Source organism: Abramis brama (assembly GCF_963993115.1).
Source record: "Abramis brama genome assembly, chromosome: 13".
In the NCBI taxonomy this organism is placed as follows: Eukaryota; Metazoa; Chordata; class Actinopteri; order Cypriniformes; family Leuciscidae; genus Abramis; species Abramis brama.
In genome coordinates this window covers 6,094,837-6,166,925 of record NC_139975.1, presented here as the reverse complement: position 1 = coordinate 6,166,925, position 72,089 = coordinate 6,094,837, and the positions used below count along the sequence as shown (strand labels likewise).

Genomic DNA, 72,089 nt, shown 5'->3' with positions numbered 1-72,089 from the left:
AATTGGAAATCAATACAAACTAAAACTGGACTGAAACTCTAATGAAAATAAATTAAACAAATATACATTTTTAAAACTAAACTAATAAAAATGGTAAAAACACAAAATTAACACAAAAACAAAATGACTAAAGATTGAACCAAAAATGTAAATGAAAACCGAAAATATAAAATCTGGTATAATTGTATATTGGTATAATGGTATATAAATAGTCATAAGGTTCCTTTTTCAATGTTTCCCATTTTCAAAATTCCCATTTTACTGTCAACAAGCCACATTATTTGAGGTATCATTTATGTCTGTAGCACAAACAGTGCAGTATGAGTTATGCTAAAAAAAAAAACCTGCTCACACCAAGAACTTAAAGGTACAATATGTAAGAATTTTGTATCAAAATATCCAAAAACCACTTGCACAGTGTTATATATTTCTTTCAATTGTGTACTTACATTATCCTAAATGTTTCCAAGAATTTGTAAATTCAGAGAAATTCACAATTTTAAATAGTGCCCGTCTCGTCACTTGTTGCCTGTCAATGACGTAATATCCGTGTTATCCCTGTTTTTTTCGCTTGTAGGCTACTGCCATAGTAACCATGGCGACAGATGTGGACAACTGCGTAATGTTTAGCGGCACGCTGTTGTTTTTTCGTTTAAACATTATGGATCATGCCAAGCAGACTTTGGGACAAAAGGAGAACTAAAACGAGGATCAATATCGACATGGCGTTTTCGAGATGCCGAGGGCTCCACGCCCGCGACTAACTTCGACTTGACAGGGACGCCACTCTTGCATGTACCTTATTAGACAGGTGAGCAAATGTACATAAAACAAATCAATGTTATATAGCTCAACATGATGAAATATTAGAATATGATCAGTATGTTATTCTAATGTTGATCTAGCTTACTGCTAGTCTCATATAGCCAACAAACTAACACATAGAATAACATAGAACTTTCAACACACTCAAATGCTGTTTATTATGATAGTGTAACGTTATACCAAGTGAAACAGCGCTGCGTTACCTTACAAGTTTAATTCGTCAAATAAACTGACGTGTGTGAGTAATAATGAGCAATCGTGCCCTGCTTCATACCACAGTCATGTTAAAAACATCAATGTATTCACTCATCCATAAACATTATTAGATCCTTCAGCATGACAGCAAGTTCCATGATTCCGCTTATTCACTGCGTCATCAATCTATGCCTTTGTTATTGTAAGAGGTTAGCGACGGAAAAAAATACATATTGTAGCTTTAACTATAACGATAATGATGAAACAATATATAGAATCGTTCTAAATATAAAAGAATCGCAGAGGTAACACCACAACTATAACGATAACGACACAGAGGAACAATATCGTTGGAATCACTTTCAGAATGATTTTTCCAGCTGATGAACAATAAAAACATTGACAGCCAATCAGAATCCATCCTGCTTTATAAAGCTCAAGCTTTTAAAGTGGCAGACAACAAAACTGCAGCACGCGCTTAGAATAAACAGAACGATATCGTCCACTGGTGTGAATGCTAATATAGTTATCGTTCTTGGTGTGAACTGGCCTTATTATAGCCTAGAAATCTAGACGCACCCTAGCAGAAGCAAATTTTATTTTGCAGCCAGGGTGGTCTAGCAACTCTCCGTTGGCTTTCGAGCTGAAAAAACAAACTCTAGTCAGGCCAGTCACATCGTGTATAGAGTCGGCGGGCAGGCTTAACATAATGACGGCAGAGTTGCGACGGTTCCCTGCTACTTGAAAACGAAAAGTGGTCTTTCGAATCGGCTTTGGCCGTGACTCTGGAGGACTTGGAGTTAAGCTTTTCTTTGAGAAAAGAACAAAGAATGACACTTAAGTCATTCTTAAAAAAGGAAGATGTGTTTGTAGTTTTGCTGACCAGATACAGCAAAAGTTTAATCTATCAACTAGCTCCGCTGGTGGGAAAACACTCTGGTTGGTTGTAGCGCTATTCTATTGCATGCAGAGGGAATTTGAAAGACAGCCGTTTATCCCGCCCCTCGGATTGAGCCGTGCCAATGGTGAGTTCCCAGACCCAACATCTTGATGTGGGTCTGGCTTGCCAGGCTAGCCTTATTACTGATTCTTGCCTCAGCAGCACCACCATTAAGAAACCAAAAAGAACCAGTTAAATCTTTCAGTGAGCAGATGCTCTAATGGGCCCATTAACATCCCTGGAGTTTCTTCTCAATAACTTTAATTCGGTTTTTACCTCCTGGGTTTTTTTTTTTTCCTCTGTGCAGAGGGTCAAGGAAAAGCTTTGAGAAAATCTTTGTGCGGGTTTCTTCATTTATAGATAGAACGCACAGATATATTTATTGATCTCCCAGGAGAAACATGGTAATTATTGGCGGATTAACTGAGAGTCTGGAGATTTTTACTCTTCAGGAATTTGGAAGTCTGTTCTCTTAGAAACGTCACGGTCATTCCAGTTATTCATTTGACCACATCAAGAGACAAAGCAAGTTTTAAGTGCATTTTTTTAAACAAACGTTTGATCAATAGCTCATTAAACAGGGTCATTTAGTTACAATTGCTATAGTTCAGCACTACTATATAGATAAAGACTCAACCATATCAAAGACTATTGATAAAAGAATCAGTACATCACCTGGTCACGTGTAAATGAACGCTGTGTGTCTTCACATTGATTCTGCTGTCATTATCCGCATGTAACTGTCTCATTGACTGTGTCCCATTGTTATGGTGGTCAAAATGATTACAATTACACTGTAATCGTGTCCTCTCACAAAGCCTCTTATTGCATCTCCAATTAGAAAATCACAACGTAATGTGTGTTATTGTCCAAGCTTGACTTACTTTCCAAAGCCCTTTAGCAGACAGTCAGAGCATTTTTACCTTCTCATAATACTCATCATCTCGTCTGCTCACCAGGTCTTGGCTCTGTGATTGTCCTTCTGCCTTACTGTCTAGGGACTAAGAGGATTAATAGTAATGGTTCAAATACAGGATTTCGACAATCTGGTATCTAAAACAGTTATCCTGCAGCAGTTCCCTTTTCTTTTCATTATAAAACACATCTACAGCTACTTTTACATCCATAATATGACATTTTCCATGTGAAAATAATGTAGGACTGATCTTGATTTTATCCTTTAGAAATTCATTATCATAAAGTCCTCGTTACCTGAATGTGAGCTTGCACTGATTAATATGAACCAATTTTAATTAAACCAAGATCACAAAGACAAACATTTTTATTTTCAAATATTGTGCTCTAGGAATGGTTAATATTGAACTTTAAATTGGATCATGGTGCACTTATCCAAACAAATCTTGCAAAAGATGTAGACTCCACCTCACTGTGTCTTTGGTCTCCAACCTTCAAATTTATTTAGAGTGCCAGTCCAACCCCACAGTGTCCTACCTGACTGACCGCTTCCAGCCAGTGCCAGATCCTGGTCATGCAACCTGTCTCTCCAGCTGAAATCCTGATTATTCCAACTATTCGCTGTATAGCCCGCCAGATGCCCCGCGACGCCATGACTGCCACCCCCACTGTACCTGCAAACACAAATGCACCACATATCTGGATAAATGCACATTCAATTTGTGCAGTAAAATATCACTCATTTGGCAGATATTAATGTTTTTTTCAGGTAGATCAAGTCTCATAGGAAAGAATTCCAAATGAGATCTTGGTTACATTTTATTTTAAGATGACGTAGTTACACGTTACTACATGAACTTACTATAGTAATAACAGTAAATTATGTATAATTACAAGTAACTAACTCTAAACCAAACCCTTAATATTTTAATTGTTTCTAGGCAGCGATCAACAATGTCTCAAACTGCCCTGAGATTTGCAAGACACCAAATGTAGTCAAATCAAAGCAGCTTTACAAAAAATGATGATGATGATGTTTATAATATTCTAATATCTCCATGCCTTATAGTTGCATATAGCAGATTAGAGCTGTGTGTTTACTCTTTGCGATGATGCAAGCAATCAAGCTGTTGATATTTGGAATATAATACAGTAGTATATATTGCCCAATGCAAGTATACTGTATGTATGCAGAATGGATGGACAAACTTATTTCTGTCATGACAACTCTCTTGAGTGTTTGGAATGGTAATGCATATGACAGTGTTGATCTATTTGGGCTTGGTGGAATATATCTGCTACTCTGCAGCTGATTTTATTGCTGCTGCTATTGGTTATTGTTGCTGCTGCTGCAGAGTAAGTATGGGACTTGCTACTGCCAATACAGACACGATACGCTGCTGTGAATAAGACATGCCACAGATGTACAGTATATCGTACATGAATAAATCCCCGTAGCAGATCTATAGGGTAGACTGAGTACAGTTGAGACACTTTTTGCGTTTTGATTTTTCACACAAAAATAGATACTGAAAAGAAGTGAATTTCCACATGACATTTCATTAGCTTATAGCCTAAGATATTATCAATCAATAATACCCACAAGTAGTTTATATTTTCCACAATTAGCTCATAAAAATAAGGTGCTTTTTGTCTCAACTGTACCCATATGTGGTACAGTTGAGACACCCATTTCTAATGATGTAAAGGTAACTAACCATTCATTGTAAATATAAAAAATAAAGACAAATAAAGAAAATAACAATTGGCCAACATTTTTGTTTATTCAACCATTTATATTCATTCATTTTATTTAAATTAGCACTGGTTAAAATTTATAAAGCAGGAACAAGATATGAAACAATATTTATTAATAATACACAGTTTAAATATCACAAATATCAAATTTTATTTTCATTTGCGTCCTATGCTGGCTAATTGCGACGTTTAACCTGTTATCATAACACTGAACAACTAAACAGTGTGTGACCTAATAGAACTCTATCGGAGGTACAGTTGATACACGTGTGTCTCACTCGCTGGCCACCTCACACATTTCTCTAGATTTTCCAATTACCTTGCATGACACAATACCATGAAATATGCCAGTTTTTAGGGCACAGAATAACGTTTGTGGTGATACCAGTTACAGTACGTTTAACAGTCATATAGGGATAATAAGCTATTCATTGTGGAGAGTGCAAGGGTGAAGTGATCCTATTTTAGAAAAAAAACTTTTCCCGATATCTTCGGATCGGAGATGCGTCCATTGTTCAAATTTCCCACGATCAAAGAGGACACTAATACGCATGTGCACAGCAAAAATCACAACTTGTGCTTGCTGTGAACGCAAGTTATTTAAGGTGTCTCAACTGTACCTATGTCTCAACAGGTGGAGCTGGGGAAGGTGGAGGGTTTCTGAAAGTGCGCTGCACTGCTAAGGCAAATGCAAACCATGTTGAGCAGCGAGCTCATTGGCTAATCATAAAGAATGATGTGATTAAAAGTAGGTTAAGTTAAGAACCTATTAGCCTGTGCTATATAGAGTTTCATGACATAACTTTGTGTCATCCAACTTTATATAAAGAGCTGGGCAATAATATATTTACATTTTATACACAGATTTGCTGTATAGTGTACATCACTTTACGTGAGTATACCTTATAAAGTTGGATATAGAGCTGTGCGATAATACAGTCTACATTTTGGCAATGGTAATTTGATTGTATTAAATGCAACCAAGTTGACCAATGTGCTTTACAATAAAATAACTAAAAAACACAAAAAGCATAGTAGTAAAAAAAAAAAAAAGTGAACCAATAAAATAATAGTAAAAAAGACTATAGAGTGCTTCAACATGTTAAAATAACGGTACAATGCAAGAGTGCTTCAACAATGATTAAATGCCTTATCAAACAAAAAGGCTTTTAACTTAGACTTGAAAACAGATAAAGATGGAGCTAGTCTAATAGAAATGTAAGTTATTCCAGAGTCTAGGGCAGCTACAGAGAAAGTGCGGTCACCCCTACACTTCAGCCTCGACTTGAGATGAACAAGAGTCTCTGATGGTATAAACAATCACACAGCCGAGATTTGCTAATAAAGTAGGCTATACATGTGTAATCAAGAGTGATATCTCAGTTTCAACTCTTCAAAGATCAAATGTTCAGTGCTAAGATCCACATTCATTTATTGTATATACCTTACGAGAAGAAATATACCATTGTAGAAGAAACATTGAGAAACATGAGATAAAGTTGATACTTAACTCTTTCCACGCCATTGACGGCGCTGACACATCTATGAAAGAGTACTGCATCTCCTGATCATAACACATGCGAAGAAGATGCAAAAATGAGCGATCTCATATGTAATTATATGCATATGTAAAATAATGCAATCATCAACATTAAACAGCATATAAATCAAAACTGCCTGATGTTACTGAATGAAATGTCTTCCCATGACGAGCTACAGGACTGTGCAAGTATTAGGGGTGTTGATGGACTCGATCTACTCCATCTGTGTTTTGATCATCATTCTGAATCCTATCCAGACGTAGTCTTTGACAAAAATGTGATTTTCTCAGTTTTTTTTTTTTTTTTAATGAAACTTACCCACAAGTGTTGATAATAAAGAATACATGAAGCTAGAATATATATACTTTTTTTTTTTTTTAAAGCAGAGGGTCTGTTCTCCTTTTTTTGATATATTGCATGTTCAGATTTTCATAAAAAAATATTCTGGGGGGACATGAACATTTTGTGTGAAAATGAAAAAAAAAAAAAAAAAAATGCTATTTGTGACTGGCAACTATATATATATTTTTTTTACTCTGGCGGGGAAAGAGTTAAATGTAAGATAGGCCTACCTGAGAACGGCATGCGTCTCCTGGGCTATGAAAGAGCAACCTCTGAGCTAAAGCACGTTCCTCTGGGACTGAACAAAGAAACTGCACAATCTCTTTGAAGAGTGTTCGCCATGCAGGAAAGGGTGAACTGGTGTATGTAATAAAAATAAAATACTATTTAAAAAAATCACAGTAAACAACGTTAGAGTATACTGCTATCAACCTTATTTTTAACGTAAAAGTGTGTGCTGCCATTTTGTAACTTGAATGTGTCTGGCTTCCGGTGTCAAGTCAATCGCTTCCAGCTGTTCTACTTGTAAAAAAGCAGTCAGTTATGCAGCTTGATATTGCAAACTGGTATTTTAAACTGGTATTAATGTATTGTCATAATCATTAACACACTGGTTTGCGATTTTTGTATTTTGGCTTGTTAAATTTCACTTAATTTATTAATTCTCTGAGACCCCACGTAAGTAATGTAAAAAATTAAAAAAAGGATGTTTGCAGAATGTTATCAAGTTGAAGTTTTGTTTATAATCTGGTCTCATAAGAAGTTATAAAGTATCAATCTGATGTTTTTGAGCCATAAAAGAGCCTTAGGGTCTCTCAGCTCCCAAACACAACATAAAGGCTAACAGAAGCATGAAGTACTTTCTACTTTAAAGGACTATCCTCAGACTTTATAGACATGTGAGCTATATTTCATATTGAAACATGAATAATAAATAATGTATAGTAAATCAAATGTAAATAAACGTCATCAATATTAAATCAGAAGAGATGCAATGAGAGCAAACTCTTACATCACTGGATAGACAATGATAACAATCTTCTGCTTGTTATTTTTGGTTTCTGTTATAAGACCCTCCAAAATATGCACAGAACATTGTGACATGAGGTTAAACCGACACAAGTGACTCACAGAATTTGGATGTCAAACTGATCGTGTTATTTTTGGAGGACGTTTTTGTCGGCTTTAACCTCATGTGATTGTGAGCCGAAATAACAGGATAATAATAACAGAAAACAATAAGAGCTAATTTAATATTTGACCTTCTACAAATTGCATAGTGCCTAACCGTGAAAGCGAGTGCTGAAAATGGATTTAAGTTGGAAACGTTTAATAACACACTGCGAGAAGATTAATTACCATTGAAGCTTATTATGTCAAGAACCGCTCAATTTCCTCTGAGCTCGGACACAAATGAGAGACACAAAAGAAGCTGTTCTTATTCACCTTGACATATTAAATGGCTGTGTTGAAAAGAACTCAATCAAATGGACGTGTCCTGCGGGTAAGAGAGCTTTATCTCATGCAGTTTCACCTTTGTACTGCGCTGAGGTGACCTGCTGAATGACATCATAAATCTATATGAAAAATAATACATGGAAATTAGTATAATAAAATTATATCATTTAAATATTATATAAAACGTAATAACACTAATCACAAACAAATATTGTAATATAAAATATTATTAAATCATACAATATTGTACATTAAAGGAGAAAATAGAAGGAGAGCCTGATCAGACATATATTTTTGTATTTTTCTGTGATTCTTTGAATTATTTCTTTTAACTTTCTTTGAAGTTCATATAAGCAATAAGTTCATAAGCAGACGTTCACAGTCCCATATGTGGTTTTAATACCGATTTAAAAATAGCACCCTATTTCATTAGGCTTCATGTAAATCTGTCCCACTTGAAGTGTGTTCAAACCCTGGAGACCAGGAGAAACAGGATACTGGAGCCGATCCCTCTCTCCTCATGGAAGCATGTGTTCTTCCTCTTTTTATTTTTATTTTATGCCTGATTTGCTGTCGTAAGCTATGACTCACCATCCAGCATATGAAATTTGAGTCTGTTGCCAATATATTGTTGTTTGCTTTATTTTTTAGCTAAGCGTGGCTGTAGACTTACGGTCAGATTGACAGGCTGCTATCATATCCGTATTATTCCGGACCGGTTTGAGGATGTTACGGGGGTCATGTCACCGTATTTTCCTTGCCGTTTTGAAAAATTTGAGAGATAGAGAGATTGACGTGCTGTGACAAATACTACCATTCAGACATCATCATGGTTATGACAATACATACTCGGCAAAACAAAAAAACACTTTCAATAGACCTTAGTCAGCGCCGTATTTACTTTTTGACAAGAATGAAAATGAGGCTGTGAGGGATAGAGTGCATTCAATGGATTTTACTTTTGTTGAAGACGAAACATCTTTCCTGAAAAAAAAAAAAAAAAAAAAACCTCCATGTAACAGTTTTAAAATTTGTTGTGATCTAGGACTTTTATGCAATGCGTGCCACTGTTTTCATCAGTGTTAAATTCAATATGGTGTCTAACCTCTATTCTATTGGTAAAACTGTTACTCATTTTATTTACATGCAATAATTTTAGCTAATCCTATTAGAGGTTATTTCCATAAAGATATATGTACAGTAGAAATAGAGAAAAGCTCAGAGAAAAAGTTGGAAATGGTCATTCAACTTTCTGCCTGTGAATCTTTTTTACTCATTCACAGCGGGCAGTTCATATATGGGAATCATATATTTTTAACTAATAATTCCGTCAACAACTAATACATAGCCAAATGTCCTACAAAGAATAAAGACATCAGAAAATAAAAAGACCAAAAAGCCATGGGACCAAAAAAGAAGCAAGAGGAGAGTGAACATCGGTAAAGCTTTTCATCGCTGGAGGGAGCTGAGAACTTCAAAGCGCTTGAAAATAAATGCAGAGTTTGCTTTGCTTTTGCTTGACAGGTAAATACTGTATATGACTATAGAATAAATGTCTAATTCAGTGGCTAAGTCTGGCAGTTGTTCTAGAATTGTTAACATTGCTTACAACACCTTATGCAAGAACATGTTCAAATCACTGCAGCAGTCTTACAAGATGAAGGTTAAATATTAGACATCATTAGCAACATCAAATTCAAGGGTTCAATTTCCAGGGAAGTCATTAATAACAATAACCAATACATGGATATATGTGTCTGTCCAATGCTTAATGTAAATGTTTACCTGGAAAATTTCTAAATTTGATCCAGCAAAGGCATCAGTAGTCGGTAACCATGTTGTGCAAGGAGGCCTGGAGAAAGCCACCCGTTTGCATTCACATTCATCTCAATCGCAGCTGATCCACAGTAATATATTGAAATGTTAGCGATATATTTGTTGCTTCCAATCGAATATATAAAGCAACCAGATAGTGTAGTTACAGCATCAGCAGGGGTTAATGGGTCCGTGATAACCTTGGTTGTGGGACTTTGACATCCTGAGAGTTTCAAATTGTAAAAGATTTTCCTGCTAAAAATTGAGACACATTTTACAGTGTAAGCTATTGTTGTATGTCGTTTTAATCCAGAGTTAATTAAAAGATTTCTGCTACAATGCGTCCCACTAAGTGCACTTAATTAAAAGTAATTAAGGGGCCATAATATTGTAATTTAAACTGAAATTTCTGTGGTAATGGATTTTTTTACATTTTTTATTAAGCTGTAGTGAAATTATCTTATAAAATTGGGCATTAGATTTCTAGCTGTGTTAGGTCGGATAAGGAGAATAAATGTATTTTGTGTTTTTTTAGAAAAGGGAAAGATGTGTTAATGTGTAATGCTGTAATGCTTGACATTTAAAGCGTTCATGACATAAGAAATCAAATTTGCCTTGATCTTTTGACATATAAAAGGTCTTTGTACCATTAAAACATCCTGCAAGTTAATTACATCAGCTACATTGCAAACCTTAAACGGGTACTTCACCACTGGCAAAATGGACTTTCAATAAAACTTGCCTGTCTATGCAGTATTGAAGAAAAAGGTTTTAAATCAGTGCTATACCTGACTGAAAACAGAGCAATAAGGCTGCTGTCATCCCGTTTGCCAAATAGGTATAGGATAAGATCAACACCCATAATGCACTGGGCATGTTGCCGTCCGAGGCCAATCCCATCAGCCTGCTATGGATACGCGGAGTCAAATACTTTAGTTGGAAATGGTTTGTAGCAAACGAAACCCCTGGAGCTGTCAGAATACTTTTGCTGACAAATAAACGTGAATTTCTGGGTCCAGGTAACATGGAGAATGAGTAAACATTGTTTATTTACACACCTACCGACATTGTAACAATACAAAGCAGGTCGAAAATCGACAAGTTACACTTTAAGTAAACAATTTCTTAATGCTTTGTGTATGTGTAATGCTAATGTCTGATAATGGTGGTTTTATATGGATAATGTTTTCAAAACACTTACTCACATGCAATAGCGAGTGGGTGTTGATACTGTTTCCTGTACAATTTCATTAGCCAATCACAACAGTGGCTGTTTACTGACAAGCATTAAAGGAACCGCCTTTTAAAAATGGATAATTTCACACAGAGGGTCAGAACGATTTGTGCAAAAAACTTTTAAATTTTAACTATTAGCGTTATAAGTGAACCTCAAGGAGCATAAAACAATTATAATAACATGCCATGGCCCCTTTAAAAGATTCTGTTCTGTTGAAGTTTTCCATTGTGCTGAAGAATATAGACTATATTGTATGTTGCTCAGCAGTGACTCCAGTGATGTGTTACTCGTTCATTAAATGGTAATGTTAAATTACGTACATATGACACGCGCATTGCTAGCAGTTAATTTGACCTGAAATTAATTGGTTCCACAGCCACCATCAAATTTATGAGTGAATTACATTGAAACTATTTGGAACAACTTAATTTTATGAGTAATCAACTTGAAAATATGTGTATAATCTACAAATTAAGTTCCTCTAACTAGTTTGTTGGCTGAACATAATTTCATTAGTCATAACTCAAAATAGATAGATAGATAGATGCAAACTTCTAGGAACTAGAAGTTCAACTTCTAACTTTTAGGAATTTTTTTTATTTTTTTTGTACAATAGGGTGCTTCAATACATTAACACTGCTAATGCTTTAAACCATGAGAGATTTAGAGGTTAAAGGCCCGTTCACACCAAGAACGATAACTATAACTATATTAGTGTCCACACCTAGTGGATGATATTGTTCTGTTTCTTCTTATCACTTTAAATGCTCAAGCTCGTTACAGCAGGTTGAATTCTGATTGGCTGTCAATGTTTTTATCATTCATTAGCTGGATAAAATCATTATGAAAGTGATTCCAACAAAATCATTTCTCTGTGCCGTTATCTTTATAGATGTGTTGTGAACTCTACTATTTTTTAATATTGAGAATGATTTTTAGAACTATATATTTATAATTATTTGTACAGTCATCTTTGAATGGGCCTTAGGTTCAGATGCTGAAGACTCAATCACACATGCAGCACACACACACAGACACACACACACACACACACACACACACACACACACACACACACACACACACACACACACACACCTGTTCTCTTAACTGATGTTTTCACCTGATCTGACCCTCTATCAGTTGTCTCCCTTGTCGCCATCCCTATTTAGCTGGGATAGGCCTGGGCGTCCTTAACACACAATGACTGTGTTACGCTGCCTCTGGGACTGAAACGGTCATGTGTCACCCCGGCCAAATCCATTGTTCACACGTAAACACACACACTCACACTCACTGAAGGTGTCCTTTGCCCCACACTGCCAGTTGGTAATTATCAGTGCTCATCTGGTCCTGCTGGCCGGACAGCCGGTCAGAGAGTGAGACAGACAGAGATAGACAGACAAAGAGAAAGAGAGTGAGACAGAGAGAGAGAGAGAGAGAGAGAGAGAGAGAGAGAGAGAGAGAGAGAGAGAGAGAGAGAGAGAGAGAGAGAGAGAGAGAGAGATACGTGGTCTAATCTCAGATGGATGGGAACTGCCTCTGTCATGTCATGCTGACTGAGCAAAAACAAGCACACTTCAAGTTAAACAGTGTTCACATTTTGCAACCCATTTTACTTTTGTAATGTGAAATTTAAGGTGGGATGTTATTTATCAGGAATTGATTGGATTCAGAAAAGTGGCCGATGCATTTCAGTAGAGCCTGACCTGAATGCAAGTTTGTTTTAACATTAATTTATCCATCTGTACGGCTATATGAGACATCATCTGAAAAGGAAACTTGTTTCAGAGGAAAAGGTTTTTATCTCATCTGTAAATTATTAATGTTTTCATTATTATATTATGAAAAACAGGAATGAGTTAAGAAAAGAGTTTAGATTTTCAATTTAGATTTTATGTTGATATATAGTTCATCCAAAAATAAAAAGAAGATATTTCGAAAATGTGTGATTTCTTTTGTCAATATAATGGATTATATTATTATTATTATTAATAATAAATAATTGCTTGTTAAGTAAGGAATGTTTCCGGTGTTATACTGAATTCTATGACCATACGCATAATGTTGTGACGGTAGGGTTAGGATTAGCTCAATACAACACCTACAGTATATGGTCACAGAATTCAGTGGATCACAGAATTCGGCACAACACAGGTTCATGCCTCTACTCATTTCAACTGAGAAAACCATCTCACTGTTCATTTATATCACACATTTTAGTGAAGCTTTTAAAAACTCACAGTGTACAATATAGTCTCCGTGTTCACATCCAAACTAGACACTAATATTTTAATGATTCATAAAAGATGAATCACTGGCCATCTGAGATTTCGGTATGGAGATAAAGGTTAGGATCATGATTTTTAAAATACTTAATACTTTATTTTTCAGAATACAGCGCACCGTTAGTGTATAAGCACCCTTTGTTTGTTTTTACTTTTGGTATCTGATAAAGCGGTTGGACCCGGAAACTGTGGATCCAGCTATGGATCGTGATATCAGCCTTATCAAGCTGTTAGGAGAACAGAAAGTAACATCTGAAAAACAAACTTTTTTATTGGTCAAAATTGATGAATTGTGATTTTATGTTGACTTAGATACTTAATTGGTCACCCAAAAATGTAAATTCTGTCATAATTTGCTCACCATTCCAAACCTGTATGACTTTCTTTTTGGAAAATAAAAGAAGATATTTTGAAAATATTTTTGATTGGTCTTTATCGGTCCATACACTATAAAAAGTGGTAACCTGCAATTGTTAAGTTAAAGAGCTATTTCTACCTGATCTTACCCTTAAATTTAGTTTTGTTAGTGAAACCTAATATATTTAGGTTGATTCGGTAATGTTAAATCATATTTTTATTTCAATAAAACCAATTACAGTAATTTATGTTACCACATGAAGCCCATTTTTAGGTTATCAGTTTTTCAGTGTACAATGGAAGTTATTAGAAACCAAATTAAGTATATAAATAAAAATAAGTTTAAAAAAAATAAATAAAAAATAAGATACAACCTTCTGGGTCATGTCGATAATCAACATTCCAGATAGAAGTTAAAATGCTGATATCTTCACTCTGTTGTAATGAACATAATAAAGCCTCGACAAATGAACAGCACGTTTTTACTTTCATTTAAGTGCAGATGATCATTTGTTTTCTGTGATACCAACCCTTTGTGTTCCTCATGGTGGGAAAAGCTGTCGTCTTCAACTGATCCGCTGAGACCATCTCAACCTCCAAAAGAAAAAATCCAAAACTGAACCTCTGAACCTGACACACCTCTTCCACAAGCACTTATGATAAATTGGTTGCGCTGTTCCTGATTTGTAAGTCACTTTGGATAAAAGCATTTGCTAAAGGACTAAAAGTAAAATCATGTCATACTTTATGTGAATAGTTTTGACGCAAATTGTCTACGGTGCATTTTGTTAGGGATTTCTGCCACTTTGTTGCATCGCATTTTCCTATAAGTATTCAAAACTTTCTGGGTTGTCTCAGAGACTGACGAAAATTCATGCCATGCTTTATGTCAACATTTTTGACATAAATTAGTACAAATTGGCAATGCTTTGCAGCATTGCTCTCAGTGTTTAGTGTGCCATACTAGCCTGTTACTAACACCATGGGAAGAAAAAAAAAAAACATATTTTGATTCATTTCCTGCATTTTATTTTATGACATAAACCCAGTGAACTAAAGCATTCGAGATAAAACACTGTCATCGTTTATTAAATCAAACACGCTAGCAGCGAGTCAGGAAGTCCAAAGACCCTCCATTTCAGCTCTTAATGACTGAGATGCTTTTGCCTTTTCCTTTGTAATTATCAAATGAAAGTTGTTCCTGTTCTTTCAAGGAGTTTCCAAGCAACAATATAATGCATTTAGTCTCCCGTGTTAGGAAGGAGCAGCTAGTGAAAATGACAAGAAAATAGCACATGCAGCTAAATGTGTCTGTTTAACATGCATGCTTGTTTTGAGGTGTACGAGACATGCATGTGTGTGTGTGTGTGTGTGTGTGTGTGTGTGTGTGTACGTGCATTACTATCTATCCAGTTGCATGCGTATGAATCTGAAGCTTTATATGGGCATATAAATTATGGAATTGTTAAATCAGAGGTCTTCAATCCTGCTCCTGGAGGGCCACTGTCCTGCATCATCAAACCCTTCAGCACTTCAGGATGGCTTGAAAATACAAGCCATCCTGAAACACCCAAAATGGCCGATATGGGAAAACGTTGCTATCATTCGACTCGTCATGCTGCAACAAATCTAATGAGACCAGTTGTGTAATTTTGGCCAAACCGTTCAGAAATTATAAGCAAAAAAAGCTATACTATTTTTCATATATTTTGACCACTAGATGGCACTGCACCGGAACTGTGCAGATACCTTCAGGTCATGGTTGTCATAACACACACCAAGTTTGGTCAGAATAGCTAAAGCATTGCAAAGATATAGCCTCACATTGGTAAAATTTTTTGCTATCTCACGACCAATTCACAAATTCATACGAGCGAGTAAAAGGTGGCTAATTCGTACAAATTCATACAACCTCACTCATATGAATTTAGTGTGATTTGTCTAAACACAAGTGATGGGTAGATTTAGGGGCAGGGTCAGGTGTAGGTCATTCGTACGAATTCATACTAATTGGGCAACTCGTAAAATATGTACGATTTAGCAAAAATCATATGAATTTATACGAATTAGCCACCTCGTAAAATTCGTACAAATTGCCGTGAGATCAGGTTGGATCAACGGCCTAGAAGTAGTTCGAAAAATATATATTTTCGGAAAATTCTAAATGGCACAAAAATTATCCTGACAGAAAATGACAATCGAATCATCTTGAGCCAAGCAATCACAGGGAAAAAAAAATATCTCTAGCCCTCATGGTTTAAAAGTTATTAGCATAAATGTGAGTGCAAATTTGGACAGTTGGTGGTGCTAGAGCGATCAAGTTAGAGACTTCAAATTTGCTGTGGTGACAGTTTAGACTATCCTCTATCTGTGTGCCAAATTTCATATCTTTCCCACAGGCGGATCTATGGGCTGCCATAGACTCAAGAGCAGCAGAAGAAGAAGACTAACAATTACAATAGGTAAACCTTTGGTGCTTGGCCCCTAATTACCAGCCAAATGACCAATAAATCTGCTAACTTATACTAGCCCCGACATATTTACAAAAAAGTGGTTTTACACAGATGCTTTAGTGCATACAGAGGCAGAATAAATGTCCTAGTCACAAATAGGGGGAACTACAGTAGGCCAATGTACAACGTGTTTGAAAAAGACATGAATTGATTGCCATGACAACGGCAAAGTTTATGATGCAGAGCGAGAAGGGTAGACTCAGTAGAATGATATTAATTTAGTCACAGCTACCATATTCCATTTACAACACCAACAATGATAATAAAGTAATTTATTGGTCATATACTCAATAATGCAACCCCTAAACTCTGCTTTTGATGCATGCATTTGTATTTATGAACTGAGATCAATATAAAGTGATGTCAGCAATCATCAAGTGTAACTCTTTACATTCATCAAACCATCTTCAGGCTCCATTAGAATAATCTGTTTTGCTGTTTAGAGCCATTATCAGGGCGGCAGGCGTCATCACATCTGTTTGGCAGGTTGTTTTAGCCTGACTGTCCCCAATCGTTCTCAATTCTCTTTTAATTTGGGAACGAACAGAAACCAAACAGCTTTCTGTCCTTGATGTATGTTTTTATTGCTGCGAACGCCCTGCGGGGACAGCATAAAACAAGTGAGCCCTTCAAACAGGCAACATTCATTGAAATCAATTCAACTCGTCCAGCTCAGTGAAACAATGAATCTATTGCTCACTTCAGCATTTTTGTTTGGGATGGGGTGAGAGTCTGATGCCAAAAGCATTGAAAAGACAGGAACAGTAGCTCTAAACAGGGAGGGCTGAAGTGTTATGTTAACACACTGAATGTTCCTGCAAAACGAGACAATAACTGACTGACAGAGTCACACACCTGGATATTTCGTAGTGCTATTTTGGAGCTCGCAGGAACTACTAGTGCCACTCCCTCAGTTTGATCACTGGTAGACTATAAAATGGGTAAAATGTCACAATACAAGCATTTCAGTTAAATACAATTTATACAAACCTTTAAAGCTTGGGAGAACCACTGACGTGGCAACCCTGCTATTAAGCCGTCAATTTACAGTCTGCTAATTTTTTAAACAAACTTGAAATCTCTGCAGGTCAATTACACAACTATCACCAAATACAGTGAACACCGGAGTAGCCTACCGAAAGCTTGACGAGATAAACTTCTTGTGCTTCATAACAATTATAATTATGATGACATATTACATTTGACCGAAATTTCCGTCATTTATGAGACAACGCTTCCCTGTCATTGACGGAAATTTCCGGCTTTCCATGTTTTCACTGTTATACGCTATACATCTTCTGAAAGAGTATGAGCGCGTGGCACAACCTAACGCGAGGTTAAATGTCACACCAGACCTTTTACACAGTTAGTCAGGGTCAAGCAGGTTATGTTTCCGCTCTTTTTCTCTCGCTGCCAGTAGACGATCTCCCGCGGATTTGTGGAAAGTTTTGATTAGATTTCGTGAAGATTCTGGACAAAGAGTGTTTTGACACCATGCAAGTAAAAATTTTCTTCATACGTTTTTTTTGTTTTTGTTTCTGAGTTGGGTGTGTACGTCACCAAATCTAACATTATACAACCACTGTCTGGTTGGCTAAAACATAGCACCATTTTGAAACATATCAGCAACTCTTAGCAACTGTTAGCTAGGCTTACAATATTTTTTTACACAGCGGGGTTAGTTGCCATCTAAGCCGCCAAGTGTACAACGATAATGAAATGAAAACAGGGAGCCACACAACTTTTCAGGTTTGAGTATTTATTTATATATTTATTTTGCCACATTTAACTTTGTTGGACTTTCACAAACAATGCTGGAATTTAAATGTCAAAGATTTTTTTTCACATTTGTTGCATTGATCACTTGTTTATTTATTAAAAATATAGCCTGTTTTTCATGCAATAAACCCTTTAAAATGTGTTTATTTACTGTTTATTATTACTGTTATTAATAATAATAATAATAATTGTGCATGCAGCTGCCACACACAAATATAATTCAATTGCAATTACAATATTTTATTTATTTATTTATTTATTTATTGCAAAACTGTGCAGCCCTTTCCTATATCTCTATCCATGATATTGATCCATAATAGAAGGATGATTGGATGAGGGATGTATGTATGGATATCTGTCTATACAGATGTACAAACAATATCAAACTATCCAGATAAATAGTACTGAATTGTGTGTTACACACAAGTGTTACAACTAACCCCTCTCTCTGTTACAATTAACCCCGCATATGGGGTAAGTTGTAACATTTTCACTTTCAGTGCAACTAAAAATGGTAGGTCCTAAAAAAAAAACTTTGTTAATTTGTATCAGAAATGTGTATGTTGCTTGTGTAAAAAAAAAAAAAAAAAAAAAAAAAGATTAATCTAACTTAATTTTTTTTAAATAATTGAGCCAAAACCAAAATGTGTTAGGTTGTGCCACGCACTCCCCTACTGAATCTCCTGATCAAAACACACACTAAGAAGATGCAAAAAGGCCAAGGCATAGCGTATGTACATTAAGTAGATGAATATGTAGAATAATGCGATCATCAACATTAAACAGCATATAAATCAAAACTGCCTTATGTTACTGCATGAAATATTGACCCAGGACGAGCTACAGGACTGTGAAGCTTTAGGAGTGTTAATGGACTCGATCTACTCCATCTACTGTATGTTTTGATCATTCTGAATTTGATCTGGCTGTAGTCTTTGACAAAAACATGATTTACTCAGCTTTTTGCTCAAAATGTTTTTTTTTTTTTATTATTATTATTTTTTTATGAAACTTACCCACATTCAAGTGTTGATAAAAAAAAGTAATACATTAACTATATGCTATATTGCATGTTCAGATTTCCATTACATTTTTGTGAAAATTATCAAAAATGCTGGTGCTGGGTGGCAACTTAAAAAAATAAAAATGCTGGCAAGGAAAGAGTTAATTTACTAAATATAATGTTCCAATCCTGCTTATCTTGCTTTTTTCCCTTTTATAGGTCTTTGTGTGTGTGTGCTTGTGGCCTTTTTGGAAATTTGAGCGGCTGGTTGGGAACGTGGCCATGCATGAGTCCATCTCCGGAGAGCTCCCTGTGAGAACTGATGCTTATTTCTGTAACTCCTATTTATATACAGGATCCTGAATGAAGAGGAGCTGCTAAAGGGGACCAGCGTCCCCACCGAAGAGACTGTCAATGTGGGACGGTCCGGGGTTGATCTGCAAAGAGATGCTCGCAAGACAGAGTAGGCTATACTTCTAAAGAGTCTGTTCCACTATTAATAAGTCAGTAATTTTCCATAAAATTATACTATACATTGGTAACAAACCAAAAATAAGTTTTTTTGGGAAATGGTATCAGTACAAAGTAAACTGACATACCATGTAAATGCCATGGTACATGATGATGGTAATATTGCATATAATGTAGTACCTTAGTTTTACCATCTGATGAGATCGTTAAGATTGTGCTTGTTTTGTAAGGGCTGAAAGTCTCTGTTTCTTGGTTTCATCTTTGCAGTTGTGAAATACAGTATGTTGTTGTTAACTAACGCAGGTTCTTGTTTGCCACTGCAGGCTCATTTAAAAGCCAACTGCTTCCTCGTGTGAATGTGTTCTGCTTCAGTCCCCTGCGGGTGAACTTCCTAATCGCTGGCTTCTTGTAATGAGAGATTTGGTCAGTGGGCTGCACAGTGCTGTAAATGAACACTTATTCCTCCCTCAGAAACCACATCCATTTTCCACAGTCGCAAGACTCAGAGGAACCAGGTGTTGAGATCTCAGCAGGTGTGAGGACAAACTCACCTGACAGAAACAAATGAACACCTGAAGGTCTATCGTATCCGTTTGATGTCAGCTTTTATATTTACATTTACATTTAGTCATTTAGCAGACGCTTTTGTCCAAATTAGGACTAAATTAAGCGAGTCATCGTGAAGAGGCAAGAAACAACGCAAGAAGTGCTCAAAATACGAAGTTCAGGCATTGTTCAGCGTAGCATAAGCCCGATAAGCGAGGATTTAAAGGAAAAAGGAGAGATTTTTTTAATTATTATTATTTATTTTTATGAGGTTAAGTGCTCACGGAAGAGATGGGTTTTCAGCTTTTAACATTATAGATAGATATTTCATTTTTGTTATTCTTTGTCTTATTTTTATTTCCCCCCATCCATGCCATTTTTAATTGGTTTGCTTTGATTTTTACTATTTGTTTAACATATGCATTTCATATAAAGTACAGTGCATGTTTTTCTACTTATTTTTTCCTCATTAAAAATTATATTATCAGCAGAACATTTGATGAACATTTATTTCATAAAATGAAAGAGTTTTTTTTTTTTTTTTTATTGTTTTAAATAGCATTGTGTGCTTTTTTAAGTTTAAATGAGTTCAAGATTTTCAATGTAAACCCACAAACCCCACTATATATACTTTCTCCTTCATTATTCATATACTGTCAACATTTGCATTTTACCTACTGTACATGTGCACACCATTTTTAACAAGCACTTTTTATTATAGATGTACAATACCTTCCTCTCATGTTTTACGATGTATGATGACACTTTGTTTCCATAGGGACACTGATGAATGAGTGTTGATTTCCGACCCTGCCGATAATGTAGTTACTAACACGTTTCCTATTTTCATTCCCCCTTTCCCCCACAGAGACTAAAGCATCTTTTTAGCGGCACAGAACAGAGCAGCATCGCACGTCCTCATACATCATGTGTGTCAACACTCAAATCTACTGCATGGAAAATTGCCCCACAAATCAGCAAGCAATAAAGGAAACAGAGCGTTGAAAAACACATTTTTACAATTACGCGCAGCTGTGGATCTGTGCATTGAGCACAAAACAAGTTAAGTTTGAATTTCTAATAGAGAAAAGCAAAGCTACAAATTGTTCCAAATTGTTCCAAACTGACTGTAGACGCTGTTTTTAAACATGTCTGTAACTTTAGCGCAGGTTATCCCGTCGCGTGTCTGGCCTGGTGACTATGCCGTGGATTTTCAATTGGTCCAGTGATTTACAGTAAGCGTGTGTTTGTCCTCAATACAAACAGCTGGCCTCTGTGGATGTTATACCAGGTGAGAGAGTTAACACACACAAACACACACATTTAGTTAAGCTCATGCATTAAAGTAGACAATTCGATGTGCATTATAGCATTAAGAGAATAGTGAAAAGTCAGTCATTACACCATTCTAAACTAATGTGAAATGTTTTCTTCTGGGGAAAACAAACAAGAAAAATGTTTTACTTATCTGACTTTTCCATGCAACAGAGTCTAGCAAAATAATGCTATATATATATATATACAGGTGCTGGTCATAAAATTAGAATATCATCAAAAAGTTGATTTATTTCAAGAATTCAACTTAACAGGTGAAACTAATATATTATATAGACTCATTACATGCAAAGTGAGATATTTCAAGCCTTTATTTGTTATAATTTTGATGATTATGGTTTACAGCTTATGAAACCGACGAAATCAAAATATCAGAATATTACATGAAATCACACAGTAATTACACAGTGATACCATGGTCATTAAACCAGGTTTTGGTTCTTTTGGCAGTGTGGGCAGGTGCAAATCCTGCTGGAAAATGAAGTCAGCATCTCCATAAAGCTTGTCTGCTGAAGGAAGCATGAAGTGCTCTGGAAATGTCCTGGTAGACGGCTGCGTTGAGTGGACAGCACAGTGGACCAACACCAGCCGATGACATGGCTCCCCAAACCAACACAGACTGTGGAAACTTCACACTGGACTTCAAGCATCTTGGATTGTGTGCCTCTCCATTCTTCCTCCAGACTCTGGGACCTTGGTTTCCAAATGAGATGCAAAATTTGCTCTCATCAGAAAAGAGGACTTTGGTCCACTGTGCTTTATTAAATCCAGAGTCAAAGCAGCCGTCTACCAGGACATTTTCAGAGCACTTCATGCTTCCTTCATTTTCCAGCAGGATTTGCACCTGCCCACACTGCCAAAATAACCAAAACCTGGTTCAATGACCATGGTATCACTGTGTAATTACTGTGTGATTTCATGTAATATTCTAATTTTCTGGGATTTTGATTTCGTGGGTTTCATAAGCTGTAAGCCATAATCATCAAAATTATAACAAATAAAGGCTTGAAATATCTCACTTTGCATGTAATGAGTCTATATAATATATTAGTTTCACCTGTTAAGTTGAATTCTTGAAATAAATAAACTTTTTGATGATATTCTAATTTTATGACCAGCACCTGTATATATATATATATATATATATATATATATATATATATATATATATATATATATATATATTAGAAGTTAGAAGTGTTTAAACATAAATAATAAAAATGACAAAATCACATATAGTTGTTAAAGCGTAAACTAAAAGTAAAATGAAAACTGTAATTGCAAAAATAAAATATTAATAAATGCTATAATAGTATATAAATAACATAAAACCACTGCAACCATGCAGATCACTGAACTCAAGAACCAGATCTGTCTAATTTGTGAACGAATCATTACATTAATCATATAGCAGACACTTTTATCCAAAGCGACTTACGAATGAGGCGAGCAATAGAAGCAATTAAACTAACAATATATAGGACAACAATATGCAAGTGCTGTGACCCTTCCCAGTTTAATCTAACACGGTATATGCAAGTGTTTTTTTATTTATTAAAAAAATAGATATAGAAGAGATACAAGAAAAGAAAGTGTTTGCATTAATGGATCAAATGTTGCCGAAAAAGATGCGTCTTCAGCCATTTCTTGAATCATTCAGAGCAGTTTTGTAAAATGGTTTTGCAAACTCACACCCAGGTATGGCTTTATGTCTGGAACGTCCCCTCAAGATCCAATCAGATCCCGCCCTACATTATTATTCCTCATTGAATATTCTGATTCACTCAGAAAGGCGTGACATTACAGATGTAAAATGGGTCGTGAATACCATTTCCCTATAAAGCGTATTCAATCTAGAACATTCAATTTAATATTGACTGAACTGTGTAGCATTATATACAATAAATCATGTGATATTCCAGTCTGGTCCGACTGGACACCATAAAACTGCATGAAGAGCATCTCTCCTGATGTTTTTTTCAGCTCACAACACATAAACACAAATTCTTTTTGCTCTTCTCTGTCTTCCCAGAGCATCAGACAGAGTAAAATCTACAGACAGCTGAATTGCGGGACGTAGTAAGAGGGGGGAACTAAGCCGGATATAATCCCAGTGCAGTGAAGTCTCCGGATCTGGTCAGAGTTGAGCTGTTACTCTGGATTTGGACTGGTGTGCACTGCAGAGAGTGATGTGCTTATGTTGCAGGGGCTGTGTAGGTGGCAGGTATTTATTGCTTTAACATGGGCGGCAATGAGGCGTCGACGAACACTGGCCGTTTACACACCGCTGATGCTCTTGCCCCGGGCCAGAGAGAGATGGGGAGAGAAACGTTGGGGTGGTGGAAGAGGAACACAAAGGCAAGAGATACAAGTCTGGGGTTTACACTTGTGGGTTTCTTTCTGCCTTTTTCCATCGCTCTATCTCCCTCTGCTTTTGTGTATTCACACACAGAGCCTAAATATTGCAGCTGAAGGCAGCGGGAAGCAGCCTTCTGTTGATTTGGGGGTTATCGAGTTAAGTTGTGATGTTTGACAGTATAACTTCATCACTAGCGCTTTAATGCGCCCGCTGGGACGTACAGGTGCCGTGTGGGTACATTTCTAGCCTTTTCCTGAGGCAGTTGATCAGAGTTAATTGTTTAAACGGAGAAAAAAAAAAAAGGAAGTAACGTTACTGTAAATCACAGTTCGTCCTCTTTGACTTTTTGTTTGACACGCTCTCCTCTTCTTTTTTAAACCGAATGAAATATTTAGTCTTGCAGGCTTCACAGTTGTGTTGTAATCTCCACACGCTCGCTCCTTACAGCACAATATGAGCAACACTTTTTAATTAGGTGACATATTTAAGCACCCCTCCCCCCTGGATTTATATCCATGCCATATTTCTCACTCTATCCATTAAAAACGCGCTGCACTCTTTTCCTGAGGTTCCTGTGAAGAGAATCAACACCCCTGATGAATTTCATCAGTGTAATTGATGCTGTAGGGATGCTTTTACAACCATATAGACCACTTAGATCCCCAGGGTTCGCGGTCTAAGATCTATCTGGGTCTGAAACCACTTCAAGCACTCACAGTACTATATAATCTGTGAAATTACTCAGACTGTACATGAGTCACTGTATAGGGAAAAAGTAAACTTAGGCGAATGTTCATAAGTATGCTTGTACAAAATGGGTCTTTAATTTTTTATTTGTTAATGTTTTGTAATGTTAGAAAGTAATATATTAATTTATTAGGTTAGTTATGTTTTTACATTATTTATAACTTAAAAAGTATTACTAATATAGAAATATATATATATATATATATATATATATATATGTATATATGTATGTATGTATGTATGTATGTATATATGTGTGTATATATATATATATATATATATATATATATATATATATATATATATATATATATATATAATATGTATGTATATGTATATATACAGTGAGGAAAATAAAAAGTTCTCCCACTTGGAAATCATGGAGGGGTCTGAAATTGTCATCGTAGGTGCATGTCCACTGTGAGAGACATAATCTAAAAAAAAAATCCAGAAATCACAATGTATGATTTTTTATCTATTTATTTGTATGATACAGCTGCAAATAAGTATTTGAACACCTGAGAAAATCAATGTTAATATTTGGTACAGTAGCCTTTGTTTGCAATTACAGAGGTCAAACATTTCCTGTAGTTTTTCACCAGGTTTGCACACACTGCAGGAGGGATTTTGGCCCACTCCTCCACACAGATCTTCTCTAGATCAGTCAGGTTTCTGGGCTGTCGCTGAGAAACACGGAGTTTGAGCTCCCTCCAAAGATTCTCTATTGGGTTTAGGTCTGGAGACTGGCTAGGCCATGCCAGAACCTTGATATGCTTCTTACAGAGCCACTCCTTGGTTATCCTGGCTGTGTGCTTCGGGTCATTGTCATGTTGGAAGACCCAGCCTCGACCCATCTTCAATGCTCTAACTGAGGGAAGGAGGTTGTTCCCCAAAATCTCGCAATACATGGCCCCGGTCATCCTCTTCTTAATACAGTGCAGTCGCCCTGTCCCATGTGCAGAAAAACACCCCCAAAGCATGATGCTACCACCCCCATGCTTCACAGTAGGGATGGTGTTCTTGGGATGGTACTCATCATTCTTCTTCCTCCAAACACGTTTAGTGGAATTATGACCAAAAAGTTATATTTTGGTCTCATCTGACCACATGACTTTCTCCCATGACTCCTCTGGATCATCCAGATGGTCATTGGCAAACTTAAGACGGGCCTTGACATGTGCTGGTTTAAGCAGGGGAACCTTCCGTGCCATGCATGATTTCAAACCATGACGTCTTAGTGTATTACCAACAGTAACCTTGGAAACGGTGGTCCCAGCTCTTTTCAGGTCATTGACCAGCTCCTCCCGTGTAGTTCTGGGCTGATTTCTCACCTTTCTTAGGATCATTGAGACCCCACGAGGTGAGATCTTGCATGGAGCCCCAGTCCGAGGGAGATTGACAGTCATGTTTAGCTTCTTCCATTTTCTAATGATTGCTCCAACAGTGGACCTTTTTTCACCAAGCTGCTTGGCAATTTCCCCGTAGCCCTTTCCAGCCTTGTGGAGGTGTACAATTTTGTCTCTAGTGTCTTTGGACAGCTCTTTGGTCTTGACCATGTTAGTAGTTGGATTCTTACTGATTGTATGGGGTGGACAGGTGTCTTTATGCAGCTAACGACCTCAAACAGGTGCATCTAATTTAGGATAATAAATGGAGTGGAGGTGGACATTTTAAAGGCAGACTAACAGGTCTTTGAGGGTCAGGATTCTAGCTGATAGACAGGTGTTCAAATACTTATTTGCAGCTGTATCATACAAATAAATAGTTAAAAAATCATACATTGTGATTTCTGGATTTTTTTTTTTTTGATTATGTCTCTCACAGTGGACATGCACCTACGATGACAATTTCAGACCCCTCTATGATTTCCAAGTGGGAGAACTTGCAAAATAGCAGGGTGTTCAAATACTTATTTTCCTCACTGTATATGTATATGTATGTATATATATATATGTATATGTATGTATATATATATATATATATATATATATATATATATATATATATATATATATATATATATATATATATGTATATGTATATGTATATGTATATATATGTATATGTATATGTATATGTGTGTGTATGTATATATATATGTATGTATGTATTTATGTATGTATGTAAGTTTATTTATTTATTTATTTATTTATTTAAGTTTCTTATGTTCACCCAGGTTGCATTTACTTGATCAAAAATACAGTTAAAGTATTAAATATTATTGCAGTTTAAAATAACTGTTTTTTGATATAAATATATTGTAAAATGTAATTTATTCCTGTGATCAAAGCTGAATTTTCAGCATCATTACTCCAGTCTTCAGTGTCACATGATCCTTCAGAAATCATATGCTGATTTGATGCTCAAGAAACATTTCTGATTATTATCAATGTTGAAAACACTTACAGATCCCAAAATTTGTATAGTGTATATTTTTACATACATATATTCCTTTTTCTTATTCCTTTTTGACAATATTCATACAACGAATACTGAAATGGTTTGTATTTATGTCACTCTCTGTTTAGATCCAATTTTAATTTCGCATTAATTCATAATTTTTATATTTTTAAAAGTCTGAAACAAGCGTAAAACAATAAAATATAAATAAAAGGTATTTGACAAAAATAAATATTTAAAAAGTTTCCAGGAATGCTTTAATGTGTCCTTCATATCTTCAAAAAGATAAAAATTTACCCATAGGATTTAAAATGTGAAATTAGTCACATTAACCGCAAAGCCCTAATTGTTATCAGCCTTAATTGTTAGATAGGAAGAACATGGTAAGACTTTTGGGTTTTGAATGCTTTTGGGTCTCTCTCTCTCTCTCTGAAGGCTAATATCTATCATGCTTCATTTCAGGTGGGCGGTGTTTTCAATGCCCTTCAGTGTGTGGATATGTCTCTTCCTTAATTGTTCCCTGTGTGGCCATCTCTTTCCCTCCCTTTTTTTAGAAATGAAAAAACTACTTTTTTCCATTCCTTCATCCTCATGGAAAAATGTTCTCTGTTGGCTCCCGCATCACTTCCTCAGCCATCGCCGTGGCGACACAACCCCCCGCCAACAGCAGCAGATGTAGTCCCAGCACTTGACTGGGGCTTTTGCTGAGCCGAGAAAACAGCACTGAACCTGATGGAGCAACATCGCCCGTCAGATAAACCCTCAAAACTCACACAACTGAGGTAGAAATACAACGTCCGGGGCGATGTCTGCATTTCGTTTTTTTGATGATCTCGGAGTATTGTTTTGCAGGTTTGAGCTGAGCATATTGTCCTGCTGCTCGATCTTTGCCTGAGGCCAGATCACAGATTGTTGATGCAGTGTGTCCACAATCTCACCTTTTGAGATGTTATGGAGCAATTCATAATTCAACAGTGGTTCTCAATGCTTCAGGACTTGGATGTGTAGACCAAAACGCTACCACATTGGTTTAGGGTACAAAATTAAACAAAGATAAACTGATTTCAATGGTTTTATGCCATTAAGTCACCACACAAAAGAGGTTGTGCATAAACCATGTTTATCCTTGCTGCAATCTATATTTAATACGGTCTGGATTGTATTTTTATGCCTTGTGTAGTTTTATTCATGATTTTCAAGGATGAGGGCATGTCACGCAACCTGTTCATGTTGGCATCTGCCTAGTTTGGCTGCTTATGCTAACTCAGCCCCGTCTACACCTGGTGTCTCTTTTTTTCTACGTTCAACCACTTCTGTCCTGATTTCTTCGGGGGGGGGGGGGGAAATCTCTATGCCTTAGAAATCAGGAATGGTGAGAGAACATTGTGCTTGGTATGTTTTTCATCTTCAAACCAAACTTGGGTCTTCAGCCGACAGTTTAAATCCCGTCTGGCTAGAGCTCTTCTCATAATGTTCACGCGTTAGGTCAGTAGGCGGAGAGTAGGCGTCTTTTGTGGCTGTTTGAACACATTCGACCAAATGAATGTTTACACTACGAAAGCAATCCAGGCGAATGTGTTCTCAACTACCACTGGAAGAGGTCAAAAGTGGACAAGCTCAAAAAGTTTTAGACCCCTTTTACACCTGCATTTAGTGTCATCAACTTGTGATCTGATCAATCAAAACACCTCTGATCCATTTGTGACAAAATTCCATAAAGTTCACTGTTAGACTTTTCTGTAATTTCTACAGTTATTTACTTTAAATCCCCCAGTATTATACTGCTATTTCTCTTTACAGTAAATAACTGTGATTCCCATTGCATAATGGGAATTTTCTGTGACGTCTAACACCACATACAGAGACTTACTGTATTTTTAAAATTTGCTGTATACTACTGTATTTGTCTAACACCACATACAGAGACTTACTGTATTTTTAAATTTGCTGTATACTACTGTATTTGACGTAACGGCCTCTCTGGCTGTCACCATTCCATCGTGCTTTTTATTTCCTAATGTTTGCCTTACACAGCGTGTCTACAACGCTATAACAGTCAGAGGCTGTCTATATTGGACACATTGAAGCGACCGGGCCGGACCATTAATGCAAAATGTAAACCTGTTTGTCCCTTGCCAGAAATAGCGCGAGCGCTTGGACTCGGAGTAACGTTACCGTCCGTACGTCAGAAATATAACGGCGCATCACTATACACTGTCTGGGATTTGTCGTGTCTTGCCGGAGCATCCAGTGTAATATCACTGGGACTGTCTTTTGCTGGACCGCGCCGTTCGTGTCTGGCCCGGGGAAGAGACGGAATTCACTTCACCGAGAGAGACCAGCAAGCAAGGTAAAAAAAACATTCTGTGTGTGTTGACAGGAATGTGCCCAGTTTAACCAGGCGGGAAGGAAGTCGACCGGAAGTTGAAGCCGGCCGCGTACCACCATCTTGTAGCAGAACTTCACCTGCAGTTAGCATCCCATTGACTCCCATTCATTTTGGCGTCACTTTGACAGCGAATAACTTTACATCTGAGGCGTTTGAAGACTCCATTTGTCCATTATTTATTTCTAAAGAAACACGACAATGTATAAAATGCTCCATTACCTTGTAGCTTATGTTATGGCCCCGTAGAAGCAGTTTTTGTAAAAGTAGGCTAACGATTGCGTCATAACCACGCGACTCTCTGTCGCACAGTAGAGCGATTACCGTATGGACGGGAGGAGAAGCTTGCGGGCAATCGGGGAGACGTGGAGGCAAAATGACAATATAATTAATCAGAATACCTAGCAAAAGTTGCTCCTGCTCCAAGCTCATGGACAGCTCCTACTCACGATCTCCGTCTCTGCAGGATTCGGAAGGGAATGATTCAGATTTCTCTTGGCACAGCTACTAGAAGACAGACGGGTTGCTCACGTGGTCCGTTAACGCTTTGCTCGGTTTGAGTCTGCGCATCAGGAAAGGAAGTGCTAAGAAATCGCTAAAAATGGGCTTCACTTGTCTCAATTGAGATCCAATGAGATGGCTCTGTCCACTTCTTATACTGTCTATGAGTTTAACCTGTCAACATGGCGGTAACGAACTTTACCACAGTAAACTGCGCTAACGTTTCATTTTACAGACTTAAAATACGCCAACGAGCAACGCTTAGTTTACATTAACAATAAATTAACTATGTGAAATTCTGTTTTGGTTGTAGATAATGTTGGCCTACTGATGAGAAAATAACATTGTATGTTAGCTAACGTTAAGTTTTATTTGGCTAGCTGCCACCTTTCTAGTTTTAGCATTAGTTTGCAAACTATAACATATTATAGTTTTTTTTAATGGAATTTAATATTTACCATTTTTGTATGTGTTTAAAGGCAACTGCAACAAAGCGCCAATTCGCGCCAGTGACATCTAGCAAGATTCCGGAGATAAGTTAAAGTTAGGCCATTTGTGATATATTTTGACATAAGTTTGCTGAAATGATTAGCAATATGTGATAAGTGCTTTGGAGCCACTGGTGCAGACTAGGTCGCATACAATATCTTATAAAATCTCTATAAAATTGGCTAACTTTATATCAAATAAGTGACCTTTGCATCATGTCTAACTTTATATGTATTACACAGCAAATGAACCAATCAGAAGATGGACCATTTTCTATGTTCAGTCTCACCAGATTAAATGTATTCAGGTAAGCACTGCACTAAAACTCTCACTAATTCATTCATACCAAATCTAGCATTCTAAACAATTTAAGTTTATAATTTTACATTATTTTGATATTTTATTAGGCAGAAGACTCTCTACCATTGCAGTCCCACCTGACCAGGAAGGTCCTAACATCAGCGCACAGGTGGGTTAACTACTGTAGGAAGGAGAACGGTCATCACTCAGTGATTTCTTGCATGTGTCTTAATGTATATTTGTCTCAGACAGGAACCCCTTCACTGGAGATGAGCTGAAATGGGCTAAATCATCGATGTCAGTCTTTCTCTCTATGGATCTCAGCATTTTTGGACAGAATTTAGGATTTGTAAGTATTAAAATTTAATCTGGAATAATTTAATTTAGTTCAGTTGAAATGTTTGAATATGCTATTGCCAAAGCTGTTTACAAATATATATTCTTAAGTTATTGTAAACATAATAAAAATGTAAAAAAAGGAGGTTAAAAATATTTTGACACTAATATTTATTCTCTCTCTCTCTCTCTCTCTCTCTCTCTCTCTCTCTCTCTCTCTCTCTCTCTCTCTCTCTCTCTCTCTCTCTCTCTCTCTCTCTCTCTCTCTCTTTCTCTTACAGTATATAGTGTTGAAACCAGGCTCTCCTCTGAAGGACTGAGTACATTTGTGTTTGTGGACAAGCTTACAGATCAGGGAACATTCTGATGTTGTCAGTCAAGTTCTGAACAGGAACCAATCTTTGGAGAAGTTCATTTATTCGCAAAGGTGGACTAAAATATTGTGTTGACTTTTTAAAGATTATTTTGATGATGATTTTTACTCGTAGAAGTAGAAGTAGAAGTAGACTGAGGGGTAGTCAGTCAGACATTGATAATAATAAGAAATGTTTATTGAGAATCAAATAGACTTCAAAAACATTAAGACACTTAAATACTTCTTTTGGCCACCAGTGTACATGAATCCAACACATTTCTGTAAATAAGTGAAATTATTTTGAAGGTGGGGTTATGTGTCATGTATTGTGAAAAGAACTGTGTTTTGTCCTGTGTTGGACATTTCCTTTTTGACTGCTTAAAAATGTATTTATATTCTGCAGTTTTATGAATGTAATGGTTGATATTTCATTATAATACTTGTATAAGCTAAACAACCAGTGACTCTACATTAATTTTGTCAAATGCTAACGTTTTGTTTATGATTTTATGTATGATTTTAACAATGTGTGCAGTGAAGGATATCACATAATGTGTTAATTTAACACGTTTACACATCTTTGTGCTAACCTTTCTGACATATTTACTTTGTTAAAATCATTAACACAATGAATGAGTTAAAATTAACACAAAAAACGTTGTCCCTAAACTCACCCATTAATGTGTAAAAATTTCACACATCATTTCCAGCATTGGCAGACTGTATATTTTGTGATATATATGAAATGTTTTAAATAAAAAAATGGTATTTTGTAATAACTTTGTCTAATTGGTTTGTATGTTAGTAGTATTTATGTAGGATAAAAATAAAATCAATTATATAATCAAAATTATGAAATCTAATTTAGTACAAATAAAAAATAATTACAGTACTGTACTGATTAGCTTCGTTTTTACAGTAATGCACTGTATTACACAATTACAGTACCATACTGTAAAACTGAAAACAGTAATGTACTGTAAATCTTAATTACAGTAACTTACTGGCAACAGTGTTGCCAGTAAGTTACTGTAAAAAACCCTTGAAAAGTCTAACAGTGTATCTATGCATGATTATGTGGCTAGTTGCATTTAGCATTGTTTTTACCCTGCTCTCAGCGACTTTATCATTACAAACCAGTTGTTTGTTTTTGGGTCACAACCCACCAGTTGAGAACCACTGCATTAAAACACAAAGTGGCTTTAAGGAAGTGTCTGCCAACAGCCAGAGCGCAAAAGACCATGGATCTTACAAAAGGAGCTGGACAAACCGATAACACGGTGACGGACGCCATGCCGTAAGCGGACAAATGAGAACGGAGGGTGCGATAGGATATCTGAAATGCGAGCAGGACAGCTGTGAAGCTCTGAAACGCTGGAGCGTGGCTGTTAGAGATTTCGTGTAGTGTGGGAGAACGATTGTGGGCAGCGGATGGGCTTTTTTCAGCACAATAATACAGGGATTTGTCAGGGGCAATGGTGATCACAAGAAAATGTGGCATGTTTTGTGTGTGTTTTCATCTGCGTGCGTATGTTTGCTCATGTCAAGTGCTTTTCTGTGGATAGGATTTGATTACCAGACAGTTTGAGTCACAGTTCTGAGTCATTAGTTTCATTTGCCAGTCCTTCCATAAGAGCTTGGAAAACATGCAGTAAAAGGGCCCTCTCCTCTCTCGGCCTCTCTCTCTTTTTTCCAGCTCTCGTTTTTCTCTCCCCATCTGTCCTCGCACTCGCTAACACCTTTACACGCCGTTCCCTCAATGTTCCTACATGTTCCTGAGTGTTGTTAATGCACATCGATTAAATTGCTAAAATTGAAACAAATCAAACCACTTGACACAGGATGTGATGTCAACTGTGGGAAAAAAGTGAAAATTCTATAATATCCTCACCGTTTATTTATAGCTACACTGTGATAGTTCTGCTTTTTTGTTGTTGTTTTTATGTCTCTAAGTTTCTCATTCTTTATAGTTGTCTGTCATATATACATAAAGCAGTGTCAAGTAAAAAAAAAATGAATAAATAATGAATCCGCTAACAAATTAGAAACAAATGAATCTGTCAGTTGTTTTTGACCTGTACATCGACATTCATTAGCTTGGTTTTACAGGGAATTTCTAGAGTTTGATTAATTAATTTGAATGGCCAGCAAAAGGTTTAAAATGTCCAATCATATTTCAACCCAAATACACACTTCAACAAAAGGTTTAAAAGGTATAGGGTTTAATTTCTATACATCTACTGTCTGGAACTAAATTAAATAATTAATTTCCCAAACACCTCTCATTTGTTGACCAAATGTAACAACATTCAAATTTAAACAATATTATATTTAAATATTAAACATTATTTGAAGTGTTAAGATGCAAAAGCCTCTAAGTGGCATCTGAAATTTTCTTCTAGAATGATCATTTTCTTATATTCTATATATATAGAAGCTTATATTTAAGTTCAGTAATTTCACTTAAATGGCAATGAAAATTACCTATTAATTGTCATTTAAGTGAAATTACTGAACTTAAATATACAAGATTGATAAAAATGATCATTCTAGAAGAAAATTTCAGATGGCACTTAGAGGCTTTTGCATCTGAACTCTTCAATTTTATTAATTAATTTAAATCAAATTCCATAATACAAGAAATTCGGACTTGGTTGTATGAAATGGATTTTATTGGATATTAATAGTATAATTAATATTACTAAGTGGGCAAATCTGTTTGATTATGTTTTGGTAAAAAATGATGAAAACATTCATACATCTTTAAAATAATGTGCACTGATGACTAATGCAAAATAAGACCATATTGCGGTTAGAAAGTCTTTAATTAGACTACTAGACTCAGTGTGTTTGATTTTCTGTCGTGCGCAGACTCTCTGTTTCATGCTAAAGAGAAGAGGTTGTGCTGCCTTATTTTAAATCAAAATTAGGACAAGCCTCCAAAGCCTCATTCTCTTTAAATCATAATCACTATGAAAAAAAAAGCATTATGGCATAACATAAAACTAAAGAGTAGCGTGTTTAAACATTTCTCTCCTCTTGATGAAGAGGATGATACAGCTACAAACTTTTGGCTGGTTTCTTCACTCAAAAGCACACGGAGGGCTAATAGAATTATTTCATCGTCATTATTTTATCACATATTCATAAGTGATGTTACACTGAGTGCCACCTCTAGCTCATCATGTTTATTATAAGCGTTTTCTCACGCGAACAACCTGTGAATAAGGCCGGTGAACGCCACCAGCTGCCCACAGATCATGCGAGATAAACCAGAGCAAGTGCCGATTGAGGATAAGATTTTGCTTTTTATAGCCAACTAAATACGACACAGCAGCTGATTCTGGATCAGTTCAAATCTGAAGCTTTAAATAGGCTGTGATAGTGACAGACTGGAGTTATTATGCATGTGCAGTGTGTATGTCAGCTTGTGCTGATAAGGATCGGTGGGTATGATTGCTGTCAAAAACAATTGGACAAGAGTTAATTAGCTTTTCTTTTCATGGGTGCCATCGAAGAGCCAACCATAGAAACCAAACACAGGCTCCTGTTCTTCCCGAGGCAGCGGGCACGCGCATACGCGCACACGCGCACGGATACTACACCGAAGACTGTCCTCTCCCAGGTGTACAGGAATCTTAAGAGCTGCGTGTGGTTTGTCCTACTTCCTGTACAGTGTGACTGTACCTCGGACTGTGCGCGAGCATGTGTGTAACGTTGCGACAAACACTGACCCATTTCAATGCTGTAGGCCTAGTAATTACAAGCACAGATAAGTTTTCTTTTTTTTCTTTTTCTTTTTTTTTCCTGAGAGTGGGAACTGTTAATGCAAAAATGCAAACAGGATTAATTATATTTCATGAACCCCAGAATACAAATTTGCATCTTTTAGTTGCCAAAATCAATTAACACCCGTCCCCCAAAGTCAACGGTTAACTCGGGCAAGATCGGACATGACAATTGCTGCGTAAAGTGAGTTCATGCGCGATGCCGCCGCTACTAACATCACTAAAGTGAAGCGCTCACAGGCAGACTTCTCTTAAGAGCGCTCGTGAGTGTGTTGCGCGTCGGACGCACGTCCCAGTTTTGGCACTGATGCGAGTGTGTAGGAACCCAGCGCGTCCTCCTCTCTCTCCTCTAACCTCCTCACAGTGAGACGCACGATTCTACAGGATGCCTCACCATATGCTTCTCTTAACCACTGAGTTTGGGGTTGGGATTTAGGCGATCCATCGGGCGCAGAGCGAGTTCTGGATTTGGATGCTTCGCTGGCACTGCTTTGCGGGTGATGGTGAAGCGCGTATTGCGCGCTGCCGCACGTTTCCTCGATCATTCCTCGGGACGTTTGGCGAAGGGAAATGTGAAGAAGGCTTAAAGAATGGCATGTAAACATGGTTTCTGCCAAGAAGGAGATGGTGACTGCGATGTACCCCACTTCTATTTCCACTCTCCTCTACTTTCTCTGTGTGGCGGCTTGGTGAGTTCCAACTGGATATGAGCGTTACGCATGGCATCTTTACGCCTCGAGGTTACAAACGTCAAACTCGGGCGATTTTGAACTATCTGTGCTGTTGATTGATACGAAAATAGGCGTAGATTTTATGTGTGCGCAATGTTAAAATGCTTCAGTTTGCTCTGTGTTGTTTTTAGCATAAAGAGAATATCTGGACAGATCAGAAAGGATGAGAAATTGTACCCGGAAAATTTCACGCGCATTCTGGACCGACTCCTGGATGGATACGACAACAGACTCCGACCTGGATTTGGGGGTACGTGCCAAAAATCTTCACATTCATGTGGCCAGAATAAGCGCGCAGTGCCTTTAACGCTTCTTGCGCAAAGCATGCTCTCCAAATGTTGCGTTTTTTGTGCAGGTCGCATGCTGTTTACTAAGTGTTGTTTGTTTGGTGAGGGTTGGTGTCCTCTGAGGGGAGATGGAGGTGTAAGCCAACTCCAAATGTCCTTTTCCTGCCCACTCTCTTTCTCTGCTCACTCTCTTTCTCTGCTCTCCATGTATCTGTCAGATCGGTGCCGTTTAGATGTTTAAGCGAGTTTGGTTATGCAATCGCGCTGAGAAAGCCGCTTAATGCACATTTTAAGTAGGAAGAGTACAGATGTTCGCTTTGTGTGCGTAAACCGATAACATTTCCCGCGCTCTCCTATCATTTAACAGCGCGCATCAGTGTTTTAACCTGTTTTGCGAAGCCAAGTGATGCGCTGCTGTTATAGTTAGTGGTCAGCAGAAAATACTTTTATTCTAGCTCTAGTTCTGTGTACAGTAGCCCAAAATATATTACGACGGTCACTGTGCCTGAAACTTCAGAATTAACCCCTCAGTGAATGCATGGAATATATATATATTTTTAAGTTCGTGGATACATTCAGTCGATTTAACTGAAATTTAACACGTTATATCTTCATGAACAGCATGGAAAGCATAAATAGATGATATAATGCTTTAGAGATCATGAGTTAGTGTGCATGCAACTTAAATATTTTCAAAGTCCTATATAGCTAGTGATGTATTAGTCATTACATAATGTTGATGAATGACTTATTGATGAAAGTTACTATATAAAGAAAAACATCAAGACTTGCTGCACACGTCACAGTTTCCGCTCTCCCCTTTTCCTCATTTATTTATTTTTTTATTAGCCAAGACATAAATAATCAAATCAAAGACTGTGGATCTCTGTGCGTAATGCCGGGATGTGATTGGAGCTTTGGGAATGAAGCTCTGGTTTTTTATGTAACTTTAGTGAAGAGGCAGAGAGCACATCTCTCCAAACAGAACAGCACACCCACCTTCACATGACAAGAGCTCTCGAGCGGAGCTGGATCAGGCTGGAGGGGCTTGATCAGCTCTCAGCTATCTGTGCTGTGGGTTCACAGTTCTAGTAGGATCGCATGAGTTGCCCTTGCCTAAGAATGTAGTGCTTCAGAGATGATAGATATCAGGGCTCGGGCACGTCTCTTACCATTGGCCTGGTTGTTGTCGTCTGAAATGTGTTTGATTGTTGTTCAATGAGGAAATGCACTTTTCGTCATATACTGAAGCAGCCTATTATTGTTCACCCCAAAATGACAATTCTGTCATTTTATTTTACCCGTATGCTGTTATCTTTTCTGTGGAACATAGGAAGAGGGCAAATTTGATGCATGTTGCTTGTGACAAAACAACAACAACATAAAAATAGTCCATAAGACTTGTGCACTTCAGGTCTTCTGTATTTGATTTTCTGTATATGACAAACTAAATATTGTGTTTCTGTTTCTCACTCAAGCTGTCTTATGGCTTCAGATGACTTTAAACACAGAGCATGAGTCATATGGACTATTTTATGAAAAGGTGGTTTTTTTAATACTTTCTAGAGCTTGACATCTGAATGATATGAACTGTTGTAAGGGGGGGACTGTGTGAACATTTCTCTTCTGTTAATGCAGGTTTTGGAGCGAAATTCTGAGAGAGAGAAAAATAGTGTTCTCAGTTCTCTTTAAATTAAATTTGAACTTTGTGTCTTATATTTCTCCTGGATTTCCTAAATAAATAATAATAGAAACAAATGAGTCAATAATTGCCATACAGTAAAAGTATAGAGCTATAGACCTTATTCAGAGCAGCGCCATGACAGGTATAAGCGAGGCTGAGAGGGATAGACTTACCATGTTTTCAATGGCATCCACTTTAAAAAGCTGTTTAGAGCTCTTAGATCACTTATAATTTACTATCTACTGAAATTTCTCAGAAAGATATTTTTGCAGTGTTTTGTCAGCAGAACAATCCAGAAACACATTAAAAAAATAGTACAACCCACTGAAGAGATGTATGTGTATCTCTCACAGCCTCACTTTCATTCCGGTTAAAAGATGGACGCTGCTGTGAAAAAGGTCTATAATATGAGTATGGAGAGCAGCTCAGGTCATTTGGTTTTGTAGGAGTTTAATTTGAAATGCTTGAGTTTATATTGAGACATTTGACTTTTGATTGTATACTATGGCATTTTTGCGAATCTGCACAGTTTGAGACATTGTTGAGATATCCTCTGAAACTCTATTGGAGACCTGTGGAAAAATCTGAAAGCAGGAGATCTTAGCAAAAGTCTCCATTTACTCTTTATTTCGTCTCATTGCTGTTGCAGAAACAATTGAGATATTAAAGAGATCTCTGTTGTGATTTTTGTGTTCATTGGGCTGAGTAAGACTGTTCCTGTCTTTCATATTTCGGTAGGATTCATGGTTGTCAACTGTGAGAGATGCTCAGAGTGTCTGTTTAATGACAGATAATCCATTTTCTTGTGTTTGACTGAAGGCACTTCACTCGCAAGTGATTTACTCAAGCATCTATCAAAGAGCCTCTAGAACAATAGGGGTTTAACCCTCACAAGTTCAGCCAATGAGACGATTCAGTGATAAATCATGTGATTTAGCTTTGAGTGCCCGAGTCTGTTTTCACTCACACTTTCCGTCTTTATTTTTTTTTATTTTTTTTTTGTCTCCTCATAAATTTGGTTAAAGTAGATAAATGATAAATGGTTTCAGTCTGGACAAACTAGGGGAAATCAACATGAAATCGAAACTGAGCCCATTTCCTTTCCTTATACATATTCCTGGTCATATTATTCAACATTTGAAAGTGTACTTTATTTTTAAGAAAAAAAAAATGTCTTCATAATCTGCTTAATCTGCCTTTCAATTGGCTTTCCTATTGGCTGAGGTCACTTAGGGTGTGTTCACACTTGGCAGGTTTGGTTTGAATAAAACAAACTCTAGTGTGATTTTGCTCGTTTGAGTGAACGCTGCCATATGAGCCTTGGTGAACACCAAACAAGTAAACCGAGACCCACACTGTAAAAATTCTGTGAAATCTATGGTAAAAAAAAAGGCAGCTGTGGTTGCTAGAAACGGTAGCAACATTTTAGGTTTTACAGATTAAACTTGATATTTAATATTTAATATACCAACCAAGTACTACTGTCTGTTTTGTAATACACTGACAACCACCAAACACAGGTGGTGACGAGAAAGTCACATGATGAATCAAAGCTCAGTAAGTAAATACTGATATATAAAAGGTGCAGTGTCATTCACACACACACAAAACACCATCATGGTAACACACATGACACTAAATTAACGCAATAAACATTAATTTAACAACATTAGATGTAACATAAAACCCCAATGTACATAACTGATAAGAAAAAACCCAGAAGAAACAGTTATTTCAGCGAAAACACATCAGATGTGAAATGCCACACAGGGAATTCTGGGAATGTGAATTGAACTTATTAAATTACTTGTTCTTTTTCACTTCCAAAAACTGTAAATTTAACAGTATTTTACTGTGAGGTTAGATCTATAGGGTTATTCACCGTACAGTGTATATAATAAGGAAACTTACTGTTAACCAATTAACAGTTTTTTACTGTAGCATTTTTACAGTCTTTTACCGTGCTTCTTTTCAGGGTTCAAATGAACTTTGCTGCGGTTCGACTGAGATATGAAAGCAACGGAGACATTTAAACAAACCAAAAACAGGATGTGATGTCATAAGGTTGGAGCATAAAAATTAATTCTCAGGCATCTGTCTTTTCACGTCATAGGAACTTTGTTGCCCATTACAGTTCAGTACAGTTGTCGAAACTGTCATCTCTTTGCCGCAGATCTTTATTTTTGCGTGTGCAGAGGAATTCCTGGCACTTTTGACTCTTTTACGCATTTTCTAAGCTTTTTGTGAGTTCTCAGCTGGTAAAAAATGGCATCATATGTAGACACATACAACAAGCACATTTAGTTCGCAAAATATACGTCATAAAAGCATTTTTAAAAAAAAAATGTATTGTATCTTTAGGTTCAGTGTTAAAAATGGCAATGTAAACGCTTAGTGAACCAGGACTAAATGTATCATTTTCTGGACCAAAAGAACAAGTGAACCGAACTACAAGTGTGAACAACCCTTAGACTGTGTGGGTTGCCAGGTCATGTTAACTAATAGCCAAATAGCTGTTTAGACATTGTTTTAGGCCACCATACTGTAGGCAATGCAGCCTTTCTATAATCTGTGTGCTTATCTAATACCAGTTAATAAGGTTACAGCATTATTAGCAAATAATGAAGGATTTTCTCACATTCAGCTCTGACTCCATTCTGATCCGAAATACACACTTTACACCACTGAATACAAATATGATTCATCAAATAAAGCCCTGTTCAAGGGTTGTTGTTTTTTTCTCTTAAGCAAGTCAAATTGGTTGAGAATGGTTCATGTTGACTTTGAGAGCCAAAAAAGCAAAAACAATTCTGTGGTAATCTGCTTATTTCACTCATAATAACTGGGTCACATTGAGAATGACTAATAAGTAACTATTAAGAACACATCAATTCTGTAAAAAGTCAACATTTCTTTCAGATCTATTTCTAGTCATAAGAGGCTTATGGTCATTGTAATGTGATTCTAAAGATTCCTGTTTCTGTCCAGGTCCAGTGACGGAAGTGAAGACCGATATTTACGTCACAAGTTTTGGCCCAGTTTCCGACGTGGAGATGGTGAGTGCTCTGAGATGTTTATGATTATATGTGAATAGGTCTGATTTGTGTGTGTACGTGTATGTGTGCATGAACAGCTGTTATATAAAGGCATCATATCCGTCCAGAGATATTATTAAAATAAATAATTCAGGCAGCTTGCCATTTAGATCAATGCAAGGTGCTGTTATCTGCCTAGTCAGAGTAAATCAAGTAGAGATTCAAAATAAAAATGTGATTGAGTCAACAATTTCGGCAGGGATTTTCCCCTGAAAACAATGTGAGGTTCTGCACCTCGCAAAAGAGCATAACAGTGCTAAATGTGACCACATATAGTGTTCAGCCCAGATTAGTACCTAAAATATTAAAACCAGCGAAAAACAATGCATTACAGGGCATTCATAACATTTAACATCCGAGATGTTCCGTGAAGTGAAACAAACTTTCTCCAGTATGATTTGATTTTGCTTTTAAAAAGCTGTTTCAGAAGTGTAGCAAGTTTGTTTTTTGTTGTAGGATTATGAAAATAAAAGTTATTCAGTAGAATAAGATTGACTGATTAATGGTGTAGAGAACAACCAGGACATTTCTTTAAAAAAGTAAATAGGGTTAATTTTGATTTCATGTTTTTTTAAGGGTTACAGGGGATTTTTTTTTTTTTTTTTACAATGAAATTCTTGGATGAATTTGATGAGAAATGTTTTTATATTGACACCTTTGACTTGATTTCATACATGCTATGCACAGTTTGAGACATCGCTGAAAATGATGAAAGACGCTGAAAAATTTATTTCTTTGAAAAGTAAATAGGATTCATTTTGGTTTAATGTTTCTAAAGGTTACAGGGGAATTGCTTTCTAGGAAATTCTTTCTTTGATGAATTTGACAAGAAATGCTTCAGTTCATATTGACACCTTTGACTTTGAGACAATTTTCTATATGTCATAATCATTTGTTAACAAACATATTCATTACTTCAATGAGCACATTGTTTCTGCCTTAAATTGTTTAAATTAATACATTTTTAGCTAACTGTGTGATTTGTATATGTACATTTCTGAAATACATAACATAGACAGTTTCCTCTGATAACAGATCACTCTAAATTGTAAAGCAGACATGCATGTTCTGTAAAGCTGCTTTGAAACGATGTGTATTGTGAACTAAACAAAAAAAAATTGAATTGAATTAAATTTCTTTAAAAAAGTAAATAGGGATCATTTAGATTTTATGTTGTTTTTAAGGGTTTTGGGAATTTGGCAGGAGCACAGTTTGTCAGCATGAGGGGAAGTGTTTGTTTAAGAATCGAGACAATGTTTTTGCAAGATTATGATGGATTTTTTTGCTTTTTACAGAATCTCTCTAATGAAGCTTTCTGTCAGGAGTAAGTCAGATTGATTTGCGTGCGGTTTTGACAGCTCTGTGTTTGTGCTTTCTTCCAGGAGTACACCATGGATGTGTTCTTCCGCCAGACGTGGGTGGATAGGCGGTTGAGGTATGAGGGCCCGGTGGAGATCCTCCGTCTAAATAACCTGATGGTGACCAAAGTCTGGACCCCTGACACGTTCTTCAGGAATGGCAAACGATCCGTGGCTCACAACATGACTGCGCCCAATAGACTCTTCCGAATCATGAAGAACGGCACCATCCTGTACACTATGAGGTACAGCATGTCCAGTCCTGAGTCCGATTTACTCTGAAAAGACTTTGGCAGGCTGTGTTTGCTCGTGGGTGACCGTCATTTTGCCAAGTAGGAGGTGTTCCTGGATAAATGTTGTTGCAGGACCAACAAAAGATGGTGTTGTGGGAAACAGCAGGTTGATATGAATGTTGTTGAAGCCTCAATCCCGGCCCCTAAGGCCTACAGGACTGGATGGTTGTTAGAAATGTTGTTCCATATCCTACTTGGTGAAAGACCTTTAGAGCAACATTAAGGAACAATTTTTACTCGTATCAGTGGTTCATCAAGTCGTAACAGGGTGAAAGGCACTTCTGGATTCGCTTTGCAGCCCTATATCTGCTATAACCACACCATGCAAGTTTGCCAAACCGGGTCGCGTTTCTGTAGTTCGAATGAGACATAAGAAAACTACAAATTTGACTTGCTTTACATCAAGCGTTACAATAGTCATTATTTAGTTTTTCTTCGTTTCTGATGTCGCAATACATCATACTTTCATGAAAGCATGCAACATACTCTACCTTGTCTGTGGACATCATTCATTCCAAAGCCGGTGCTGGATAAACAGCGAGCGTTTATTTACGACAGCGGTAATGGACAATTCCGCTTCCAACCTGTAAGGCGACCAAAGAGGAAAAGTTCCTAAGTGTTGCTTTAAAGGTTTTGGTGGATATCACACCCTCACTATTTTAACCATTTATATCTGTGTTTTTGTTTTTTGTTTTTTTTCACAGATTGACAATAAGTGCAGAATGCCCGATGAAACTCGTCAATTTCCCAATGGATGGCCATTCCTGTCCTCTGAAGTTCGGCAGCTGTGAGGATTATACTTTATATATGCTGATTACTTCATCCCACAAAACACTAAAGCATGATTTGAGACACTGTTTCTGAGTAAAGGAACATGGCAGTTTATATGACGTGTTTCGGGTTAGGAGAAGAACATATGAACCGTTTCTTGAAAAGCACTGAAGTAATCCCTTCTTTAAAAATGGATTTCGCTCTCTCTTCACTGTCAGATGACTAAATAAATCATATGGGGAACAGAATTGATTATTTAAGGTTTTTTTTATTTGTGAGTAGAGATATAAGATCAGAACTGAAGTTCATCTATATTGTACTCCTAAAGGCTGACACTTTCACTTTTAGCCTATGCATTTACAATGTAGAGGTTTTCTCTAGCAGGAAAAATCACCAAAACTATTGATGACTCATCTTGTTTGAATTTCTCTACATTTGTTTTTGTCCAATCAAATGCTTTCTAGGATGGAAATTTGAGACTTCAGCGCAAGAAAGGAGACTTCTGCTGCATCCCAATTCACGTACTCTCCATCCTAAATTGTATTCGAAATTAGAATTGTTGTGTCCCAAAACGTAGTATGTTGAAATAAGTATTCCAAAGATACCCGGATGGTCTACTTTTATTCAGTTAGTATCCAAAGTGCAGATCCGTGCACGCTCTAACGGCTAATATTGCCCACAACCCATTGTGCATTGGACGAGGATTCGCTTAGAACTACAAACACAAATAAAAAGTGTAAAAAAAACTACAAATATGGCGGATGTGCTAGTCCGACGGTTAAGTAGAGAGGTTTAGATAGTGGTTTGAATGATTAATAATCAGTATCTAACCTGACGAAAAGATATTTATTCAATGTTATCCACAATATATTTCATCTGCAACAGCATTGTGAACTTTTGTAAGATACGTTTGGTCATTAACATAAATGCATCATTATGCAAATTGCAAACACATGAGGAGAGTCTCCGCATGAAAGACCCACGACTGGCAGATCAACGTGCTACTATATTTCTCTCCGAAATGGTGGGAAAATAAATGAAACTGAATGTGGTGACAAGATGATTGACAGGGCAGTTCAAACAGTGACATGATGCACGAGAGAGATCTTATATATATACATTTATATACATAAGCTACAAGTTTAATTTAAGCCCTTTACCTTAGAGATCTGAAAAAAACAACTCTTCTCCTCAAGGAGAAATTACTTTTCCCTCTGAGTGTGTAAATACAGACTTAGTTCATATTCTAAAAACTGAACAAAGAATCTCCATATCAGCAGGACTGTTCACGACAGTCGGTCAGCAAAAATGAAAACGAAAAGATTCAGGTAAAAGAAAGCGAAATCTGAAAGGAAGGCCTAATCTCGAATGGGAATATGTGGCAGGTTGGTAGGGCTCTTTTATGGAGACTGCTGGAAGATCTGGAGATAAAATCAGTCCAGAGAGCTCCTGCTGGCGCATTGTGACATTGTGATGGAGGACGATCTCAATGTTTTGGTTCTGTAGTGGTGGCTGTGCTAATGTGCTGACAGATATCTCGCTCTCACTTCTCTTTGTCTTCTTATATACATCTCTCTGTCCTTTCTCTGGGCCTGAGGGGAAGCATCTAGACAGAGAGCTGTTCGTCCCCTGTAGAGTCGAGAAGGTCACCACAGCTTTCCCTCCTGCCCCGGGACAGCGCAGACCTATAACAGCTCTAGTTTTCATTTTACGCTCTTTCCTTTGCACTCTGATACAGTTTTCTGCTCCTATGTCATGTCATTCTCTTCTATATTCATTTATTAGTGATGTTTGCTAGGGTTACTTTCACTCAGGGTTAGTGATTTTTTACGAAACTTCACTGTGTAGTTTATTCTACACTGTAGGACTGCAAGATGAGTCGAAATCAAACTGAAATCGTGATATGGCTTTGTGCGATTATCAAATCGTAAAGGCTGTAAGATAATTAAATAAATATATATGTGCTGCATGAGTGAAGCTCAGCACTGTGTTCATTTATGGTCACTGTGATTTTGCCAAGAAAGATCAATGTAATTTGTTGATCCTGGAACAACATTCCTGTCCGAAAATGTAGTCCTAAGCCTATCCCCACCCCTAAACCGAACCCTACCCTTAAGTAAAAGGGGGTAAACCCTACCCCTTCCCTAAAATCAGAGGTAAATTATATAACACTGATGTAGTCTAACCCACCTAACCCTGGTTGTAAGCCAAAACTTGACATAAACTGTAAACTTGTCCCTCAAATCTAATTGGTTGATTGAAATGTTGTTCCAGGATCAACAGAGATCAACATAATCCTTTCCCCTCAACTCTCCCAATTCACTTGCTCTCGGTTATTTATACTGTATTATCTCAAAAAATAAAACCTTTAAAAAAAAAAAAGAATTCACAAGTAGATTTTTTTCTCCAAATCATGCACACCACAATTTAACCTCTAGACATGAATAATTCTTCACATCAAGTGTTTTGTTGAGAAGTGGGCTGGTATCTTATTAAGCAATTAGATTGATTTGCGCGACCAACTTGAACCGGAGCAAAACTCCCGATTGCGCATATTCCTATTGAAATGACTGGATTTCGCTGACAAGATTTCGTAGAACAACTGTTAATGCCCTGGCAACGATAAAACCCTGCCAACTATAGAAACAAAACTAGGGATGCACGATGTATCAGCCACCATGTCAGTATCGGCATATATATGTTAATTTTTTATGTTATCGATATCGGCCATATTTTTTAAATTATCGGTTATCTGTATCGGCCAAAATGTTCATACCGGTGCATACCTAAACAAAACATAAGCATAGTGACAGGAACTTTTGCGGGGGCAGAAAACATCAGAACATCAGAAAATGTAGTTTGTAATTAAACTCAAGTTGCACTGATACAGTACTGTATGTCTCTCTCTCGCTCTCACTAGGGTTTGCTCAGCATGACTTTGGATCAAAACTCATTTAGTCTCTCTGTCCCCTCTCTTTTCTCTCTTGCGCTCTCTCTTTCTATTTTCATGGGGTTGTTGGTGGGTGTCTTGGAAGTCCTTCCTCTGCTCTATTTCCCAGTGTGTGGGGGTTCAGAAGCAGAAATGGAGAAAGAGACAGCAAGGAGGAGAGAAAAAAAGAGAATTAAGGAAGATAGAGAGAGATGAGGATGATGGTGATGATCTCAAAGGAGGACAGGAGCGCAGGGAGCGTGCCGACGGACTCCTGGATGTGCAGTCAGTCTCTACTCTGTTTGATGTATGGATTTCTCCTCCATAAATGAAATCTGTCTGATTCTTAGCTGGAGAACATCTCAGCGGATCTGATTTCTGTGTCAGGATGATTGTTCTGCTTGGCTCAGATTTGAGATTGGCACGCACTGTGGAGGAAGTGGGCAGCAGTGAGGAAAGAGCAGTGTCTTAGCGGCGACCGTTCGACCCTGAGCTCGAGGACTAATACGCACGGTTCCATGCGTAGGCATATCCAGAGGAAGATTTCATTGCTCATAGATAGCTCAGGAGACCTGGTGAAGTTCCCAGATATCTTTAATTGAAGTATTAACTCCTTTATTTCCTTGGGTGAAATAAAAATAGAAATAAAATTAGACAATTGTTGTGAAATTAGATCAGAAATGTTGGAGTTCGTTCTTCTGATTGGCATATCGAAGCAGTTTTTGATATCCTGCAGGATGGGAACATCACAAATGAGATCTTTTTGTTTCTCAAAGACAGGAATTAAATTAAGTAGAGGTGCAAACGAAAACTCTCAGACATTTCTCTTGAGAAATGAAAATGGTAATACTTTACAACATGGTTTAATTTGTTAACATTAGTTAACTATAATAGTTAACATAAAATCAAATGTCGTCTCTGTAAATATTTTTTAATGGACTTGAGCTAACATGAACTAACAATGAACAGTTTAATTTTTTGCTCATTGTTTTTGCATTAACTATTGTTAACTAATGGGACCTTATTGTAAATTGTTACTGAAACCTGAAATCTCACATCTTCACTAAAACAACAATCTCAGCAATGTCTCAAAAAGTGCTCAGTTTTGCCAAAGCTACCAAAATCTGTGATCATAAAACTCAATATGAACCATATTTTCCCCTATGATCTCCAGTTTCCAGCAGTATGCCAACAATTGCCTCATTTGTTTCCATTTTACCTAAGGCCTTTTTTTCTCTGGAGAAAAACCTGGAGATTGCAGCAGAAGTCTCCATTTACCCAGTGGTTAATCTCATTTCTGTCTTTTTCAATTCCACCAGGATACACACAATGCCACAGATATGGTCCGATTGTTAGGGCTATGCACACACATATTCCCTCTGTTCTTGTTATGATGGCTCTCTTTTGTTTATCAGATGCCTATCCAATGACTGAGGTGATCTACACCTGGACCAAAGGCCCTCAGCATTCTGTGGAGGTCCCACCTGAGTCGTCCAGCCTGGTCCAGTACGACCTGATCGGACAGACTGTGTCAAGCGAGACTGTAAAGTCCATCACAGGTACAGGCACATAACACACCATCACAATGACACCAACATTTTTTTATGCAAACATCTTGCAGTATACACTACTGTCCAAAAGGTTGGGGTCAGTAAGGCTACGTTCACACTGTCAGTCCAAATCCAATTATTTGTGTATCCGATTGGAATCTGATCTAAAATTATTGACTGTCCACATTGTGTATCACAACTGTTCAGATCCGATTTGAGTGTCCCTAGCCGCTCTTTTGTTTTCTGAAATATCTGCCTTGGTTTATATGGCAATGGTGTTGCATTGGTAGGTATACACTAAAAATAGCAACTGTAACATGGAGGGGTTTGCAATACAGATGTTGTTTTATTTACAACATGACAATATGTTTCCACTGCGCTGGACAACTGCATCTTCTGATGATTCTGGCAGTGGCAGAAAGAAGCTGGCTTTATTCCGCGCTGTCGTCTCCACCGGTCCAAAACATGTCTCCGTTATATCGTCATTTCGTCCGGCACTTTGAAACAACACAACCTTACAACAGCGTCTGACGTTTATGTTTTACGTGGCGTGAGAAAGTCACAAAAACCATGCGAAATCCGATCAGAGCGGTCAGACTGAAACGGATTTCCACAAATGCTATTTGAATAGGATTTCAAACCACATATTAATGTAGCTCAAAACAGATTTGTAAACATCGCTTTTCATGTGATATTTTTGCCATTCACACTGGCTAAATCTGATTTCAAACAGATATGCAAAAAAATTGGATTTGGACTCTAATGTTCACCATGGCTGCATTTATTGGATCAAAAATACAGTAAAACAGTATTATTGTGAAATAATATTACAATTTATTTAAATATATTAAAAAATGTAATTTATTCTTGCTATGCAAAGCTGAATTTTCAGGATCATTACTCCAGTCTTCAGTGTCACATGATCCTTCAGAAATCATTCTAACATGCTGATTTGCTGCTCAGGAAACATTTCTTATTATGTTCAATGTTGAAAACAATTGTGTTGCTGTCTTTACTGTCACTTTTTATCAGTTTAATGCATCCTTGCTGAATAAAGTATTAGTCTTTCAAAAAAATCTTACTGACCCCAAATGATGGAGTAATGCTTGCAAAGCAGCATATATTGAAATGGAAGAATCTATTCATTTTCGGGTTTTCTAATCTTTAAAAAAAAAATCTAAAAAAATAAAACAAATACACAACATTTGTGCTGCTGTTTTTACGGTCACTTTTGATCAGTTGTGTATTATATTTGTGTTCATATATTTAACCATTTATAGAAAAATGTCCAAGCTAGCTGTGACCATGGCATGGACATTTTGACAATAGCTTGTTTTATTTTTATGTGGCCCCTACCATGAAAGCATTGCTCCCAAAATCCTACATTCCATGACTATAACATATAATATGCTCTGATTGGCTGTTATTGTGTCACATTATGCAGCATTTTAGTTTGCAGTCAACAAAATGACCACTTAAACTGATGTGAACCAACATTATTTAATTGACACAGAAAACCTAAACTTACCTAAAAGTAAATCCTTGTGCTGCATTGCAAGAACTGCTATTTCTTTCTGTAAATGCAAATCTAGTTTTGATTAGACTTAATTATAGGCTACTGCTAATGGAAGAATTACATTTTAAACATTGAGCTCCAACAGATGTGATGCCTTTACGGTTTATCCTGTGCGTTACAAATGCCAGTTGTTTTCTTCCACCAAAAGTCATAGGTCTGAACAAATACTCTTAAAGCCGACTGGTCACGTTACACACGTCCATCTTTCAGCCCGCACATGTTCAGAGTCACCTGGTCTGTGTCCGAGAGTCACCTGATCACAGAGAATATTTGATAGCGACGTAAGCTAGATTAAAAGAAAAACAATTTTACTCATGCCACATGGCGTAATGTCAGCTTAAACGTAAAGGTCAGCGTGAGCGCTTTCAGAACGGCTTGGTTTTTTAGAGCAACTGTGTACTTCAATTAAACAGAAGGGGGGAGGGGGGAAACAATGCCAATTGTTTATTTATTTATTTATTACATCTTTCTTATCAAAATGACATAAGAGATTTGGAGCATTCAGCGTGTGTTTTGATGACTGGAGCTCTGGTTCCCAATACGGCTGCAAGCCTCATTCTGTTAAAATAAGATGAATCTGCCAGCGCAGCTTAATAGCCAGAAAACTTTGCTATTCAGCCAAAATAAGTCTGCCGTGGTGACAGACTGTCATTCTGACCTTGTTCCTATGCGTGTTCACTTTCAGGATTATAAGGCACTTCCCGTTTCTGTTTCTCTGCTCTTTCAGGTGAATATGTGGTAATGACGGTCTACTTCCACTTGAAACGGAAAATGGGCTACTTCATGATTCAGACGTACATCCCCTGCATCATGACTGTAATCCTTTCCCAAGTGTCTTTCTGGATAAATAAGGAATCCGTACCCGCCAGAACTGTCTTTGGTATGTGTTACTCTCAAATCTTCTGCACTGTTTGAGCCGCCAACACCATTTTCATGCAAATATGGAGAAGAGAGCTGTTTCCTTCTGTCATATCTCCCTTCCTCCTTCTATCCATTTATCATTTTTTATACTTCTCTTCCTTTTTATCATTTTCTTTTATTCTGCTGTGTGTAATGCTGGGTTAATTTCTGTTTTAACCTCAGGTGAAGGCCGCTTTTGAAAGTGGGTTAGCATTACTTTCTACCCAGATTGCATTGCTGAGGACATACAGTGTGAAGTTGTGCCGTGCTAGAGATGCGACATTAAATTGTTTAGCATAAGACAAACGATTATGAACTGTGTTAAAGCTGGTGTCATTAGATATTCATGCACTTTGTACAGTCGCAGAAACTTTCACACTTTCATATGGAGGTTGGAGATTTCTGACGTATTCTTTCTTTTTTTTTTGTCTTGCATTTTCTGTTTTATGCATACAGTAGTAAGTTCTTATGACAACTAGAGCAGATTTACATGCTCACATTTACATAGATGGACAAGCCAATAGGTACAATATCATTTAAAAAAAAAATGTAAGTACTTTTATTCAGCAAGGATGCATTATATTTATCAAAAGTGACAGTAATTACATTTATAATGTTACAAAATATATCTATTTCAAAGAAATGCTGTTCTTTTAAACTTTCTTTTAAGATAACTTAAACAGCACAGCTGTTTTCAACATTGATAATAATAAATGTTTCTTGAGCAGCAAATCAGCATATTATAATGATTTCTAAGGATCATGTGACACTGACGACTGGAGTAATAATGCTGAAAATTCATCTTTGCACCACAGGAATACATTGCCTTTTAAAATAAACATCAGTAGAAAACAGCTATTTAAAATTTTTAATAATATTTTACAGTATTGCTGTTTTTCCTCTATTTTAGATCAAATAAATGCAACTTGATTTTGTTTTTGGGATCTACTAGAATAGGTTTTCAAGCTTGATTTTTTTTTTTAAATACACATTATTTTTCACATTTTCTCCATTGTTGCAGCTCCTCTCTTCCCAGTCTGTCAGTAATGCTCTGTTTAGTTCCTGTCTCTATGAAGCCCCTCCTTCCGAAAAAAACAATGTGCTCTGATTGGTCGTCTGGCCCAGTGTGTTCTGATTGGTCAAGCGTGTTTCGGATATGTCCCGCCCCTTACCATAACCCCAGGTTTCCACACTACTAACTAACTCAATCAGGCTCGCCCCCTTTTTTGCATATGATTTTAGCAGGAGTTATTTAAATGAGGGAAATTATGACGTGTTCGTTCATGGAAGAAAACTCAAGACTACAATCGATGTGTTTCAGGGAGTTCAGAAACAGACACTGATACAGAGAATAACTCCCGCTGGAGTGACTTTTCATGCTCAAACAGCAACATTACACACTAAAAGTTGAAAAAGCATAATACGTCCTCTTTAGTAAATCTTTTGAATGGTAGTGTATGTACAGTGTGAAATCTCAAATCTTGACAACCAAGGATTAATTACTAACCCAGAATATGTGTGAAGCGAGATAACCATCTATCTATCTGAAGGGTGTTTTCTGTTTGTGTTAAAGTGTTAGTTTGGTTTGGCTTCATCACAAACTACTGAATCATAACGCGTGTCACGATGTGTATCATATCATGAGGTAATTGGCGATACCCAGTACTATGTAAATGACAGAGTTTGGTTTTTGTGTGTGTTGCAGGATCAAAAATGTGAGTGAGTGTATGCTTGTTAAATGAGTTTCATGTTCATGAGTTCACCTGCCCACATAATAGTTAGGATAATAGTTAGGAGGCTCAATCCCGAGGCTCAAGCTCTCGTTTCCACTGGCAGGCATCGCTTTAGCACCATGTGCTCGATCAGTCCTGAACACTCATGTGTGCTGCATGTGACCTTATCTTTACATGACAAAAACACATCTACACACACCTCCTGTTTCCCTCCACACTTCACCTGGGGCACTAGAGATGCTGAGAATAGCACGCTCTCATTCTCCACTGGAAAAGTGTAACAATGACCCACCTTCAGATGGCTACTAACAGAGCGGTGCGCTTGGACTCGGGCCAGAGGAGCGGCTTTTCGTGTCCTAGATGGAAGTGTGCTTAGTGTAGGGGTTTCTGGGTAATGACAGGGTGGGTTTTTGATGGCCGGTGCATGTGCAGAATGGACGCAGCAGGAGACCACAATGATCTGTTGTTTATCTGTTCTGGGATGGCTTCCATATTTCGCTTTCTCTACACATGTCTCTAGTGTACTTTGGAAAGGCTTCCTAATGGCTCAGTTACTGATTTTTTTTAGTACCTTTGTCAGCACAATGTAGTTTGAAATTAGTTTGGTAGTGTTTAATAAATTGTCTTGCCTTGTTTTTCTCTACTTAGACCATTTAAGCTGTAAAAATGGGTCATTCAGTTTCAATGTGAGAACAGCACACTCATACACAGTACACTCATGAAGTGCGATTTATAATATACATAAAATCTCAACTTGCTGATTTTTTATTTTGTTAATGCAAACTATGTTATCACCCTGCTCTTTATACAAAGTTGTATATATGAGTAAGTCCAACTGTATCTGCATACATACCAGGGTGGGAATTATGTAATTTTAGGGGCAAGGCCATTTGGCCTCCACCTTTTTTTTTTTTTTAGGGGCACCAAGGCCATATGACATGGCATATCGTACAATTCGATGGTTTTCCCATTCAGATTGATACCATAACATCCTAATTTGGAATAAGACATGGATTATGTCTTTTTTAATAAAAAAAAAAAAAAAATTTTAATGAGAGAGAGAGAGAGCGCCATTACATCCAGAAGGTATACACCCTCACACAACAATAGAAACAACATAAATGCCAATAAAAGCATTCAGAAACACCACAAATGCCAATAAAAGCATTCAGAAACAACACAAATGCCAATAAATTAATAATTTCCTGCATTGTCGAACGCTCTTCTTCATGTGTTTCAAATATGGACTATAATGTTCAGTAGAGTTGAATAATGTGCTGGTATGAATTGAAAACAGCACATCAGTATACAGCGCTCATAATGATTACATACGCATTTGGCTATAAATTCAATAAAATATTATTCCTGTCAATAGAAATCTGATGTAAACTGAGAATATATCAATATTTCTCCAAATCTGCACACTTTTGAGCTAAAAGCCCAGAGGGACGTTGTTTTGTGAATCGCTTTCATGATGACAGCAAAGGAGTTTTTTATGAATGGGTGCGTCTGACGCTCATAATTCATATTAAAGGTATCGACTCATTTTTGCATTTCATAACTCCTGACACAAATTAAGACATAACTGTCAATATAAATTTCTCAGAATACAATAGTGGTCAAATACTGAAACGTGAGTCTTATATCTTTTTAATGATGTAAGTTATAGTTTGTCAAGGTAATAACATTAAATCTTATAGTAACTTTGAACTATTAAAAAAAAAACGCTTCAGTGCGGCGACGCCGTTACCTCTGGAACCTTGCATAGGGCCCTTTTCTGAAAAGGGCACTTATCTACTAGCAAATAGATTTGGATATTTGTAGGTCAAACCGTTCTTGTCTGTCAGTCATATAATGCAGGTCTCTATGGTCACGGTCGCAAAGAGTCCAAATTAAAAAAATTCCCCATCGTAAGTACACATTGATGGCCTAAGACACGAAAAGACCGGTTTGTGTGAGAAAACAAACAGTATTTATATTGTTTTTACCTCTTGTAACACAGCGACGTCCAAGTGATCTGAGGGCGCCCGCGCTTCCTGCTGTGTGACGTGTGCGCAGACTGGTGCATAGATAGACATAATAGATTTCGCCTTGGCCACGGCAGTTCATGAACGACAGCCGTAGCCAAGGCGAAATCTAGTGTATATATCTATGCACCAGTGTCGACAACAGAGTGTCGTTCTTCTGTTGGTGCTGACGTTACGTGCTTCTTGCACTGCTGTTTTGATGCGTGAGATCATCGATGTGATTATGACACTGCACCTGCGCGAATCCACAAACTAATTGAAGTTCAGAGACTACTTGGGTGGAACTTGGACAGGGCCAGGGCACACAGGCCACTGTGGCCGTACGATGATTTTTTTTTCACGGGGCATGAAGGCCAAAGTGTAGGGCAACGGCGGCCATGGCCGCGTGGCCGCGGTATAATTCCCACCCTGATACATACACTCGTGTAGGGGTGATAGGCCTGTATATATAGCAAATCTCTCCTGCTTGATTGCTTGTATTTTTCGTTGGAGAAAGTAAACTATATTAGATTCATACAGCTCTGCTAAATGCCACTATGAGACATGGAGATATTAAGACATTATAAGCATTAACACGCTGCTTTTGAACAATGTGTATTGTGTAAAATGCCATACAAATACATTTAACTTGACTCGAGTCGAACCTTGAAGACATTAGCATATGTGCATATGCTAATAATACTTTCACATATCCATAAACTAGAATATAAAATAGAATAGGAGCCATTTAAAACGGATAGTTCAAATTTACTGAGAACCAATGCTGTTTGGTGTCATTGACATCAAATCTGACACGACGCATCTTCACATGCCAAGTCTACGTATGAGAAAGATAGTCGAAACTGGTTTGAAAGGACACGAGGGTGAGTAAATATTGACATAATTGTCTTTAAAGGTGAACTTTTACTTTAAATGGGTTACTTTTTCTATTAGTTAGCATCTGATTGAAGGCCGTGAACCCTGTGACCCCATTTGTTTGTTCTATTCTTCGTGTTTGCTTGTATTGGCGACAGCTCCCTCATCCTTCTCAGCCAATAGCAGAAAGGCACCAAAGCAAAGCTCTCACAGTACTGTGGATTCGGCAGTGAAACAGAAGCAAAAACACATCCAGCACCTCTGGCTAAATGTAGCTTGTGATGTACCTATTGATCGCTCCAGATCGGTCTGTATGTGGGCGTTTGTGAGTGCGCTGTGATCGTGTGAAGTTTTCCAGAGAGTGTGGATGATTCTCCAGAGCTGTGAGCTCATCTTATAGGCAGTTTTTGGTTTAAACCCGAGTTCGATGCAAATCCCTCGGCCTGCCCCCGCAGATCCGAGTGCCACCATGAGCGCTGGCGGTACCTGTTTACCATGGTAGCTAGGTAACTCAGGTAGAGGTGTTAACTTCACTGTTTTATTCATAGTTTTGTCCTTTGACAAAATTAACATGCACAGAACAGCACTTGTGTTTGTCTACCACAGTATGTGGTAAGATATGCAAAGAATGATACTCACAGAAGGCAATTTCTGCAGAGACTAGCAGCTTTGAGACATGCATTTTAGGTCCAATCAATCAATCAATCAATCAATCAATCAATCAATCAGTCAGTCAGTCGGTAAGTCAGTAAGTCAGTAATGCCTGGTTCAGATTACACGATTTTTTTGTCTGTTACGATAGTCACTGTGTCAGATTACACGATTTTGACTCCTAAAAATCTTGTCATGTCGTGGACAAGAAACATGTCAGACTACACGTTGTTTTCCGACCAGTCATCGCAAGCCGTTTCACACACTCATTCACTGGCACATACACACGCTCACTCACATAGCTACACGCACTCACTCACACACACACCTGACGCTCACTCGCACATACACACTCACTCACATACACGCACTCTCTCTCTCTCTCTCTCTCTCTCTCACACACACACTCGCTCACTCACACATGCTCTCTCACTCACACTCTCTCGCGCGCACACATAGTCACACACTCACTCGCGAACACACACTCTCACTCACTCTCACTCACTCGCGCGCCGTCGTCATGGAGGACCGTTAAAAAATTAAACATGCTAGTCTTTTTGTCGTGATGTCGTGAAGCATCGCGTTGTCGCCCACTATGACACACTATACGAGATGAAACGATCGAATCTTGCGTCCCGACGCCCGTTGTCGTTTGCGAATCCCCACGACACCCTACGTCAAACGGATCGTGCCAAAATCGGGCTAAAATCGTGTAATCTGAACCAGGCATAAGTCAGTAAGTCAGTAAGTCAGTAAGTCAATCAATCAATCAATCAATCAATCAATCAGTCTATCAATATATTTATTTATTTCAAAGATGTATTTTATTTCAATAAATAAATAAATAACATTAACTTCAAATTTGAAATTTTAAGACAATGAAGCCTATTTTAGGACCAATAAACACTTTCAACATTTTAACAAGTATCTATTATAAAATTAAATATATTTTAAATATATATTATTTAAAAATATATTTAAAATAAATTATGTATATTATAATAGATAATAGTTAAATGTAGCACAAATATATATATTTAAAATAAAATATTTAAATAATATGAAATAATATATGAAATAAAAATTATTATAGTTTGAAATATTTAGAAAATTAAGTTTATTTTTTTTTTAAATTAAACACTTTCCCCACAAATTGTCATTATTGTAATGGTTTTTATTTTAATTATTAGGTGATTTTCAATATTAGATTAATAGTATTGTATTTTTAGTAGTGTATTAGCGTATAAAAAGTACTTTAATAGTGTTTTTATTAAATCAGCATAACAAGGCAGTACAACAAATACCATCATGTATAATTTATTTACACATTACAGTAAAAAAACAAAAAACAAAAAAAAAACATTATTATTTTAAAAACTGAGGGCACATGTGCTTAATGTCATACAAATCATGCAAATGCAAAAAATAGAAATGGTCATAAACATAGATTTTTTGTTGTTGTTGAAATATGACCCAGACATGTTCTTGACAGGCTTCGTTTCAAGTGGACTCGAGTGGTTCAGAAAACAGCTGTCACGCCAACCAACAAACAACAAATTATTAGTGTGAAAGTGTCTTTTCATGTCCATGTTTATTTCTAACGTCTGCAGGCACTTGCAAACTCAAGAATACAGAGAAAATATGTAGGAGAGTGTGTTAGTCTTGTGTGCGGGGTTGGCTTTATGTGCAAGAGGTTTGTGTGTGTGTTTTCTTATGTTTTATTAGCGTGTGCATGTGGGTGTATGTGTGAGTCGAGAGAGATTCTGTGTGTGTGTGTGTGCGTGTGTGGGAGGAGAAGGGATACTGGCTGCCTCCATGATTGTGTGTATTTGTGTGTTGGTGTATGTGTGTGACTCACGTCTGGCATGCTCACTGCTCTGTGGCAGAAACGCTTCCAACTTAAGACATTCAGGTTAAGAGTGAATTCCTGACTCCCCCTGGTGGTTCAGAGTGTTACTGCTATAGAATACCTCGTTTGGGATGACCCCATGAACCAAATAAACCTGTAGATTGACCAACACGTGAATGTTGGGAGAAGTTCTGCAAGCTGAACATTGTGAGGTGCAGAACATTGGTAAAAAAGATAAAATCCAGATATAGATATAGCTCATCATAAAAGAGGAGAAAATACTTAACATAAAATAAGACATTTTTCCCATATTTTTTTTTTATGTGCATGATATTCCAAGCAAAATGTTGAAGTAACGGCTGAAATAACCATCGTTTTTGATTGACATCTCAAATCCCTTCGTTTCTCAACTGTTTTCATGATGCAAACAATTCCTGAAGGATAAAATCAAGACCTTTGCTATTTATTTTTCTCATTAGATCTTAAAAATAAAGAGGGTTTTTGCAGTGATGCCATAGAAGAACCATTTTTGGTTCCCGAAAGAACCTTTCCGTGAACACTTCTTAAATTAACCATTTTATTATTAGAAAAAAGAAGAAGAAAAAAAAACTTTTGTGCAATGGTAAGGTTCCATGATTGTTAAAGGTTCTTCATTGAACCATTGATGCCGATAAAGAACCTTTATTTGTAAAAGTGAGTGTCCTGTTTTATGGAAATGCATAAGATTATACAATTCGATACTGCCTTAAAGTGGAAGATCTCTTCAATTATTGTTTCATCGTGCCTTATTGTGTCTTTATGTCCAGTTGCTTCTGTTAGCCTAATGTTATGGACTTTTGTGATAAACTAATGGGGCACTAATAGTTTTGCTCATTGATTTTAAACTCTCAGCAAATTACGTTGTTTCATGGTGGTCAGTTTTAATGAACTCCTAAGGGGAACATAGAGAAGAGAAGAGAATAAAGGAATTATTATCACTAATAGACACTTATGGACTATTGGAATGATACTCAAACAGTTTGTTTCCATTTTTGATTTGCAGTCACAGGTGAAGCAGTTTGACCTGTTTATAAGCGAAATTATGTAAGAAATTACGCATAAAGAGCAGTATGTTCATACTCAACTCATTACACTCTAAAAAGTTTAACTATGATTTACTCAATTTTTTTGGTGAAACATTTTTGCACTAAAAGATTTGTTTGTAAATTTTAAAGCTGTGAAATCAATGAAATATACTGTGTGAATTGAGTAAATGCAAGTAAAAAAATTAAGTAAATCTGAGTAACTGCATCTGGTACATTAACAAATAAAATTGAGTAGAAATAATTTAACATTTAAAAACCAATATTTATGAGTAATATTAACTTTTTTTTATTTCATTTAAACCTTTGTAAAATAGTATTCCATACAGCCACCAGTACAGACCATCTTAATTATCATAACTTAATTGTTGCAGACAAAATGATATCAAATAAAGTGGTTGGCAGGAGTTTGTATCAGAATTTTATGCATACATTCACACATTTTCATAAAAACACATTACTTAGTTTATACATATTCTCCATTGTTGCAGCTCCTCTCTTCCCAGTCTGTCAGTAACACTCTTTAGTTCCTGTCTCTATGAAGTCCCTCCTGAAGCCCATGTGCTCTGATTGGTCGGCTGGACCAGTGTGTTCTGATTGGTCGACCGCTTCCAGCATGTTTGTGAAATATCCCGCCCCTTACCATAACTGTAAGTTTCAACACACTACTAACTAACTCAATCAGGCCTCGCCCCCTTTATTTTGCGTATGCCTTGGGCGGGAATTATTTAAATGAGGATTATTGTGACGTGTTCGTTCCAGAAAGAAAACTCAAGACTACAATGGAGGCGTTTCAAGGAGTTCATAAACAGACACTGATAGAGAATAACTCCCTTTGGATTGACTTTGTGCTTTGTAACTTTGCAGACCTTTTTCATGCTGAAACAGCAACATTACACACTAAAGAAAGCTGAAAATGTAAAAAAGCATAATAGGACCTATTTTAATGTACTCTTCTCTTTGTGTTTCTCCCAGGAATCACCACCGTGCTCACGATGACGACCCTCAGCATCAGCGCACGTCACTCTCTGCCCAAGGTCTCGTACGCCACGGCCATGGATTGGTTCATCGCGGTGTGTTTTGCTTTTGTCTTCTCTGCTCTCATCGAGTTTGCCGCCGTGAACTACTTCACCAACGCACAGGCGGAGAGAGCCAAGAGAAAACAGGCCGCCGCTGCCGCCAGTGCCAAGAGCTCCACAGCGTCAGGCAAAGCCAAAGACACAGAGGAGGTTCTACAGGTCAGATTACAAACACTACATCTATCTATATTATAAAACACACAGTTATGGCTTTAACATTTGATGGGATGAGCCGTGTCTGAAACTGTGTAAAATAGCTGTTACGCTGTACATCAGTTCATTTATTAATGCGCCACGTTGCACTGCAGTTCTAATGATGCCTTCAACTCCTCCTGAGAGGTTCCTATTACAAGCTTCAAAGACATAATTATGATGTTATGTGCGTTCAAGTGATTTTCAATGGGGACAAAGTGGACGCACTGGCACATTTTTACTTACCAAGATGGCTGGTGCAACCTGTATTTTATCATTCGGGTGTTGCCAAAAAGAATGATGGGAAGAGTATTTTGGTCTCACAAGTCTTTTATCTTATTACAGTCTCAACCAGTAGCATTTAATGGCAAGTTTAATAGCTTTTTTTTTTTTTATCAGCAGCACACAAAATGCATGGAAACTAAATTGTATATGTAAAATAAGATATTGTGTTTCATCTTGCATAATGAAAATAAAAGCTATTTTAATAACCATTTAGGTTTTTTTGCATGTGAATTATCTTTATAGCAATTACGAATATTTTTTCTTCAAAAATATCATTACTGTAGTGCATCCTTTTGAGTTTGAGTTTTTTTTTTTTTTTTTTTTTTTGGTAATTCTCATTCTCTGTGATTCTCATTAGATTTTCGAAACTCGTTTTCAGTAAAAAAGATACACAATTGTAATTCGTTATTTTAATAAAATGTATTCCATTTAAATTTATTTTAACCCTAAATTATAGGCAGTATAACATGTACAGTATATGTATACTGCATATAATGCATAAACACTTCTAAATATTGTTATTTTTCCACATTGCACTCAAAATAATCTGTGGAAATGTGTCAGGTAAATAATGTTGCAGTGCAAAAAATGTTAATAGTCTTCATTTTCCTGAAGCAAAATATAGTTTCTCATTATTTATATTTTCTTTTGATTTTAGGTTAAATGACCTGTCCTTGTTCTTCACACACTGTAAAAAATTGTGTACAACCAGGTAACCAATTAAGGCAACCAGGTAACTTAGGCTACTTTTTTAAGTTAAACCTGGTTGCCTTAATTGTTTAATTTCAATGAACTCAAAATTTTGAGTTAATACAATGAAGGAGATTGGTTTAATCAATAGAAACTCAAAATATTATGTTATCTGAACCACATTAATTAACTAAGTTGATTTGACAAAAGATAATAAGTTGTGATTACAAATAATGAAAATAATATTTTACAGTGCAGGTTTTGAGATTCGACCAAAAAAAGGCCCACGGTTTCATCTTATAACACTTCTGCAATAAAATAAATTATCTGTCTTCAGAAGTATAATGTGTAGAAGTAGTATGCATAAAAGTAAAGGAGCTAAGGAAGGAGCAACACAAAGTCAAGCCATTTGTTTTTGTATTTTTGTGTTTTACGTCGAGTAAGATGAGCCACCGTTGGGGCATCATGGGAGTTTTGTAGCGTAAACGTCACAAAACGGATGCTAGTTTAATTACAGCTGATAGAGCAGCACATAAGCACGAGTGTGCTTATGCGCTGTGGATTTGGTCTTTTGCTGGGATAATGTGCGTAAGCTGAGATGGCGGATTAGAAGTGGCACATGCTGACAGCTGTGAGACTTAGTGAGAGTGTGTCTGACTGTTGACGTGATGTATTACGGGCCTGTTTTCTGGTCGTTCATTTTTACAGACTGTTGAAGATGTTAATGTCCCTTATCTAATGGTGGCTCTCTGTAAGCCTTTCAAATCACCAATATTTCTCTTCCTCCTTTTCTCCCTCGCTCTGTCTTCTGCTCATCATAACACATTTCTGTTCGCCGAGTAAAAGGATGGGGTTCTTTACGGTGAATGTGGAAAATCTCAGCAGATGCAGGTTAACGGAGCTCGTATGACTCAGTCGGTGAGCTCAACACAGCGGGAACTACTGTACGCTTGACTTCACACACGTTACAAATAATCCAGCCTGGGAATTCATCGGCATTATCTCAGCACTCACATTCCTAATGTTCAGCACTGCTTCATAATTTCATAGCTAGACTTTCACTAACTACAGCACCAGTCAAAAGTTTGGAATAATTAAGAAATTAATACTTTTTATATGAAGAAACTGTATTCAGAAGAGACTAATTCAAATGATCAAAGTGACAGTAAAGACATTTATAGTGTTACAAAAGATTTATATTATAAATATTGCTGTTCTTTTGAACTTTCTATTCATCAAATAATCCTGAAAAAAATAATAATCACAGTTTCCACAAAAATATGAAGCAGCACAACTGTTTCAACATTGATAATAATGAGAAATAATAATAATTCTTGAGCAGCAAATTTCTGAAGGATCATGTGACACTGAAGACTGGAGTAGTAATGCTGAAAATTCAGTTTTGATCACAGGAATAAATTACATTTTAAAAACAGTTATTTCAATTTCTAATAATATTTCACAATATTACTGGGGTTTTTTTTTTTCTGTATTTTTGATCAAATAAATGCAGTCATATAGTGAGCATAAGAGGCTTCTTTCAAAAAATAATTTTTATTATTCCAAACTTTTGCCGGTGGTTTTAAATTTTGATATGCAATTCTTTTTCTCTCTTTTTTTTTTTTTTAAATACGATGATTTAGAAAGTAACAGGATGAATTACAGCATCTAATGGGGCATTTTCTCAGACAGTGCTTGCATATAAATGGCACTATCAGCGAGCGCAATTCCCTCTTGTGTTTTTATATGCTTTATCTGAACCCATTAAGTCACATTAAGAGAAAATCCCAGTATGGAGCAATTTAGGTCTGTGTATGTGCTGACCACAGAACTGCCACGGATTAATGAGCTGCCTTTTAATAGATTTTCCTATTCTGTAAAAGAAAGAAAAAAAAAAAAAAAAAACTGAAAAGAAAATGTTCTTTACCTGAGAGAGAGAAAATAAGCAAAGGATACAAATTATCAGGGAAATTATGTGAACTCTGCATTATGGGTAGGATCCCAGCAATCCTTTTGAATCCCTGCGTCCGAGTTCGGCATCTGCTGAGATTTGAACCGTTCAAGCTGCAGACACTTTGCTATCCAACAGAGTACTGGGGGGGGAAGTGCAGTAGATGCCAGGAAAAAGAAGTTACTTGTTGTGGTGAAATACTAAGTACTTGTTTAACTACAGATTTAAAGCCTGCTCACACCAAGAGTGATAACTATACAGATAACTATAGCGATATCTATATTAGTGTCCACACCAAAGCAAAGCTTTGTCGTCTGACGCTTAAAAATGCTCTTTAAAGCAGAATGGATTCTGATTGGCTGTCAATGTTTTTTTAATCAACATTTTTCAGCTGAAAAAAAAAAAATCTGAAAGTGATTCCAACGATATTGTTACTCTGTACCGTTATTGTTATAGTTGTGGTATGGATTCTGCTATTCTTTTACATTTGAGCGCTTACTAAAACTCTTAATCATTATCGTCCTTGGTGCGAATGGCCCTAAGAAAGTGGCAAATGTTCCTTGTGAGTCTGATCATAGGTCAAAGCATGAGGTGTGTGTAGGAATGTATTTATGTTGCACACCAGCATACCAACATGACAAGTAAGTTATTCATCAAATGTAGTTCATTCTGTGAAGGTACACAGCTTACGTCTCTCAGAGCTGTTGTATTGAGTCTCTTTCTTCTCTCCTCACAGCTTGCTCTAACATATTTTCCACACACCACAAGACACCAATTACACTTTGCCAACTGTTCATTTATCAGAGGAAATGGTGAAAAATATGAGGGTAAAACTGGGCTATCAGGTCCAGTGAGAGAAAGAAAGATCTCTCTTCACTATAATCCCAGTGTACGCGTTTAGCTCATGTACAGAACAGCACTGTACTGTACTCTCTTCCATATACTTTAAGTAATTTGTGTGATTTAGTGTAACAGTGTTATATATATATATATATATATATATATATATATATATATATAGTTTCCTCATACAGTATGGCCAAGAAGACAGAAAGCGGGTCATAAAAAGTGTTATAGAAAACTCATAAAAATGCACTTTCAATCAGGAATTTCCCATTCACACATTCACACACACACACACACACACACACACACACACACACACACACACACACACACACACACACACACACACACACACACACACACACACACACACACACAGGATGTGGTTCAGGTTTCTCTACAGATGTCAGAGAGGACACTGCTACTGTTCATCTGGATCATAATCTGCTTTATACGTCATTTCATTCTACTGTTGTGTTGTCATGTTTTATGGGTACTTACCATAGACTTTCCATAGACATAATGATTTTTATACTGTACAGACAGAATATTATCTCCCCTACCCCTACACCTACCCATCACAGAAAACTTTCTGCATTTTTACATTGTCAAAAAACATCACTTGTTATATGATAAATAAGCTGTTTTCCTCATGGGGACCAAAACATTTCCTCACAAGGACAAGGATTTTGGATATTGCCATCTTTGAGGCGATATTTTGTTCCCATAATGTAGGGTTTACCAAGCCACACACACACACACACACACACACACACACACACACACACACACTGAGTGGACTCATCTCTTGTCCTTACAGTATTTATATGAAAAAAGCTGTTTATAGAATAGCTCCACCCTCCTCCTCCTCCGTACACCCACAAACAGCAAACCATCTGATCATAAAAGCTCCTTAAAGCCCTGAACGTTACTGCAGGCGTGACGTCTGCTCAGTTGCACATTACAGACACGTGCTGCTCACTGCATGGGACACATTCGGTTCCTGATATCTCCTTTAAAATGTCTTCAATGATGCTTTTAAATATTCTGCAAACAGAAATATTATTTCTGTGTAAAGAGACATTATTTTGGCTGCAAAACAATGGTTTCCTCAATTTATGAATTTGCTTTGAATCGTTTGTGTCAGAGACTGTTGCGAGACTCTTGCATGTCTTCTCATTAAAAACGCAGTGTAGATGTGGCAATGCAATAGTGTCATCAAAACATTTAGAAAGTATTATTAAACCAAAACTTGATTTTATATTGCCTCATATTACAGTTTTTTCTTCATCTCTGCTTGCTTTATGTTTAAAATTACTGTCAGCATCCAGTTTAAAGGGATAGTTCACCCAAAATTTTTAATTCTGCCATTATTTACTCACCCTCAGGTTGTTCCAAACCTGTATGAATTTATTTCTTCGGCTGAACACAAAATAAGTTATTTTGAAGAATATGTGTAACCAAACAGTGACTTCATACTATGGAAGTTAAAGGGGACCATTAACTGTTTGGTTACCCAACATCCGTTGTGCACTTTAGTTACGTTTTCTCTCTTTTACCCAACAGCAAACCTCGGACACCAACGGCAACCTGCGAAAACGCGTCAACTCCAGCATTCAGTCTCAACCAGACTCCAAGAAAGCCCAAAGAACCGAAACGTCTAGCAAGAGCGCCGCAGCCACATCCAAACCAACTCTGACCAGCCAATCATCTTCCACCTCAGAGGGTACCAGCAGTTTCTCCAGCCAGTCACGTCTAAGCCCCAGTTCTGCCAGCCAATCAAATGCAGCCACTTTATCCTCCGCCTCCAAGACCACACCGCCAGCCCCGCCCTCAACGCCAACAGTTCCCGAGAAACCGTCGCCCGGAGCGACCGCTGGCTCCGCCCCTCTTCACCATCTCCTCGGGCCGAAATTAGAAAATATTAAAAAGAAGGAAGCCAAGGCGGCACCTCAACCTGCCGCTCCTGCGACCGGAGGAGCCAGCAAGATCGACGAATATGCACGTATTTTATTCCCAGTGTCCTTTGGGGCATTCAATATGGTGTACTGGGTGGTTTACTTATCCAAAGAAACCATGGAGGCCAAGGGAGGCTAACAGGAACAGGCTTGGTTGTTTGTACCTTTTTTTTTTTTTACAACTCGCTGAACAAATGAAATAAAGAGCCCTCATAAGGATTACTTCAACTGTTGTTCCAAGCAATTCCAAGAAACGAAATTCTATTACGGCAGACAAAACTGGACGAGCGCACAGAAGAGAACTTTTTTGTTGTTTATCAAAAGGGCCGTACACAAGATTAAGCATGTGGATATATTATAATAAGTAAAAAATAATTACATTAAAAAACAATCCAATAGATTTATCTGTTGTCTTGAATAGCCATATTTCCGGTCTGTCCTATTTATCGCCGGACACACTGAAGAAGGAACAATGCTACTAAATAGGAAAAACCAATACCAGGGCCGTTTAGTCTATTTTTATATGGAGACACTTCCGGGGGAAAAAATCCTTCTTTCGAAGAACCTTTTTCGGAAACCCAATAGATCTGAACTGACCTTGCGGATGTCTGCCAAGAAGACATATTTCTGACATAGTATTTCTTTCAGTTCTTTCATGAATGGTATCTATTCTGTGTTTTCTCGCCGAGAGAGAGAACGCTGGAAGGGAGCGTGTGCTGATCAGTGAAAAACACATATGCATGTCTTTTATTTTTAAAGAGACTAAAATAATTTTCGTCGTTACAAATTAAGTCGTTAAAGCACACATTATGGTTTTCTCTCTTTGTTTTTGAAGTTGAATGGCTTGTTTTTAGTTTAGTTCGATTTGAGTTTTAATTTTTATTGTTTCAGTATTTTTTGTCTTATAGCTGATACATTCTCTGCTATAAACAAGGACATGTGGCATAGGAAGGATTTCACCAAATGAAGCGCACGGCATGAGCCGACGGATCCAGATGCTTCTGGAGTCATTTAGAACAATAAGAGGGTTAAACAGACTGATGTTGTAGAAGATCCAGAGGACGACGAAAACCTCCACCAATCCACATAGGGCTGTTTTTGTATGTGTAAATTGGATTTAAACCGTGATTGGTTGAGGTCTTCATTATCCACCAACTATTAGTTGTCACAAAAAGTCAATGTTAAAGGAATAGATCACTCAAAAATGGTCCAAAAAAGGAAATGGTTAGTAGGATGTTTGATGTCAACTTCCAAAAATGACAACCAAAAAAAGCACTATTAAAGAAGCCCAAATGACTTTGAAGCCATATGATAGCTTTGTGTGAGAAACTGAAATTTTTCATTTTTTTTATAGATGTGAATGTGCATAAGATATGGCTAGGGGTGCACCGAAAGTTTGATCTGTGATCTGTTACGATGTATTGAAGAATTTCGTAATAAAATCGACAGAATCTTTAATCAAAAGCAACAAAGCTTTTCGTAATTATTGGATGGCAGGTACGCTACAAATGTTTAGCGAAGTTTTGTTCATGCATCAACAGAAAACAGCACTGACTATAAGATTTTACATTTAAGAAACCATATCATTACCGATTAAAATCAAGAAATTAATATTGTCAATCCAGAGTTTGTGTCCACACAGCTGACATGTTTAACTGTGTTGCTGATACACGTTGTGTGCATGAAATAGACGCTGAACACTGTCAAAACGTGCCATCGGTGAAGCGTTAATTAAACATCTGTTTTGGCGATTGATTTCGTCCCTCCAAAACCATTTCAGCCAAATCAAAAATAGCAGTTTTCGGCCGCAAACATTCAGTAGCCGAAATGTCAGTGCATCCCTATATATGGCAAAAGAGTTTGACAAATAACAATTACATTTTGGCTTGTTTGTCACACAAAGCTATTGTTGGACATATATGAAAATAGTCATACAGACTACAGTTTATTTAATTTTTTATTTTATTTTTGGAGCTTGACAGCCCTTAAAAATGATGAAGGTACCAATAAAGTGGTTGTGCAGCAATGCCATAGAAGAACCAATTTTGATTCCTGAAAGAACATTTTAATCAAAAGTAGTTCAAATGAACCTCTTTCCACTACAAAGAAATGTTAGTGCATTGGAAAATGTCCTTGGCTTTTAAAAGTTCTTCAAAGAACCATAGATGGCAACAATATATTTTCACTGTGTGGAAAAGATGAAGAACATTAGAAAGTAAACTCTCCTTTTGTGTTCCACAGAAGAAAGTAAGTCTTATGGGTTTGGACCAACATGAAGGCAAGTCGTTTTTTGGGTGAGCTATTCCTTCATGGAACTGATTTGCTGTTCAGGATTGGTGTGCTGGAGACTGATGCACTCATTTTGTGACATTGAGGTCCTTCTGAAATTTCGGGTGATCTTAGCAGACCGTTCCACCGTTATGTTAAAATGCGACATAAAACACATAGCATATATGGTACAAACTGATTGATTTAATCTAATCTATAAAATTAATTAAATGATTATTTGATTGATTAGATCAAATGTGTGTGTGTATTCTTAGACCCCCATGCACACATGAAAGAATCTGGATGTTCTGGTATGCCTGTGTGTGAGTGTTTATGGAGATACAGTAGGATACAGACAGTCTCACTGGTTAGACTCGGATCTATTATTCCACATGTTAATGAAGCAGCACGGTTCATCTAATGAATCATTAACTGCTCTCCATGCCATACCATGCTGTTTACAACATAAATGTATAAGCAGTGCTTTCTAATTTACTGGTTGAAGGGAGAGAAAGAAAACCTCATTATAATAAGCATAATAGTTACCATGTGCTGCTCATATACTGTATATTGCCTATTTAAGAAAGTACAGAAGCCCTGAAAGGCCATGCATTATTATGTTTTCTGTCCTGCTTTGTCATGATCTTGACTTGTTTTCTCTTGGATGTCTAAGTGCATCATACAGTATGTATATGCTACCAGTCAAACGTCTGGAATAATTACATTTTTTTTTTATGTTTTTGAAAGAAATTTCCACAATAATATTAAGCCTCACATCTGTTGTTAGTAATGATAATAAGAAATGTTACTTGAGCAGCAAATCAGCATATTATAATGATTTCTGAAGGATCATGTGACACTGAAGACTGGAGTAATGATGCTGAAAATTCAGCTTTGCATCATGGGAATTGATTACATTTTTAAATACATTCAAATAGAAAGCAGTTATTTTAAATTGTTTTACTGTGTTGTTATTCGAGTAAATGTAGCCTTTAAGAGACTTCTTTCAAAAACATGAAAAATGTTTGAGTAGGCCATTCCAATCTTTTGAACGGAAGTGTGTATGGATGAGCGTTTTAAACAGCTCAACTTCATTGCCAACCAACATGAGGGACGTCTGCATGCTTATAGAATGATATTTAAAGGATCCTGATCAAATGCTTTGCAGCTAACCAGAGAAATAATGAACGATATACAGAGAAAATTTGAAAAATAAGTCAAGATTGTCAGAAAACAAAACAGAAAACAAATAATGCATGTCCTTGTTATATTTATGCACAATCTTGTCACATGACCTCAATATTTTCCATGGTTACTTAAGCAAGAGGCATTCTGTTATGATCTCAGAATTTGGCCTAGATTTGGTTATTTTGCTTTGTCAATCCATTTTTGTGCCAATACTGTCACCAAGCAGTTTTGCAAAAATAGCTATTGTCTTCAAAGAGATTTCCACAAACACTTCCTCCTGTCATTGGTCAAAAAACAGATAGCCCCGCCCCAAACTCATACCATTGGTTAATCCAGTGTTGCTGTGTCGGGCTGGTTAAAATTTGTGGTTGACTTTGCTACAAGTTCTTTCAACACACTAATAGACAATTGAGTGTATTACGTTGTGAGATGGAGTATCCAGTTGTATACTGCACATTTTTTCAAATGCAGTTGGCCATTCAGGTATTGTTGAAGATTTGCATACTGTACACAGTATACTGCATACTACGGCATACTACTTATCTCTAGCTCTCAGTCCCCATGTTAATGTGTGTGTGTGTGTGTGTGTGTGTGTGTGTGTGTGTGTGTGTGTGTGTGTGTGAGAGAGAGAGAGAGAGAGAGAGAGAGAGAGAGAGAGAGAGAGTTTGAGTGTATGAGTGTGTGAGTGTGTGAGGGACAGGGCTATCAGCAGCGTAATGGAGTGATCAAAATGTCTGGCTTCCCCAGAAAGTTCTTCTAGTGTGAAATTGACTTTGTACCTTCATCCTCCATCACACACACACACACACACACACACACACACACACACACACACACACACACACACACACATGCTCACACACCTTGTCAACTTGCCACCTTAATATTGTTATCTCTCTATCTCTCTCTGACAATAAGACCAATTCAAAATGAAAAATATGTGTTTATATAAACATTCAAATATGAATTTACGCCTGTGTATTTTAGCCTGTATCAGCTGTAGTTTAGATGCGATCTACAAATTGAGCAGCAGTTTTGGGCCTGTATTTGGGGTTGAGTGTGTGGGGAGAAGTGCACGACTGCTAACATCCACTCTGTGTCCCTGCTGGCCGTTTGCCTGAATGCATCTTCTGCCGCACACCACAGCTTATCGTTCAAACACAGAAGACTCTTTTGCTCCAGTGAGCCAAACGCAGGCTTTGCTCTATTAGAGCTCTTATTTGAGACGCCCAGAGACCAGAAACGTCCTGGCCCGTACCGAGCACACCAGTACCCCTAAGAAAAGCCCAACAGTCTCAAAGATGAAGTTCAATTGAGGTCGAACAAAGAACATTTGTCTTAAAAAGAAATTCACTGCAAATGGCTACATGCTACATGGTCCTTTGGATCGATCGACCAACCGATCGATCTATCTATCTATCTATCTATCTATCTATCTATCTATCTATCATCTTTTTTTGTTTTTTTAATCAGCATTTTTTTTTAAAACTCAGTACAAAATATATGTCCATGATGTATAAAAAAATAAGAAAATATATTTTGCTATCTATCTATCTATCTATCTATCTATCTATCTATCTATCTATCTATCTATCTATCTATCTATCTATCTATCTATTAATCTATCTATCTATCATTATTGTATTTCCCATTTGTGGTGAAATATGACCCAGACATGTTCCTGATTTCCTGGTTTGTGAGATTCACCCAGACATAACAGTTCTTTGAGAAACTGGTAGAAGGTTCTTCTATGGCATCAGACTGTAACCCCCTTATTGGTTTTAATTGGACACTTTATTTTTAAGAGTGAATACGGTGAACACAGATCTGTGTGAGCCACGCGCATCAGGAATCTTCAGCATCCTTACTTCTTAAATTCAGTTTATTTCTGTCTTTCTTTGATTTTCAAAACCACATTGTGAATGTGATCAGTCATTTTCTAATTATTGCTTATTAACACATTGAAAATGTTGTTTTATAAGGCTTTTTTGACACAGAAAGAGAAGAAGTCATTCGTTTTTGGCACTCTAAAGCCTGCACGGAGCGGAGGAGAGTGTCTCGGGGCCAGTAGCTGTCTCGACTGATAAACTAGAGAATATCATGTATAGCAGGAGAAAGAAAGACAGAGAGATTGTGTTCATCATGCCCTACAGAGTTTATCATGTTGGCAGTGATAAGAACAAATATCCATAATTTTCCTCTGGATGAAGCCCAAAAAGAAGAGAGATGTAACACAAAGAGAGGGAAGAAAACACGGACTAACAGCTATTGAGTGGGAAATGGATTTCGTTTGGATTCATTTGTCAGGCTCCAACCTATGGGGAAAAATAAAATAAAAATCACACCACTTCCACTGTATATAACTCATATAAACTGAATGTCTGTTTATAAAAATGAAGAAAATATACAATCAGTGTTTTGTAGTGTATATATTATTATTATTATTATTATTATTCTTTACTTACTGCCCTATGCAAGAGAACTACTTCAGAACTGACGAACAGGTGCCTGAGGTCTCGCATTGATGAGGTCATTGCTCACGGTCCAATGAGGGAAGAGAAAAAAATAAACATACATCTGTCATATATAAACAAAACGTTTTGTGTCTTTAAATTATCTTATTTCTTTATTTTCTTTATGTGAAGTTTTACTCTCCTAATATATTTATGAAGACTGCAAAATCCAAAAAGTGAGATCTCTTAATGTAGACTGCAATAAGAGTATATGCGAGAAAACTGAGACTTCAGCTTTTTTTAGATCCCAGTAATCTCACATTAACAGTATCTGCTAAATATGTTTTAAGCATATGCTTCAGTGTGTTGAAACATGCCAAATTGTGCAGCCAACATTTTGGCCAGGCTGTCATAGAAAGAAATTATGAACACATGCAAAAACAAGAGAGAACCAACAAAATATAAAAAACGAATTATGTTGTTCAATCAGTTCATCGTAAAAAGCAATCGAGTCTTCAGGAAATTTGGACTAAAAAGGGGTGTGTTTCCCGAACAAGGACGTAACTCGCTGCTTAACTACCATAGTAGGGGAGAGCGGGGTAAGTTGTCACACGGGTAAGTTGTCACACTGTCCATAACTCCAACACTAGAGGCTCTATCTCAAAAATCAAATAGCCACTTTATGTGACTTCTTCTTCTATAGTCAACTTCCTGTTCACATGTGGTCAAGATCACTGTAATCTGAGGTTAGCACAATTTTCTTATTTTTCTGCTTAAAAAGTAAAAAAAAAATCACTTTACATTTTATGCAATACAACTTTGTTAGGTA

The 72,089-nt window shown here is 37.1% G+C and overlaps 1 protein-coding gene and 1 long non-coding RNA gene across 5 annotated transcripts; both read left to right on the top strand.

Moving 5' to 3' along the window:
- Positions 1 to 30,203: 30,203 nt before the first annotated feature.
- LOC311095591 lies at positions 30,204 to 31,973 on the top strand. 3 transcript variants are annotated; one of them, XR_014608865.1, is made up of 4 exons: positions 30,204 to 30,507; positions 30,608 to 30,669; positions 30,749 to 30,849; positions 31,118 to 31,973. It is a non-coding gene; the product is annotated as an uncharacterized lncRNA (long non-coding RNA). The 3 variants fall into 3 exon arrangements; XR_014608866.1 differs by having other exon boundaries at positions 30,204 to 30,669; positions 30,753 to 30,849; XR_014608867.1 differs by having other exon boundaries at positions 30,204 to 30,669.
- Positions 31,974 to 35,170: 3,197 nt separating this feature from the next.
- gabra4 (gamma-aminobutyric acid type A receptor subunit alpha4) lies at positions 35,171 to 71,482 on the top strand. 2 transcript variants are annotated; one of them, XM_084133020.1, is made up of 9 exons: positions 35,171 to 35,668; positions 35,821 to 35,960; positions 40,670 to 40,737; positions 42,159 to 42,379; positions 43,132 to 43,214; positions 47,543 to 47,686; positions 49,981 to 50,133; positions 59,326 to 59,588; positions 64,960 to 71,482. In XM_084133020.1, exons 1-9 carry the CDS (start codon positions 35,583 to 35,585, stop codon positions 65,488 to 65,490), a joined length of 1,689 nt encoding a protein of 562 aa, XP_083989146.1. In that variant the 5' UTR covers positions 35,171 to 35,582; the 3' UTR covers positions 65,491 to 71,482. The 2 variants fall into 2 exon arrangements, with proteins under 2 accessions (XP_083989146.1, XP_083989147.1); XM_084133021.1 differs by having other exon boundaries at positions 35,173 to 35,668; positions 35,842 to 35,960.
- The last annotated feature ends 607 nt before the right edge of the window (positions 71,483 to 72,089 follow it).

Coding starts and splice junctions, on each gene's coding strand:
- gabra4 (XM_084133020.1), top strand. CDS start 35,583: ATGGTTTCTGCCAAGAAGGAGATGGTGACTGCGATGTACCCCACTTCT. Junction 35,961..40,669: donor ACTCCGACCTGGATTTGGGG/GTACGTGCCAAA, acceptor GTTTCTGTCCAG/GTCCAGTGACGGAAGTGAAG. Junction 47,687..49,980: donor GACTGTAAAGTCCATCACAG/GTACAGGCACAT, acceptor CTGCTCTTTCAG/GTGAATATGTGGTAATGACG.